Below are 68,819 nucleotides of genomic sequence, written 5' to 3'. Positions count from 1 at the left end.
TGGATAGAGCCTCGGCCTGTGGACTGAAAGGTCCCAGGTTCAATTCTGGTTAAGGGCACATGCCTGGGTTTCGGGCTCCATCCCCAATAGGGGTCGTGCAAGAGGCAGCTGATCAATGATTCTCTCTCCTCATTGATCTCTCTCTCTCTCTCCCCCCCCCTCCTCTCTGAAATCAATACAATATATATATTAAAAAGGTCAACGTGTGGCTAATTGTGTCCAAATAGCAATGAATGTGAAAAATACTAAGATGAGCTCCATTAACATGAAGGAGAGCCAGAAAGAAGAAGGAGATAGGGGTTACCTGAGGTCACAAGGATGGGGCCCTGATCTGATAGGATTGGTGTCCTCACAGGAAGAGGGGGAGACAGCCGTGACCTTTGTGTGTGGGGGGGGGGGGGAGGGGGGAAGGGCAGAGAGGGATGACCTGTGAGGGCAGGGGGACAAAGGGCTATCTGCAAGTTAAGGAAGAACCAGCCCCACAACACCTTGACCTCAGACACCCAGCCTCCAGGACCATGAGACAGTACACATCTGTCATTTTTGTTAAATATATTTTTATTGATTTTAGAGAGGAAGGGAGAGGGACAGAGAGAGAAACATCAATGATGAGAGAGAATCATTGATCGACTGCCTCCTGCATGCCCCACACTGGGAATGGAGCCTGCAACCCCGGCATGTGCCCTTGATGAGAATTGAACCTGGGACCCTTCAGTCCACAGGCCGATGCTCTATCCACTGAGCCAAACTGGCTAGGGCAGGGGTCCTCAAACTTTTTAAACAGGGGGCCAGTTTACTGTCCCTCAGACCATTGGAGGGCCAGACTATAGTTTTTTTTAAAAAAACTATGAACAAATTCCTATGCACACTGCTAAGTTGGCTGCTAAGCAGGACAGGCAGTGGCGGCAAAAACACCCAGCGGGCCGGATAAATGTCCTCAGTGGGCCGCATGTGGCCTGCAGGCCGTAGTTTGAGGACCCCTGGGCTAGGGCAACATAGGTTATTTTAAAATGCACTTTTCCATTATCTTCCAACATCCAAAGTGGTTGACGAGAAGCCTGATGTGATGATGACATCTGATACTTAAATATAGTTGTCGTTTTTCTCTCTCTGAGGAGCTGTTGGTTTTTTTCCCCTCCATTTTTTGAAAATGATATCACACTCATGATAATAACGTACTTTGGCGAATGCCTTGCTGCCTGGGTTCTTGTCCCAGCCTTACAAAGGGTTCAGCATTCTGGAGAAAGGGGCTGATGCATAGATTCAAGAAAGAGTCCAAAGACGAAAGATAATTATGAAAGGCATTGGGGGTCAGAGGATCTTCAGCTGAAGGAGCTGAAGACTCACCTAGTCTAAGGACCCGTGCTATTTATTTAACACAATTTGACCTAAGGCAAGATGGAGGTAATACACTTCAAAGGGTAAGGTTTCAAAGGGTTTACAGAAGCATTGTCAGTTTGGGGAACGGCCTACAGCTGTTCAGGTATTTGGCCAACAGGAGGCAATAACATGCCCTGAGCTGTCTGGCAGCAGACAATCCTATTCAGGTTTGGGGGAAGTGCCGTTTAGCCGTTTCCAACAGGTAAACTACATATGTGGCTCAGCCATTGTTGAGCCGCCCAAGCTTCACCAACCTTTTGATGAAACTCTTGTAATTATTACATTCTGGAATTGGTTCCCAGCACCTTGCCCCTCACATTCTCTCTCGCTCTCTCACTTCTCTCTTTCCTTTTCTAGCTCCAAAAGTTGCATGCTCAGCAAGTAATTCCCCAAACTTCAAAGTTCCTTTTTTTTTTTTTTTAAATATTGAGTACATTAACATTTCCTTCTCAGTATGACGGTTAGTGCATCTAACAAGTTTCCATATGAATCACTCTCTCAGTGCGCATCTAAATATTTCATAACAGCTGTGTTTTGTGTTATTTTTTACTGTCATTCACAAGTTAGGCAGAAATTCTTGAGGTTTCAAAATGTATGTTTTTCGCCTGGCCGGTGTGGTTCAGTGGTTAAGCATTGACCTATGAACCAGGGGGTCATGGTTCAATTCCCGGTCGAGGCACATGCCTGGGTTCTGGGCTCAATTCCCAGGGTGGGGCATGCAGGAGGCAGCCGATGGATGATTCTCTCTCATCATTGATGTTTCTATCTATCTGTCCCTCTCCCTTCCTCTCCAAAATCAAGAAAAATATATCAAAATGTATGTGTTTTTTTATTGATTTTTTACAGAGAGGAAGGGAGAGGGATAGAGAGCTAGAAATATCGATGAGAGAGAAACATTGACCAGCTGCCTCCTGCACACCCCCCACTGGGGATGTGCCCGCAACCAATGTACATGCCCTTGACCGGAATCGAACCTGGGACCTTTCAGTCCGCTGACCGACGCTCTATCCACTGAGCCAAACCGGTTCCGGCAAAATGTATGCTTTTACATCTTTTAATTTTTGCTTTCTGATACCATTTCTGTTTTTTTTTTCTTTCCTGATACCATTTCTGGAGTCAGGAAATAGGGTTTGTACTAGAGAAAAATCTATGGACTAATTTGAGATCTCCTTAGTGGATTAACAAGTGGTTGGTTTTTGTAAACACTTTGTTCTTGAAAGAATGTTGATTCTCTGACAGTGCTGTTTTGTGCATATAAATATAACAGTTCCAATGATGATAACAATCATACTAACCATCAATGTTTGAGCCTTTATTATACGTCAGGCTTTGTCTGAGCACTTTTAACATATTGACTCATTGCATATTCACAGGCATTCTAAAATCTAGGAACTGTTATTTATTATTTTTACTAGAGGCCCAGTGCACGGATTCGTGCACCGGTGGGGCCCCTTGGCCTGGCCTGCACCCTCTCGCAATCCGGGACCCCTTGGGGGATGTCAGACTGCTGGTTTTGGCCCGATCCCTGCAGGCCAGGCTGAGGGACCCCACCAGTGCATGAATCCGTGCACTGAGCCTCTAGTATGCATATAAGATCATTGGTTAATCTCTTCCCATCCTCCCCTCTCCCCCTTTCCCTCTGAGATTCATCAGTCTATTCCATGTTTCTATGCCTGTGTGTTGAGCATCTATCCCCTGGTGGTCAGTGTGCATCATAGCTACTGGTTGAATGGTCACTTAGGCATATATATATATATATATATATATATATATATATATATATATATATATATAATTTCATAGAGGAAGAAGCGGAAGCATAAGGAGATTTCTTAACTTGCCCAAAGTTACAGAGCTTGTGGGTGGCAGGGCCAGGATTCAAATAGAGAAGTCTGGTTTCTAGAATTGTACATTAACAACTAGAAGCCTGATGCATGAAATTCATGTGAGGGGCTCAGCCTTCGCAGCCCCGGCTTCGTCTGGAAGGTTGTCTGGAAGATCATTCGGCCGTCCTGTCTAATTAGCGTATTAGCTTTTGTTATTATAGACTAGAGGCCCAGAGCATGAAATTCGTGCACGGGGGGTGTGGTGTGTGTGTGTGTCCCTCAGCCCAGCCTGCACCCTCTCCAATCTGGGACATCCCTCTCACAATCCAGGACTGCTGGCTTCCAACCGATTGCCTGCCTGCCTTCCTGATTGCCCCTAACTGCTTCTGCATGCCAGCCTGATCACCCCCTAACCACTCCCCTGCCAGCCTGATTGATACCTAACTGCTCCCCTGCCGGCCCCATTGCCCCTCACTGCCCTCCCCTGTTGGTCTGGTTGCCCCCAACTGCCCTCTCCTTCAGGCCTGGTCCCCCACAACTGCCCTCCCTTGCAGGCCTGATCACCCCCAACTTCCCTCCCCTGCTGGCCATCTTTGACCACATGGGGACGGCCATCTTGTGTGTTGGAGTGATGGCCAATTTGCATATTACCTCTTTATTATATAGGATAATAATGCACTCGGTGACCCTAGCCGGTGTTGCTCAGTGGTTAGAGAGTCAGCCCATGCACCCAAGGGTCGCAGGTTCGATTCCTGGTCAAGGACCTGTACTTGGGTTGCTGGTTCGATCCCTGGCCATGGTCAGGGTGTGTGGGTGTGTGCAGGAGGCAACTAATTCATGGTGTGTCTCACATCAATGTCTCTCTCTGTGGTGTCACATAATTACAATTTCTTCTGTGGAGGAACAATTAAGTCTCTTAGCAAGTTTAACGCTTACAACACAGTATTGCTGTCTACAGATCTCCAGGATTTATTTAGCTACCAGTTGCAACTTTGTACCTTTAAAACAACATCTCCCTTTCCCTCACTCCCGGCCCTTGGTAACCACCATTCTACTCTGTTTCTGTGAGTTTGCTATTTTCTTTTTCTTTCTTTCTTTCTTTCTTTCTTTCTTTCTTTCTTTCTTTCTTTCTCTCTCTCTCTCTCTCTCTCTCTCTCTCTCTCTCTCTCTCTCCAGCCCCCAGAGTGGATGTGCATGTGCCTCTAGTAAAGAAATATATTTTAAATTAATTAATTAACTAATTAATTAATTTAAAAATTCAAAATCAGACCCTAGCCACTTCGGCTCAGTGGATAGAGCATCGGCCTGCAGACGGAAGGGTCCCGGGTTCGATTCCAGTCAAGGGCACCTACCTTGGTTGCAGGCTCCTCCCCAGCCCGGACCCTGGTCAGGGCTCCTGCAGGAGGCAACCAATCGATGCGTTTCTCTCACATCGATGTTTCTCTCTGTCTTTCCCTCTCTCTTCCACTCTCTCTAAAAATCAATGGAAAAATATCCTCAGGTGAGGATTAAAAAAAAAAAAAAATTCAAAATGAAAACAAAACCCCAGGTCCCTGCCCCTCTCAGGTCTTGCTGATGCCCAGGTAACGCTATTCCCGGCCCAGCCCAAACCCTGGGGTGTTTCTGGGGCGCTTCATGCCCGGTGGACCCTTCCGGCTGATGCTTCCCACCTGACATGTTTGCTAACGGGACCTCCCGAAGTTCCACTCGGGTTTCTGGTCTGCCATCTGCTGCGCTCACTTTCAGAATCAGCGCACCGTCCTGTAAAACCACCCCCAAACCATAAATTCCTCTTTCTCCGCTTCCTTCCCCTTTTCCACCCCGAAGCCGAACGTGCTGTCTGTCTTGGCAGCTCTCAGGGTCTAGAAACAGATGTTCAGTTTGGGTGTTTTTGTTTTTTTTTTCCAGTGGGGAGTTTGGTCTAAAAACCCCTCGTCAGACATGGGAACCAAACCTTCACCGGTGTTTTTTAAAAATATATATTTTATTGATTTTTTACAGAGATGAAGGGAGAGGGAGAGAGAGTTAGAAACATCGATGAGAGAGAAACATCGATCAGCTGCCTCCTGCACACCCCGCACTGGGGATGTGCCCGCAACCAAGGTACATGCCCTTGACCGAAATCGAACCTGGGACCCTTCAGTCCGCAGGCCGACGCTCTATCCACGGAGCCACACCGGTCAGGGCTTTACCATCATTTTTGCTCGCACTTCCCAGTTCATTTACTTAAACCTCTGCGGTCCCAGGCCACTCATCACTGCGCTGGAGGGCAGAGCTCCTGAGCTGGTCTACCCACGCCGTTTCTGTTTTCTTTAACAAGTACAACATGTATGTGTATTTTGTTCTATTCTTTAAAAAAAAATTAAATATATTTTTATTGATTTCAGAGAGGAAGGGAGAAGGAGAGAGAGATAGAAACATCAATGATGAGAGAGACTCATTGATCCGCTGCCTCCTGCACGCCCCACACTGGAGATCGAGCCCACAACCCGGGCATGTGTCCTTGACCAAAATCGAACCCGGGACCTTTCAGTCCGCAGGCCAACACTCTATCCACTGAGCCCAGCCGGCTAGGGCTTATTCTATTCTTTTTAAAAAATATCTTTCTGTTGATTTCGGAGAGGAAGGGAGAGGGAGAGAGAGACAGAAACACCAATGATGAGAGAGAATCATGGATCGGCTGCCTCCTGCACGCCCCACACTGGAGATCGAGCCCACAACCCAGGCATGCGCCCTTGGCGGGGAATCGAACCGTGACCTCCTACATCATAGGCTGACACTCAACCACTGAGCCACGCTGGCCGGGCTATTTTATTCTATTCTTGCTAAATATAATAAAGCGACAATATATTGTAGGTGAGAACATGGGGTCCCCCCAGGTTGAGATCCAGCTCCACATCTCACTTGACATGCAACACTAATCCAGGGAGTTTACCCTCTGAGCCTCGGTGTTCTCATCTGTGAAATGGGTCTCATACAGAAAACTCCTTCAGAGAGTCACGGTGAGAAGTAAGTACACCGTCCACATGGAGACTCAGGATGGTGTCTGGCGTATGGCAAGCGCTCGGGACGTGTTAGCTGTGGTTTTTATTGCTTCCTCCAATTCTGACTCTGTGAAGTGGTCGTGCAGGTGTATTTTAGACAAAAATCTGATTACACATTTTGGGACACCCTGTATTTATTTCATTTAATGAGAAATACCCATATAAAGGAAGCTTTGGTAAAACAAACAAACAAAAAACCCCTCCATCTCTCTCTCTTATTTTTGAAAAATACACTGAGTGGCCAGATTATTATGATCTGTGAATGCATAATAATCTGGCCACTGAGTGTATATATATATATATATATATATATATATATATATATATATATATGAGGCCTGGTGCATGAATTCGTGCATGGGTGGGGTCCAGCCAGCCTGGCCAGGGGGAGGGGACATGGGTGGTTGGTCGGCCTGCCTGCTGGTTAAACTCCTGGTAGAGGGGACAATTTGCATATTAGCCTTTTATTATATAGGATATACACTGAGTGGCCAGATTATTATGCGTTCAGTGTAGATCTAATAGCAGCATCGATATTAACAATAAAAAGGTAGAGCAGCATTATTCACAATAGCTAAGATTTGGAAACAGCCCAAGTGCCCCCCAGCAGATGGGTGGATGAAAAAGCTGTGGTGCATTTACACCGTGGAATACTATGCAGCTGTAAAAAAGAAGGATCTCTTACCCTGTGAGATAGCATGGAGGGACCTGGAGAGCATCATGCCAAGTGAAATAAGCCAATCAGAGGAAGACGAGCATCACATGACCTCACTCATATGTGGAATCTAATGAATAAAATGAACGGATGCACAAAATAGGTCCAAGGCATGGATGCATGGGACAGACGGACGGATCCCAGAGGGGAGGCGGTCGGGGGATGGGAAGAGATTAACCAAAGAACTTGTATACATACATGCATAGCCCATGGACACACACACAAGAGTCCTGGGGTGGGGCAGGGGCTGGGTGGAGGGGAGCAAAGGGAGGGGAAATGGGGGACATCTGTAATAGTGTCAACAATAAAAAACAAAGCCCTGGCCGGTGTGGCTCAGCATCGTTGCATGCCCTGGAAGGTCATGGGTTCAATCCCCAGTCAGGGCACACGCCCAGGTTTCGGGTTCGATCCCCAGTCTGGGCGGGTATGGGAGGCAACCGATTCATGTGTCTCACATCTCTCTCTCCCTTCCTCTCTAGAATAAATGAGAAATACAGATCAACTGGATTATAATGAGATTTGGAAATACTGTTCTTCAAAATACACCAGCCAGACAGTGTAACCTCAGCTAGATGAGTAGATGCTAGCAGTGACTGTTTCTAAAAAAGGACTCATACGCAAAACAGGGAAATGGAACTCTCTCTCTCTCTCTCTCTCTAAAAAAAAAAAAAAAGCCCATTTGAATGAGGAAATGGAAAAAATTACACCCAAATAGACAGTTTGCAGAAATAAAAGGGACCTCCAATCGACCCAAACCTCATGGAAATGTCCCCAGTGGCGTTAGTCATCAGAGACATGCAAGCTAAACCCGCGAGATGCCTCTGCCCCCCACAGCGTAGCGAAAATCAAGGGGTGGGGACCTGAGGAGGTTGGTGAGAAGGTGACAGGACACTGAAATGCGCTGGTGTGAACCGGTACCCTCACTTTGCTTGCTTGCTTGTTTGTTTTAAGATTTTTAAACATTGAATTTGAGAGAGAGGAAAGGAGGGGGAGAGAGAGAGAAACATCAATGTGAGCGCTGAACATTGATGGGCTGCCTCTTGCTCGCCCCTGACCGGGGTTCGAGCCAGCAACCCGGGCATGTGCCCTGACCGGGAACTGAACCGGTGACCTTTTGGCGCACAGAACGACGCCCGACCCACTGAGCCACACCAGCCAGGGGCATACCATCACTTTGAAAAATGTTTGGCGGTACCCACAAAAGTTGAATCATTGCACAGCATCAGCAAAACAATTACACACCCAGGTTTACACTGAATGGCCAGATTATGATGATCTCTGAACGCATAATAACCTGACCACTCAGTGTATATCCTATATAATAAAAGGCTAATAGGCAAATTGTTCCCTCGACCAGGAGTTCGACCAGCAGGCAGGCCAGCCAACCGCCCATGTCCCCACCCCCTGGCCAGGCTGGCCGGACCCCACCCATGCACGAATTCATGCACCAGGCCTCTAAAATATATATATATATATATATATATATATATATATATACACACATATACACAGAGTGGCCTGATTATTATGCGTTCAGAGATCATAATAATGGGGCCACTCAGTGTATACCAGCAGAAATGCACATATATGCTCATTGAGAAATATGTGCTAAGATATTCAGCTCGGCTGGTGTGTCTCAGTGGTTGAGCATCAACCCATGAACCAAGAGGTTCCTGGTTCTTTCTTGTGTGAATCCTCACCGAGGACATTTTCCCATTGATTTTTAGGGAGAGTGGAAGAGAGAGGGAAAGACAGAGAGAACCATCGATGTGAGAGAAACACATCGATTGGTTGCCTCCTGCCTGCACGAGCCCCAACCAGAGCGGGGGGGGGGGGGGGGGGGAGGACCTGCAACCGAGGTACGTGCCCTTGACCGGAATCGACCCCGGGACCCTTTCGTCTGCAAGCTGACGCTCTATCCACTGAGCCACACCGGCCAGGGAGGCGCGCCGGCTACCTGATTAATCAAAGTTCACAAAAGACTCAACCTGTGCGTATCGGCTTCGTGGCGGTAATGGGCCCATTGCCCCGTAACCAACTGAACCTGTGAGCTGTAATTTTTATTTTATTCCGCAAGAATAACATACTTCCTGTTTCATCGGTAAAGAAATAGTGTAGGCTGTAATAAGGCCTTCTGGTTAAGGAAAGGAGGGGCGTTTAAAAAATTAAGCTCTTTAAAAAATAGATTTTAAAATTGATTTCAGAGAGAGGAAGAGAGAGAGAGAAAGAGAAATAGACAGAAGCATCAACGATGAGAAAGAATCATCGATCGGCTGCCTCTGGCCCGTCAATCAAGCTTGCAACACGGGCCGGGCAAAAAATAAATTAAATAAATAAAATTAAGTGTTGCCCAGCCGGCGTGGCTCAGTGGTTGAGCATCGAACTATGAACCAGGAGGTCACAGTTCAATTCCAGGTCAGGGCACATGCCCGGGTTGCGGGTTGGGCTCCATCCCCAGTGTGGGGCGTGCAAGAGGCAACCGATCTGTGATTCTCTCTCATCATGGATGTTTCTATCTCTCTCTCCCTCTCCCTTCCTCTCTGAAATCAATAAAAAATATATTTTTAAAAAAATTAAGTGTTGCCCTAACCGGTTTGGCTCAGTGGATAGAGCGTCGGCCTGCGGACTGAAGGGTCCCAGGTTCGATTCCGGTCAAGGGCATGTACCTTGGTTGCAGGCACATCCCCAGTGGGGGGTGTGCAAGAGGCAGCGGATCGATGTTTCTCTCTCATCAATGTTTCGAACTCTCTCTCCCTCTCCCTTCCTCTCTGTAAAAAATCAATAAAACATATTAAAAAAAATTAAGTGTCGATATGAGTTCAGCACGGGACAAAACCACGCCGTGCCCCTGTGGGAGATGGGCTGGGACTGAGCTGCCCCCAGTGAGGCCCTCGCACGGCCCGGGGCTCCCGTTCAGGAAGCGGGGCGCCTTGCTGGGCCCGACCCGGGGAGGCTCAGGGACTCGCCCAGGATGCGGGTCGAAGCCGCTTCCTGGGGTGTGATTTCTGCTGAAGCCGCGGGCGCACCACATCCTGCGCGCTTGTCCGCGGGGCTGGCTCCTGCGCTGGTTGGGAGCAGCCCTGGCGTCTTGCACCCCCCACGCCCGGCCGGGGCCTGCGTGTCTCCGGGAGTCAGGGAGAGCAGGAAGGAGGGGGAGCAGGTGGAAAACCCCGCCCTGAGCACGGGGCCTTGCAGGTGGGAGCCCGGGAAGCTAGCCGCGCACCGCCCAGTGCAGGCGGGGCTGGAGCCTGGGCCTCAGACCCAGGCGGGTGCGCGGTGGTGAGGTCTTCCTTCCTGGTTCCATCGAGGCCGGGGATCCGGACGCAAGTGGGTGAGTCCACACCCCCCCCACCCCCCACCCCCATCCCAGCCCCAGGGTGGTTGCTTTCCGGGCGGGGCGCTGGGCGCACAGGTTCTCCCAGCGGGAGGGTGACGTGGGGAGGAGCGGCTCATCCAGATGACTGGGGTGGGGAGGAGGGGGCGGGCTTTGCGTGTGCGTCTCCAGGAATCGCCAAGACACAGAGACCCCTGGGCCTTGTGGCACCAGACCCTGTCCTGGGAGCCCACCGCAGACACTGCCATTTGGGAACGCTCAGAAACAGGGGTCTTTGCTCAGGGGTTGAGCGTTGACCCCATGAACCAGGAGGTCACAGTTGGATTCCCAGTCAGGGCATCTGCCCAGGTTGCGGGCTCCATCCCCAGTGCGGGGCGTGCAGGAGGCAGCCGATCCCTGACTCCCTCTCATCATGGATGTTTCTCTCTCTTCCCCTCTCTCTTCCTCTCTGAATCAATAAAAGTCTATTTTACAAAAAGGAAGCAGGACTCCTCGAGCTCTGCGGAGCTGCTCTGTGCGTGAGGGCCAGACCCAGGGCTGAGCAGGCAGGTGGGCCCCGGGTCCACGGGCAGTGCCCACCGGTCTGTCCATGGGGGGTCATGACCCCATCACAGTCCCCGGAGGAGGGCCGCTCAGTGTGGGGCCCACGCCGGGGTATTTCAATATGCCAAGCATTCTGATGCAAACACATCTCTCTTCTTAAAATAGAGATGCAATTGGCATAGAACATTGTGTAAGTTTAAAGTGCACAGTGTTAATTGGATGCACTTCGATTGCAATAGAATTGCCATTGCAGGGCACGAACCCGTCCCCCACCCCTGGCCCGGCCCATTCGCCCAGCACCAGGGGTGGGGGCCCCACCCCCAGGCCCAGCTCCCAGTGTCTCTCCTGACCCTTCCATCCCTTTAGGAGTTTACATTTGCTCACGAGTTACCCTACCCTCTCCTTTTTCCAGCGCCACTGGGGGAGGGCGGGGCAGGGGTCTGCGGCCCCCCTTCCCCTCATAGCAGGCTTCACACCGCTCTGCATATGCAAATTAACCTCCATCTCTGTTGGGTTAATTTGCATACTCGCTCTGATTGGCTGTGGGCGTAGCGGAGTGATAGTTAATTTGCATGTTTCTATTTTATTAGGTAAGATTCCAGAGAGGAAGGGAGATAGAATGCCTCCTGCATGCCCCCCCCACTGGGGGAGGGGGGATCAAGCCTGCAACCCGGGCATGTGCCCTTGGCCAGAATCGAACCTGGGGCCCTTCAGTCTGCAGGCCGATGCTCTATCCACTGAGCCAAACCAGCTAGGGCAGTAGGATATTTTTTTTTGTGTGTGTGTTTTTTAAAATTTTTTTTTGTTGTTGTTAATCCTCACCCGAGGATATTTTTTTCCATGGATGTTGTTAGACAGAGTGAAAGTGGGGGAGGAGAGAGAGAGAGAGAGAGAGAGAAACATCAATGTGAAAGGGACACATGGATGGGTTGCCTCCCACATGCACTCTGACCTGGGCTGGGGATGAAACCAGCTACCCAGGTCACGCCCTTGATAGGGAATCGAACTTCGGTTCCTGGGCGGAGGCTCGAACCACTGAGCAACAATGGCCAGGGTGCGGTATATTTTGAATGTGCTCAGTACCTTGCTGGGAATTTAACATATCTTTATTTCTTTTTAAAATATATTTTTATTGATTTCGGAGAGGAAGGGAGAGGGGGAGAGAGATAGAAACATACATGATGAGAGAGAATCATGGATCGGCTGCCTCCTGCATGCCCCACACTGGGGATCAAGCCCACAACCGGGGCATGTGCCCTTGACCTGGAATCGAACGGATACCTCCTGGTTCACAGGTTGATGCTCACCCACCGAGCCCCGCCGGCCGGGCTGGGAATGTAGCCTATCCTCACATACGTGGAGGGAGAGGGCAAGCTTCCCATTTTCAGTATGAGGACATGGCCGCGTGGAGTGGAGTAATGCCTTGCCCAAGCACAGAGGGTCCGTTAGTGACGCTGGAACCCACACTGGTCAGGTGGCTGCACAAACCCACGCTCGGCCTCATCCCGCAGATCAGAGGGAGGTCCCCGCTCAGGGTGAGCTCAGCCCCATCCATCTCAGCTGGGGGTTGGGCGGGACTAAGAGGGGGGATGGTTGGGGAAGCCACGGCCCTCCCCTGTCTCCAGCGGGAAGCAGCGGAAAGGCCTGGTGGGAGATCTTCCCCTTTGGGCAGAGACGTTGATGTAGCAACGACGGGACCGCCTGACCCACACATCCTGTGCCCCGTGCCAGCGGCAGGCTCTGCCCTCCCATCCTGACTCCGGGGCTGTGCAGGCTGCAGGCTGGCCATGAGCCCCCGGCCCTCCACCATCCTGGGCCTCGGTGAGTCCGGGATGGAGGGACCGCAGCCCAGGGACCGAGGGGGTGGGGGCTGGGGGCGGCGTCTCCATCCCTGCTCAGTCTGACTCCAGCCCAGGAGACTCATGGTCCCTCCTGGGGGTCTGGCCCTCAGCTCTGGCCCTGACCTAAGTGTGACCCTGGGGGGTCAGTTCTAGAGGCAGGGGCCTGGGCGTGGGGACAGGGTCTGACTGAGGACCTGATTGGAAGAGGGGGTGGGGGTTTGTCTGGAAACTAAGAGCAGGAAGCAGGATTGTGCTCAGAGGGGATGCTGAGGAGGGAGCCTGGGAATTCTCGGGGCCAGGCCCGCTGCCTCCAGGAAGGCCTCCTGATTGCAGCCTGGGGAGGACCCGGGTGCTGGTCGTTGTTCTCACCAGCCCTTCCCTTGCAGTGCTCTGTCTGGGCCAGACGATCCACACGCAGGAGGGTGAGTCTGCCTTTTTGGAGTTTTTCACACAAGGTTCCTGTTCAGGCAAAACACTGATTTTCCTTAGAGTCCTCTCCCGGTGTGTGTCCAGCTGGAATGAGCCTGAGCCTCTCTCCTTGTCTGGGTCTGTCTGTCCTCACGCCTCTGGCTCAGTTCCCTTCAGAACCCAGCCTTTCTGTCACTTCCACAAACTCCATGTTCCCTGGACCTCGGCCTCCTCCCAGGCTGAGGGCTCCTGTGCTCGGCTTGGCTCATTCCCCCTGACCCTCTGGTGTCAGCTCAGGGCCTCCCCCTCGGCCTCTGAGAGGTCAGCGCTGCCCCCCTCACCCTGAGCTCCCACACTCACCCTGAGCCTCTCACAGTCACCCTGAGCCTCCCACACTCACCCTGAGCCTCCCATACTCAGCCCTGAGCCTCCTCACTCACCCTGAGCCTCCCACACTCAGCCCTGAGCCTCCTACACTCACCCTGAGCCTCCCACACTCAGCCCTGAGCCTCCTCACTCACCCTGAGCCTCCCACACTCAGCCCTGAGCCTCCTCACTCACCCTGAGCCTCCCACACTCAGCCCTGAGCCTCCTACACTCACCCTGAGCCTCCCACACTCAGCCTGAGCCTCCCACACTCACCCTGAGCCTCCCACACTCACCCTGAGCCTCCCACACTCACCCTGAGCCTCCCACACTGAGCCCTGAGCCCCCACACTCACCCTGAGCCTCCCACACTGAGCCCTGAGCCTCCCACACTCACCCTGAGCCTCCCACACTCACCCTGAGCTTCCCACACTCACCCTGAGCCTCCCACACTCAGCCCTGAGCCTCCCACACTCACCCTGAGCCTCCTCACTCACCCTGAGCCTCCCACACTCAGCCCTGAGCCTCCTACACTCACCCTGAGCCTCCCACACTCACCCTGAGCCTCCCACATTCTCCCTGAGCCTCCCACACTCACCGTGAGCCTCCCAAACTCACCCTGAGCCTCCCACACTCACCCTGAGCCTCCCACACTCACCCTGAGCCTCCCACACTCACCCTGAGCCTCCCACACTTACCCTGAGCCTCCCACAGTCAGCCTGAGCCTCCCACACTCAGCCTGAGCCTCCCACACTCACCCTGAGCCTCCCACACTTACCCTGAGCCTCCCACACTCAGCCTGAGCCTCCCACACTCACCCTGAGCCTCCCACACTCACCCTGAGCCTCCCACACTCAGCCTGAGCCTCCCACACTCACCGTGAGCCTCCCACACTCACCCTGAGCCTCCCACACTCACCCTGAGCCTCCCACACTCACCCTGAGCCTCCCACACTCAGCCCTGAGCCTCCCACACTCACCCTGAGCCTCCCACACTCAGCCCTGAGCCTCCCACACTCAGCCCTGCACTCTCTCTGCCCTTCCACCCAAGAAGGCAGGGGTCCTCCTGTGTTTCTCCTGTTTGTGGGGCCAATGGCACAAGGAGGCCTCTGTAAAGGGAGCGATGGGAGCTCAGCTGTGGCTGAAGGAACGAGGGAAGGAGCGACGGAGGGAATGAGTGCTGGGCGGGGCCAGCTCTGTGTCTCAGGGATTGGGTAACTGGGATGCCTCTTCCTGTTTCTGGGCCAGAGCCCTCTCCTCCCCTCCCAGCCCAGTTTACACACTTGGGGTTTCAGGAGCCTCCATCACAAGGCAGTGGACATGGGCTGAGAGGGAGGTGGGAAATGCAGAGGGAACCTCAGTGAGTGCTGCTCAGAGGACGTGCCTTGGAATCTGGGGTCCTGTGAGCTGGTCTGGGCTAGAGCTGCACCCCCAAACCCACTAGACTTCCCATGGAGCCCTGCAGCCCCATTGGTCCCCACAATCTCCCCAGCTGCCTTCAGACCCCGCCCAGCAGGAGGAGTGAAGTGGGCTAATTTGGGTGACTTGGGGGAGGGCTTTGCATTTGAATCTCCTGGAATCACCAGAAACAGACCCCAGGGCATTGTGGGATCAGACTTAGTCCTTAGAGCCCATTGCAGACGCTCCCATTTGGCTGAGCCAAGCTGTGGACACTCAGAAACACCCTCTCAGACTACTGCCTCCCTCTCACCACAAGTGACCTGCTCATCCTCACCCTCTGCCTCCCTTCAACCCTCCATGTCTCTCTGGAGAGTGGCCGTGGGGAGGGAGATGTGCCTGGGGCCCCAGGCTGCTGTGACACCTGCCGTGTCCCCCTGAGAGAAGCCCATGATGTCACCAGAACTTGTGTCACGTGGGGAGGTCACTGAAGTGATGAGTCCCTGGAGGGGGGAGGGGTGGTCTCTTGGGGAAGGGATGGAGCAAATGGTCTAGAACTGGGCTGTGGTGAGGGCTGCACAGCTCTGCCAGTTTGCGAAGAACCACTGAGCTGCACGCTTGAAACATGGGGTTGTGAGGTTGGAGATTTTCTCATGATGGAGCCTGAGATCCTGCTCTGCTTCCTCCCAGGGGTCCTGCCCAAGCCCTCCCTCAGGGCCGAGCCAGGCCCGGTGATCCCCCGGGGACAGCTTGTGACCTTCGTGTGCCGGGGCCCAGCTGGGGCTAAGTTATTCCGCCTGCAGAAGGAAGGAAGCCAAGTAGGCCCTGATCAGAAAAGTGCGCCTCAAGATGGTTCTCAGGGCACAGAGGCCAGATTCCACATCCCCGCGGTGAGTGAGGACACCGCTGGGCGTTATATCTGCCTCTATCACCAAGGGTCTGACTGGTCTGTGCACAGTGAGCCCGTGCAGCTGCAGGTGACAGAGAAGGACGTCTCCACTCCGCCCTCAGGTGGGTCCCAGGGCCCCGCACCCGGTCCCAGCCGCGTCTCTGTCCTCGGGCTCCCTGCCCTCCTGCTCACCCCCAGCCAGGGGCTCCCCTCCCTCTGCACACAGGATCCTCGGCCTTCACCACTGGCTCAGGGCCCTGGAGTCTGGTCCCATCTGGACACCTCGGTGGCCTGGACCCTGAGCCCCGCCTCAGAGGGGACACAGAGCTGTCCCTGCTGGGCTGGGTGGGGCCTGAGCTTCCAGCCACCAGGTGGGTACAGACCCCTTCAAGGGGCCATGAGTCCTTCCCCTCAGGATGGGGGTGCCCTGCCCTTTCCCCTGGCCAGGCTCTGTGGGGCCCAGGCAATGTGACCCCTGGGGTCCGCCCTCCGTGGGCAAGTGGCATGGTCCTGGGTGGGGGGCATGACCAGGTGGGGCGGTGCTCTGAGGGATTTGGGGGATGGAGATGTCCTCCCCTGTGTGTTGTCTGCCCCTGAGACCTCCTGGACTCAGGGTCCGTCAGGGACACCGCCCCCCCCCATATCCTGAGCCGCAGGGGAGCTGCTCCCTGCTGATGCTGTGAAGCCATGAGGCGCTGGTGCTGGGAGCTGAGAGGAGTGAACCCCCTGCAGAGTGGAGCAGGCTCCCCTCCTCTCCTGTCCCCCATAGCTCAGCCGCCATCTGGGATTGAGGGAGGGACAGACGTCGCCTGTGGGTGGACACTCATGGTGGAAGGGGGCCAGGTTCAGTGGGTTGAACCCAGGCAGCCCCCACAGAACATCAGCCCTTCCCCTGCCCTGTTCACAGGAGCCCCCCGAGTTCTCAGCTCCACCCCCAGCTCCACCCCCATCACACACACAACGCCCCCCTCCTCAGCTGGTGAGTAGAGACCTCAGCTTGGAGGGGTTTGGAGGGGGGAGCTCTGTGCTGGGGCTCAGTCTCCATCCTCCCAACTCTAAAGGGGAGAATTAATTAGAATGAACAACAAGAATGCATAGCCTATATAATAAAAGGCTGATATGCAAATCGACTGAAAGCAGAAGGACTGGTTAATATGACGTGCACTGACCATCAGGGGGCAGACGCTCAACACAGGAGCTGCCCCTGGTGGTCAGTGCGCTCCCACAGGGGAGCACCGCTCATCCAGAAGCCGGGCTCATGGCTGCCGAGCGCAGTGGTGGTCGCAGGAGCCTCTCCCACCTCCGTGGCAGTCGGACATCCCCCGAGGGCTCCCAGACTGGGAAATCACGCAGGCCCGGTTGAGAGACCCCCCTCCTCGCCCCGAGTGCATGATTTTCGTGCACTAGGCCTCTAGTATGTCTATATGTGCAAATATAAATATATAATTTACAAGGTAAAGTTTCACATCTATAATTTATGTTAGTGTAGATAGTTCATTATACCTAAATATATGATTAATATAATAAGCACATTACAAATGAATATACCATACATTATGATAAATTATATCATGTATTACTACAATCAATATATGCAAATGTGAACATAAATATGCACCATATATTACACAATAACATGTATAACTGATATCTTATATGTCATATACCTTATACAGTATAAGTTATTTTAAATTTATATTATTAAATATTTATGTAGTTCAATTTACACATGTATAAGTGAAATCACATAATTCTAAATATATATTTACACCCAGTATACTTACATTATAATTTCATAATTTTGTTATAAATAGGTCATGTTACACATAGTACATGCATGATACACATATGGCGTATACATCTAAGTGTAAATTGTGCTAAATGTCTTAAAGGGAAGGTCAGGCAGCAGCGTGTGGAACAGGGGCGGGTCCTGGGTCCTGGGCTGTCACAGGTGTCCGGGAGGGAGGACCAGGCAGGGGAAGTCTCCTGCTTTCTGAAGGGATGTGAGGATGCGGGGGTGCTGCTCCAGAAGAGGAAACAGGGGGACTCTCCCCCTGTGCGTGGATGAGCCCTGGGACCTCAGTCTGATCGCCTGTGAAATGGGCGGCACTGTGCGCATGTGCAGAGCAGGTGACTGGTAAAGGCGGGTTGGACGCACAGCGCATGCGCTGAGCCCAGACCAGGGCTGGTGCTCCATCAACTCACCCGCTAACTGCAGGGCCTCAGGCAGCAGGAGGACCTCAGGGCGTGGCTTCCTCACTCCCAGAGGGGCCACCCACCCCCAGCAGAGGCTGGTGTGAGAAAGAAGGAGGAAATCAGGGATGGGGATTCCCGCCCTGGGGGTGGGCCCAGGAGGAGGTCAGCACCTCCTGTTCTTAGTGGATGTGGTCTATCTGCATCCAGTGAGGGCACCATTCCCCAGGTGTGGCCACTGAGCCCTGGAAATGTGGCTAGTGCAGCTGAGGGTCTGGTTTTTTTCTAAAAATATATCTTTATTGAGTTCAGAGAGGAAGAAAGAGGGAGAGAGAGAGAGAGAAACATACATGATGAGAGAGCATCATTGATCGGCTGCATCCTGCACTCCCCACATTGGGGATTGAGCCCACAACCTGGGCATGTGCCCTGACTGGGATTCGAACCTGTGACCTCCGGGTTCATAGGTCGACAACCACTGAGCAACACGGGCCGGGCTGAGAATCTGGATTTTAAATTTATTTCAATTAAATGCCAGTGAATACAGTGACCCGTGGGTACTAATTTGGACAGGACAGATGCAGGGCATTTCCATCCCCTCAGAAAGTCCCACAGGCAGAACAGTCCAGGAGGGAGCAGGTGAGGGCCCTGGAGTAGGAAGACCCCCCTGGGGGGACCTGCAGGCTCAGCGCCTCCTCTGTCCAGCTCGGGCCTTAGACGCATGTCCTCCTGGTTCTTCACTTCTAGGAGACACACGGAACGAGTCACAGGACAGTGGCAGCAGTGGTGAGTGATGGGGACAGAGGACCTGGACCTGGAGCGTGCCTCGTGGGGAAGGGAAAGAATGGGCTTGGGCGTTGGTCACACCTCAGCTCTGTCGACATCCTGGGGACAGAGGACCTCAGCACTCGGGACCCGGGTTTAGTAAAATGGGGATGATGGGTCCCTGCCGGGGTTCTTGTTCCAGCATTAAGAAGGGTTCAGCAATCTGGAGAAAGACTGTGTGTAGATTAAGTAGGAGTCCAGAGACGAACGGTCATTTTGAAAGGCATTGGGGATCAGAGGAGCCTGGCTGAAGAAACGACATTCTCCTTGTCTCAGGACCCCTAGCTTTTTATTAACACAAATTGTCCTAAGGCAAGGTGGAGATATTGTCAGATTGGGGAACAGCCTACAGCTGTTCAGGTGTTTGGCCAGTAGGAGGCAATCATATGTAGATTGAGAAGCCCTGAGCTGTCTGGCAGCAAACTATCATGCTAATCAGGTTTGGAGGAAATGCCTTTAGCCATTCCCAACAGATGATAACATATGTGACTCAGCCCTTGTTGAGTCCCCCAAGTTCCATCAACCTTTTGATGAAACTCTTGCAATTATGACATGCTGGAATTGGCTTCCGGCAGATCCCATGCCACAGGACTACCAGGCATGTGGGAGATTAGATACATCAGTGTGAACATGACAGGCCCCCAGTACATGCATGGTATGCAGTTGGTGCTCCATACATGCATCCTGCGGAGACTGTGGTTTGATCTTCCCTGCTCTCCCAGGCCTGTCGAGCGAACACCTTTACATCCTTGTTGGGACCTCCGTGGCCTTTCTCCTCTGTCTCCTCCTGCTGGCCCTCCTCTTAGTCCATCGTCAGCACCAGAGAAAACACAGTAGGTCTCAGGGTCAGGGTGGGGTGACCGGGGAAGGCTGTGTGGGGTGCTGGGAAGATGGCCTCCCTCCTAATTCAAACCCTGATTGTCCTCAGAGTCCCTCCAGAGCAAAGGCGAGGAGCAGAGGCTCCCGGAGAGGTGAGGACCCCCAAGAATGACCCACGGACCCACCTCCCAGGTCTCTGCCTCCAGGCCCCCACCTTCCCCCCACCCCCGCGTGCTCACTTGTTCTTTCTCCTCAGGTTCAGCCCGGCTGCTGACATCACAGAGAGCAGACCAGGTAGGGGACAAGGGAGGGAACTGCTTGGGGAAAGGGGACTGGCATTGAGCCCATTGAGGAAGCAATGGGGAGGGGGCAAGATGACTGGATGTTGTAGCTGGAGGTTGAGACCTAAACCCATGAGGTTTCAGGCAAATTTGCCTCCAAAGGTTCACCCCAAAGAACTGACCACTGTTCTCCCCCCCCCCCCGCCCCCAGATGAGGCCACAGTCTGTGCACTTCCTGAGAAAAAGAGGGAGCTGCAGAGCCCAGTAAGTCCTTGGATTAGTGCCTAATTTCTGTTTAACAACGTCGTACCCCAACTTTTTTTTTTTTAATCCTCACCTGAGGATATATTTTCATTGACATTTCAAAGAGAGTGGAGGGGAGGGAGAGAGAGGGAAACATTGATGTGACAGAGACACATCGACTGGTTATCTCCCACATGCACCTCGACCAGTGCAGGGGATGTAATCTGCGACCCTTCTGTCTGCAGCCAATGCTCTAACCGCTGAGACACACCAGCCAGGGCCAAGGTGCCCCGACTTGAACAGCTTCACACAAGTATCTCAGTTTCTTGGGTCGGAATGGAAGCAGATTGAATCTGCTGGGTGGTTCTGGCTTGTGGACTGTCAGGAGGCTGCTGTCATGATGGTGGGCTGCATTCATCTGAAGGCTGGACTGGGGCTGCAGGTCCACATGCAAGATGGCACCCTCCTAGGCTGAGGGCGGGAGGCCTCCGTTCCTCCACACGTAGGCCTCACTGTGGCAGCCGCCTCCCCCAGAGGTGGGGCCCCAGGGAGAAAGGGCAGAAGCCCCATGTGTCTTGAGGCCTCTCCATGCAGGTGGCATGTCCTCCTGTCTGTCACATTCTACGGGTCACACAGCCCAACTCTGACTCTATGGGGACGGGAACTCCACAATGGAGATTCGGGAGGTGGGACCACATGGGAGCTGCCTGCCATAGTCTGTCCTTCCCACAGCCCCCCTCCTCAGCCCCCTTCCCCCCCTACACTAACCCACCCTGGCTCTCTCCCTCAGAGCCCTGCTACGGGAGACGCCCAGGAGGTGACATACGCCGAGCTGGACCAGCGGGCCCTCACCCTCAGAGCAGCCCAAGCTGTGTCCCCACCGCCCACGGTGCCCTCAGCTGCTGCCAGCACATACGCAGAACTCCCCAGACGCTGACTCAGGACACCTGGCCTCTGCACCTACAGACACACGTCACTCTTTCTTTTTCTTCTTCTAATTTAAATTCTTTATTGTTTAAAGTATTACATAAGTCTCCTTTTCCCCCCATTGACCTCTCCCGGGCCGCCCCCACCCCCAACACAAGTCCCTCTTGCAAAGGCCTGAGGCACCACTAGGAGGGCTTCCCTGTGGAATCACCCCATTGACAGCCATCTGTTCATTTCTCCTGGAGGCGAGAGCTGGAGTCTGGGGACCCCGACTCAACACCTAGGAGGTCCATTAACCAGGTGTTCCCTCCTAGGTCCACCAGCTCCTTGGAGCACCCATATAACACTTGTTTCCAGAAACCCAGCTACTGTTGTCCAGCAGTTTCTAGCAACCCAATTACAGTTGTCCAGCAGTTTCTAACAACCCAATTACAGTTGTCCAGCAGTTTCTAACAACCCAATTACAGTTGTCCAGCAGTTTCCAGAGATGCAGCTACGGGTGCCCAGCAGTTTCCAGAGACTCAGCTACCATTGGTGGGCTGTTTCCAGAGATCCAGCTACAGTCCGACAGTCACCCAGCCGGTTCCAGACATGTCCTGTGAATCCCCACCTTCCCTCCAGAGACTGTTGGAGCCACCTTCTTAGCTGACTCTAAAGACTTTCCACTCGTTGACCTTGAACCTGGGCCATATTGTTGCAGCGAATCTCTGAAGCCTCATTGTCTCTAAATCCTGCTTCACCTTGTTCATCAATAAATGTTCTCACACACCCAGCTATGGCAGCCCTGCTCGAGGAGCTGGGGTACACGGTACCTGGTCCCCAGTCTCTGCTTCCACAGATGCTCAAAACATAGTAAGAGAATAAAGACAGAAAAAAATGGCATCGATGATTTCTGATCTGAGTGTGGTTCTTAGTCACGAGTGAGCAGGCATCTAAGGGGACGTTTGGCAGAGCATACACCCCCACCCACAGCACATACACATGCCCGTGAATGCACAAATGCACACGCACACACACACATGCACACACTGGTACAAACGCATATACATGCATACACTCATATCATGGACATGTGTGGACTGGGCACAGGCTTGGAGAGGCCATGATGGCCCGGGAGGGCCCCTCGGGCTGTTAGTCCTCTCTGAGGGACATGGCGTGTTCCCACTTCCCGTGCCCACCCCAGCTCCCTCCCCACTGGACACCATGCATTCTCCACTCAAATTGCACCTACCCAGCTCTCCAGCCTTGTCCTTGGTCTGACCTTCCTCCCCTCCCCTAGCTAATGCCCTTCAAGACTGGGATTGGATGCTGTTTTGCCCATTAAGTTTTGCCGGAAGCCAATCATTGTTTTAATAAGAGAGAGCTGTGGACAGGGAATCCGGAGGGCTGGTCGACCTTAATTGCTCTGAAGGGTCAGAGCTAATGACTAGATATTGGTAGTTGAAGCAGCCCCCACCTGTTAGTCCTAAATTCACTGATTGGCTTTTATTGAATTTCCTGCCCAGGGGATAAGGGTGTGTCCTATCATTTTAATCTTAATAAAAGGGATGGAAAAGCCAGAGCGAGGAGTCGTCCTCCCACTAGATTGGACTACCGCCTGGCCCCCATTTCCCAAATTAAATCTTTTCTAGTCTCTTTTCATTTGTGTGCGGCCTTCTCCAGAGCCCGAACCCTGAACCGGAACCCTGAACCACGCGGGACGTGAAAGGGGCTCCCACAAGTTTGCATGGACTCCTCCCCTAAAGTGAGAGTATTGGCTTCCTGTTGCTGCTGTAACAAATCACCACACACTCCGTGGCTTCAAACAACACTGTGTATTATCTCCCAGGTCAGGACGGCTGACTGACGCCTGAAGTCAGTTTCGTTGGCGAAGATCAAGGTGCTGGCAGGGCGGCACTCCCTCGGGGGGTGGGGGAGGGGAATAAAGGAGAATCCATCTCGTTATCTTCTGCAGCTCCGGCAGCTCCAAGGGTTCGGCAGCTCCGAGGGGTCATCTGCACTCCTTGGCTTGCGGCCCCTTCCTCCATCACCAAGGAGCGCTACAGCTTCTTCCAAATCTCTCTGACCGGGACGTCTCCTTCCCTCCGTCTCTGACCCTCCTGCCGCCCTCTGAGAAGGACCCTTGTGGTGACATGGGTCCACCTGGACCCGTGGCTCATCTTCTCATCTGCAGATACCAGATGGTTCCAGGGAATAGGACGTGGACACCGTTGGGGGCTGTCATTCTGTCCTCAGCACCGTGTCTGTCCCTGGGCTTCCTCGGGGCCCCTCGGCGGGCTCTCCCCTCTGCTGCTGGACACCGATGTCCTGGGTGACCTGGGAGCCACCCCGTGAAGCTGGCCCTCGGTGCCCGGGATGACTGCATGGAGCAGAGCCTGCAGTGCCTCCTTGTTGGGCCACGTGTCAGGCGTCTGTCAACCTGACGCTTTAACATCCGTCCTACAGGTGTCCGTCAGGCACACCGTGTCCTAGGTAACCCTGTACGATGCTGCGTCACCTGGCACTGGCCTCCTGCCTCCCTCACTGCTGCCCCAACCCCTGAGCAGGAATCCTCTTCCTGCCTGGTTGGTGTGGCTCAGTGGATAGAGCCTTGGCCTGGAGATGAAAGGGTCTAGGGTTCGATTCCGGTCAAGGGCACTCACCTCGGTTGCAGGCTCCTCCCTGGCCCTGGCCCTGGTCAGGGCTCTAGCGGGAGGCAACCAGTTGATGTGTTTCTCCCACATTGATGTTTCTCTCTGTCTTTCCTTCTCTCTCCCTCTCACTCTAAAAAAAAATCAATGGAAAAATATCCTTGGGTGAGGAATAAAAATATATACACTGAGTGGCCAGATTGTTTTGATCTCTGAACGCATAATAATCTGGCCACGCAGTGTATATCCTATATAATCCCATATAATAAAAGGCTAATATGCAAATTGTCCCCTCGACCAGGGTTTCGACCAGCAAGCAGGCCGGCTGGCCAACCACCCGTGTTCACTCCCCCTGGCCAGGCTGGCTGTACCCCACCCATGCATGAATTCATGCACTGTATACACACACACACACACACACACACACACACACACACACACTGAGTGGCCAGATGATTATGCGTTCCGAGATCATAATAACCTGGCCACTCAGTGTATATATAGGAATCTTCTTCCTGGGGTCAGCATTCACATACAAACTCGCCAATCCTGAGCCCTCACCCCAACACCGCTTTTCTGGGGCTTTCACACGCTGGGCCCTGACCCCCCTGCCCTAATCACCCCCGGACCAGGGGCCAGGCAGCTAGCACCAACCCCTGCACCCCAGGGCCCACTGCAAGAATTAAAGCAGCCATTGCTAAGCCTGCTCACCCTGTCTCCCCAATTCCTCCTGGTGCAAACCACATCAGTGGGCCTTGCTCCCCCTCTCACTTCCTGTTCCTCACAGGCTTAGGCCCCGCCTCCTGGGAGCGCAGTGACCTCACCTGTTGCCGTGGGCGGGGAATCGCCTTCCATCCGGGTGAGTCCTCACACCTGGGGCCTGTTGGCTGTCACAGTCACGCTCCCTGATCACACACATTCTGACCGCTGGTCTCTGCCCGGGGCAGGGGCGTGGCCCGTGGTGGCTGCTGCCCCAGAGGCACCCCCCCACTGCTGTGTACCCCCTTTTCCTGAATCTGCTCTTCCTCTTCTGTCCCTCCCCACATGGGGTCCAGTCCCCCCCCCCCCGCCCCCGCGTGTTCTGGAACGCCACAGGTGGCAGGCACCCCCACACTCCCTGACCCCGTCTGGGGTCACTGACCTCGTGGGCAGATCTCAGGAATCAGTTATGTGAACACATCCACCCTCTTTCCTGGGTCCCCTCGTTCTTTCTTTTTTTAAAAAAATTCTTATTGTTTAAAGTTTTACATATGTCTCCTTTCCCCCATAGACCTCTCCCCCTCATTATTTCCATCCTCACCCCAGGGTAACTTCTCCATTGATTTTTAGAGAGAGTGGAAGGAAGAGAGAGAGAGAGAGAGAGAGAGAGAGAGAGAGAGAGAGAGAGATGGACATGAGACACATGGATTGGTTGCCTCACACAGACACACCCCGACCGGGGTGGGGATCGAACCTGCAACCCAGGCACGTGCCCTTGAGTCGAACCCGAGAGCCCTTGGTGCTCGGGCCGCGCTCTAACCACTGAGCCACACGGGCCAGGCCCCGCTGTTCTTCCCATGTCTGTTCACCACCGCCCACTCGGGTGCTTAGCGAGGCTGCTGGTGGCCGCAGGGCTCGCAAAGGTCGCTGCCCAGCGCTGTCTCCACAAAGAAGCCTTTGGGGTCTGAGGCACCCGGACCCCAGAGCGGACCCCTCGCCAGGAGAGCTGGGAGACAGAGCCCCCCCCCCCCCCCCCCCCCGCCCCAGGCGGGAAGTGCCCACATTCCCGCCTCTAATGGGGTCAGACCCGCGGCCCCATCAGGTTACAATGAGATGTTACCCTGAGAACCGCTAGGGGGCGCCAGCGTCTCGTGCGGATTAATTGTGCGGGCTTTTGCTGTTGCTGTTCTAATAGAAAAGGTAAGAGGCGTGCACGGCTGTTGCCGGCGTTAAACATGCTATTCTACATTAAAATAATATTTTTAAAAGTTCAACCACGACTCAGCCAGCTGTCACAATGCCGTTTTCGTTCTATGGAGCGTTACCCATTGACTCCGGGGCCAAACCCTCCCAGGTCTGTTCAGTCCTTCCTCCGTTTTTCCTGGAAAAACCAGGGAGCAAGCCTTCCCTGAGCGGCCAAGGGGTCGGGAGCTCAGCGGCGGGGGGTGCAGACCCGCGTGGGGGGCCGAGTCCCTGCTCCGAGTCACAGGCCAGGCGCCTCAGCAAGGCGGGTCCCCAGCCTTCCCACTCCATTTTATTTTATTTTTAAAAGATATATTTTTAACGATTTCAGAGAGGAAGGGAGAGGGAGAGAGAAACATCAATGATGAGAGAGAATCATGGGCCAGCTGCCTCCTGCTCGCCCAAAACCAGGGGTTGAGCCCACAACCCCGGCATATGCCTTGTCTGGGATTCGAACCCGGGACCCTTCGGTCAGCAGGCCGATGCTCTATCCACTGAGTCAAACCAGCTGGGATATAACCCTATCGTTTTCATCTTTGTTTTCTTGGGGTTACATCTTGTACTGAATTTCTGAATCTCTCTCTCTCTCTCTCTCTCTCTCTCTCTCTCTCTCTCTCCCTCCTCCCTCCCTCTCCTGTGACTTTTCACCTGTCAGTGCATTGGTCTGGGCCCAGGTTCTGAGCCCTGGGGCACAGAGAGCTAAGGAGGGGACTGAGCACAGGAACAGCTCACCGCTGTGGCAGCTGGAAGCCCCCCATCGCCTTCTGCACGGAGACCCAGGGGCGCCGGTGGTGCAGTTCAGCCCAAGTCCAAGGCCCGGAACCGGAGGGCCGCGGGTGAGAGAACCAGGAGCTCCGATGTCCATCCGAGGGCAGGAGAGAGGGGCAGGCGCCCAGCTCCGGGAGAATGAGCCTTTCCTTCCCCTTTGGGTCTGAGGGTGGGGGGTGCCGCCCACACCGGGAGGGCGGGTCACACAGCCCGCTGATTGACAGCTCCTCCCCTCCCGTGACCCCGCCCTCCCCCTGAGCTGGGACAGCTGACCAGCCCAGGGCTGCCCCTGTGAGTCCAGGCAGTGCAGCCCCGTCGGGTGAGACACCCTTGGGGGGAAACGACAAGTGAAACAAGCCCGGCCGGTTCCTAGGAACCTGGAGGTCAGGGCACATGCCAAGGTTGCAGGCTCCATCCCCAGTGAAGGGCGTGCAGGAGGCAGCCAATCAATGATTCTCTCTCATCACTGATGTTTCTATCTCTCCCTCCATCTCCCTTCCTCTCTGAGATCCATAAAAATATAAAAATAAATAAAACAAAACCTTTCCATCTCAGGGGTTATTGGAAGGAAGAGGAGGGGCTCAGAGAGAGGACAGAAGAACAGACATCAAGGCCCTCCTCCTCCTCCCCCTCCTCCTCCTCCTCCTTCTCTGGCTCTTTCTCCTTCTCCTCCTTCTTCTTCTCTTCCTCCTCTTCCTCCTCCTTCTCCTTCCTCTCCTTCTTCTACTCCTCTTCTTCCCTCCTCTTCCTCCTTCGTCATTTTTTATTTTTTTGGTGAATCCTCACCCGAGGGTATTTTTCCCGTTGATTTTCAGAGGACTGGAAGGGAGGGAGGGAGAGAGAGAGAGAGAAAGAGAGAAAAACATGGATGTAAGAGGGACACATGGACTGGGTACCTCCTGAACTCGCCCTGACCGGGGATGGAACCTGCCACCCAGGGACCTGCCCTTGACTGAGAGTCGAACCCAAAACCCTTTGGTACCTGGGCTGATGCTCTAACCACTGAGACACTCCAGCCAGGGCGAGTCTTTTCTTCTTGAACCTCCGACTGCCCACCTGGGGGACGCAGGGCCCAGGACAGGCCCATGGGGTGCAGGGACACCCCTGCCCAGAAGGACATCCCTCCTGCTATTTGGTCTAAAGAGGCCACCTGGAGGCCGGGTCCCCGGTAGCACTCCTGCGGGCAGGCGAAGAGGGGGCGACCTTGCACTAGGACTCCCCCAATCCCCCGAGGTGTGTCCGGGGGCTGAACACCAGGGCGCCGTAGGGGGCCGTGTGCTGGGAGGAGAGATCCCACCTGGACCGAAGGGGCAGGAACGGATGCTCAGACACGCCCCCTGGGGCCCTGGGACAAAGTGGGTGCTGAGATGCCAGAGGGTCCCTGTGTCCTGAGGAGCAGGGACAGGCTGGGCCGCATGGCACCCACCGAAGGCGCCCTTGCACGCTCGGCACCCACAGCCCCTCACGGCTGCAGCCCGTCTGTGAGCCCAGCCTCTCTCGGTGTCTGCTCTGTCCTGCTCCCCCTCACCCGCGTTCCCACCTGGGGGGCCCGTGTAAACACGTGTGACCGCTTGGTGGGCAGGGAGTGACAGTACTGGGCAGACCACTGTGTCTGCCTTTGCACGGGGGCGGCGCTCAGCGGAGGGGTGCTTTGTGGGAATCGAGGGGGCGTGTTCTCACCCAGGAGAGAACTGCTTCCCGAGGAGAGTGGCTGCAAACACAGCCCCCCCCCCCCCCCCCGTCCCTGCAGCTCCTGGGGGAGCCCCCGCTGTGGCCACACCGCCCGCTCCAGTCCACAGGGCACCTCCTGCAATCCTTCCCCACACGGAGCCACTCTGACCTTCCGTGTGTCAGAGGCGCGGGCTCCGCTGGGCTGGGCGCCTGCAGATCCGGGCGGTGGGGGTTGAGGCCGAGGATCACGCTGCTCGTGGGCCTGGGTGCCGAGGGCCGGCCCACACCCAGAGCCCCATTCTCTGCCCCTTGAACAGCAGTGGCCACTGGGCGGTCTCCCCTGGGACTGAGCTTGAGGTCTGGGAGAGCCACGAGGGGTCCCTTGCTGAGGGCCCAGCTCTGCCTGGGGCTGGGGCCTCACCGCCATCCCTGGGCTGGGACCTGAGAGGCTCCGCCTTCCCCTCCAGGTCCTGACTCTCCTCTGCCTCCTCCTCCTGGGGCCCTCCCCTGGGCGGTCACAAGGATGCGCCTCAGTGTTGGGAGGAGGAGGAGGCTATGCGACCTCCTTCCCTAGTCACAGGGACTGTGTTCTGTGCCCTAAGTGGACCTGGATTCATCAGGCTCCAGATGGGAATCCGGCCACCAGCCCAGAACCTTCTGGTTCTTTGCAAAGTCAACCTTCCCAGATGCCCCTCCCACCACCATGACTGAATTTGCTCCTGTGGACAAAGGGCTTTCAGTTTAGAAACAGCCAGAGGCAGCTGGGAGGCAGGGGAGTGTGCATATGGCAGCTCATGGTCACCGGGCACAGAGGGGCACAGAGGGGCACAGAGGGGCACAGAGACAAGGGCATTGAGCCTGAGTGGGGTGCTGCCTGCCGTGTAGAGAAAGAGGGGGCAGGCTGAGTCCTTCCAGTGCCCCCCTCAGCTCTGTGCTCTCCCAGTAACAGCATGGAGGTGTCAGGAGAGTTTTATGGTTTCCCCTTTGCACTGAGAAACTGAAGCATTTGCATAAGGAAATGTGTGGTTTGGGGACAGTCAGCCTGTGAGGACAGGAGGACAAGTCATTCACGTTCCCTGCCTGTGATGTCTAAGTGTCTATCATTGTGTCTCTATATCTATCTGTGTAACTATCTATTTATCTATGTATCTATCTATATATGTAACTGTGGATCTAACCATGTATCCATTTATCTATGTAACTAAGTATTTATTCAACACCATGTGTCTAAGCGTCTATATATCTATTAGAGGCCCCAGTGCATGAATTTGTGCATGGGAGGGGTCCTTTGGCCTGGCCAGCAATTGGGGCCTATTGGGCTGGGAGGGCCAGTCGGCTGGAGGTAGGGACCCTGGGATTTTGGCCAGTGGCTGGGAGGGGCAGCAGGAGGTTGGCTGTGGAAGTGCACTGAGCAGCCAGGGGCAGGTCCTGCGTCATGAATCTGTCCCTTCATGGTCAGTGTGCATCATAGCAAACGGTCAACCCGTCATTCGGTCATTTAGGCTTTTATATATATAGATGTACGTTAGTTTCTGTCTATGTATCTATGTCTCTCAGTGTCTATGTGACTATCTCATCATCCATCTATGCACCTATGGATCCACCCATGTCAATATCCCTTTGTATATCTGTGTTACTGTATGTCTATGTGTCTGAGTATCTATGTGTCATCCACCCATCCTTCTGTCGTGTGTGTCTGTGTCTGATGAATTACTTCTGTGTGGGTACGGGCTCGGCCTGGTGAGGAAACCTCTCCCTAGCAATGCCTCCCGGAAACCACGGCCACTCAGGTTCCCCAATAGGGGAGGGTGGGTCTGGCAGCAGCCACACTCCCTTCCTGAGAGACCACGGAAAAGAGCCGTGACCCGGCCCCTGCACATTTCCTCACCGGCCGGGCCCTGCCTGCCTCACCGGGACAAGGGCAGAGAAGCTGTTGTGAGGCTGCTCATGTACCCCCATCCCACCACCCTCCTGGGCCTGGGTGAGTCAGAACGCAGCGGGGAGGGCCTCAGGGCAGAGGGGCGGGACTCCGGGGGCACCCAGGCCCCACCTGCACCCAGTCCCCGGGAGCCCCTCAGCCTGCAGGGCCTCTTCCTCTGTGTCACCTGGGCCCCAGCTCCAGGGGAGGGACCGGGCTGTTCTAGACACTGGGAGGGGGACAGGTCAGACACACACACGGACAGAGGGGGCGTGGTGGGAGGCCTCCTGGGAACCTGTGTGGACCCTGCTGTAGGGGAGGGAGCTACCCCGTGGGAGCCAGGCTGAGGAGGGGGTCTGAGGGGGTGGGAGAGGCGGTCCTTCCTGTAGCTCAGGGACCTGGACCCCGTCTAAGGGCACCGGGCGGGCGGTGGGCGCCTGTCTCACTGGGCCTTACCTTGCAGTGCTCTGTCTGGGCCAGACGATCCACACGCAGGAGGGTGAGTCCCCTTTTTAAATGGAGTTTTTCACTCAAGTTTCACGTTCAGCAAAACATTGATTTTCCTTAGAGTCCTCTCCTGGTGTGTCTTCAGCTGGAATGAGCCTGAGCCTCTCTCCTTGTCTGGGTCTGTCTGTCCTCACGCCTCTGGCTAAGTTACCTTCAGAACCCAGCCTTTCTGTCACTTCCACAAACTCCATGTTCCCCTGGATCTCGGCCTCCTCCCAGGCTGAGGGCTCCTGTGCTCGGCTTGGCTCATCCCCCCTGACCCTCTGGTCTCAGCTCAGGGCCTCCCCCACTGCCTCTGAGAGGTCAGCGCTGCCCCCCTTACCCTGAGCCTCCCACACTCAGCCCTGAGCCTCCCACACTCACCCTGAGCCTCCCACACTCACCCTGAGCCTCCCACACTCAGCCCTGAACCTCCCACACTCAGCCTGAGTCTCCCACACTCACCCTGAGCCTCCCACACTCACCATGAGCCTCCCACACTCACCCTGAGCCTCCCACACTCACCCTGAGTTTCCCACACTCACCCTGAGCCTCCCACACTCACCCTGAGCCTCCCACACTCACCCTGAGCCTCCCACACTCACCCTGAGCCTCCCACACTCACCCTGAGCCCCCACATTCACCCTGAGCCTCCCACACTCACCCTGAGCCTCCCACACTCAGCCCTGAGCCTCCCACACTCACCCTGAGCCTCCCACACTCAGCCCTGAGCCTCACACACTCAGCCCTGAGCCTCCCACACTCAGCCCTGAGCCTCCACACTCAGCCCTGAGCCTCCACACTCACCCTGAGCCTCCCACACTCACCCTGAGCCTCACACACTCAGCCCTGAGCCTCCCACACTCAGCCCTGGGCAAGTGTCACAGCGCATGTCTGGGTTGCACACTCTCTACTCAGACCTGTGCTCCCTCTGCCCTTCCGCCCAAGAAGGCAGGGGTCCTCCTGTGTTTCTCCTGTTTTGGGGGCCAATGGCACAAGGAGGCATCTGTACAGGGATACATAGGAGCTAAGCTGTGGCTGAAGGAATGAGGGAAGGAGCGACGGAGGGAATGAGTGCTGGGGCGGGGCCAGCTCTGTGTCTCTCAGGGATTGGGTAACTGGGATGCCTCCTTCCTGTTTCAGGACCAGAGCCCTCTCTTCCCCTCCCAGCCCAGTTTACACACTTGGGGTTTCAGGAGCCTCATCACAAGGACGTGGACATGGGCTGAGAGGAAGGTGGGAAATGCAGAGGGAACCTCAGTGAGTGCTGCTCAGAGGACGTGCCCAGGAGTCAGGAGTCCTCACCCACTGGGGTCCTGTGAGCAGGTCTGGGCTGGTGTCCCCTCCCACCTCCACTAGACTTCCCATGGGGCCCTGCAGCACCATTGGTCCCCACAATCTCCCCCAGCTGCCTTCAGCTCCGGCCAGGTCATTCCCACCATCTCAGACTCCAGTATCCCTGTCCCCAAGAGTGACCTGCTCATCCTCACCCTCTGCCCCCCTCCCAGCCCTGTCTGTCCCTCTAGAGAGTGGCCGTGGGGAGGGAGACATACCCAGGGGCCCAGGGTGCTCTGATACCTCCCGTGTCCCCCTGAGAAAAAGCCATGATGTCACCAGAACCTGTGTCACGTGGGGAGGTCACTGGAGTGATGAGAATTAAGTCCTCTGGAGGGGGGAGGGGTGGTCTCCTGGGGAAGGGATGGAGCAAATGGTCTGGAACTGGGCTGTGGTGAGGGCTGCACAGCTCTGCCAGTTTGCTAAGAACCACTGAGCTGCATGATTAAGACACGGGGGGTGTGAGGTTGCAGATTTCCTCCTGATGGAGCCTGAGATCCTGCTCTGCTTCCTCCCAGGGGCCCTGCCCAAGCCCTCCCTCAGGGCCGAGCCAGGCCCGGTGATCCCCCGGGGACAGCCTGTGACCTTCCTGTGCCGGGGGCCAGCTGGGGCTGAGTTTTTCTACCTGTGGAAGGATGGAAGTGCTATACCCCTTGGTATAAAACCTGGGTATCCAGATGGTACTCAAGGACTAGAGGCCAGCTTCCTCATCCCCGCCGTGCTTGAAGGCACGGCCGGCTCTTACCGCTGCTCCTATTACCATGTGTCCCGCATGTCTGAGCGCAGTGAGCCTGTGCAGCTGCAGATGACAGAGGAGGACGTGACCGCTCCGCCCTCAGGTGGGTCCCAGGGCCCCGCACCCTGTCCCAGCCGCGTCTCTGTCCTCGGGCTCCCTGCCCTCCTGCTCACCCCCAGCCCTGGGGGCTCCCCTCCCTCTGCACACAGGACGCTCGGCCTTCACCCCTGGCTCAGGGCCCTGAGTCTGGTCTCATCTGGACACCACGGTGGCCTGGACCCTGAGCTCCGCCTCAGTGGGGACACAGAGCTGTCCCTGCTGGGCTGGGTGGGGCCTGACCTTCCAGCCACCAGGTGGGGACAGACCCCCTCAAGGAGCCTGGAGTCCTTTTCCTCAGGATGGGGGTGCCCTGCCCTTTCCCCTGGCCAGGCTCTGTGGGCCCAGGCAATGTGTTCCCAGGGGTCCACCCTCCATGGGCAAGTCCCGTGGTCCATGGGGTCCCTGACCAGCGGGGACTATGTTTTGGGGCATTTTTGGATGAGGCTGCCCCTGGCCTGGTGCGGTCAGACCCTGAGATGAACTGAGGGTCCAGGAAGGACATGGAGAGGAAGGGAGGGACGGAGGGAGGGAGGAGGGTGTGAGGTTGGAGATTTCCTCATGATGGAGGCTGAGATCCTGCTCTGCTTCCTCCCAGGGGCCCTGCCCAAGCCCTCCCTCAGGGCCGAGCCAGGCCCGGTGATCCCCCGGGGACGGCCCGTGACCTTCGTGTGCAGTTCCCTGGTATGGACTCTCCAATTCCGCCTGGAGAAGGATGGAAGTCCTGTACCCCTTGGTATAAAACCTGGGTCTCAAGATGGTACTCAAGGATTAGAGGCCAGATTCCTCATCCCCGCGGTGAGTGAAGACACTGCTGGGCGTTATCACTGCCTCTATGCACATGTGTATGGCTGGTCTGAGCGCAGTGAGCCCGTGCAGCTGCAGGTGACAGAAGAGGATGTCTCCGCTCCGCCCTCAGGTGGGTCCCAGGGCCCCGCACCCTGTCCCAGCCGCGTCTCTGTCCTCGGGCTCCCTGCCCTCCCGCTCACCCCCAGCATTGGGGCTCCCCTCCCTCTGCACACAGGACCCTGGGCTTTCACCCCTGGCTCAGGGCCCTGGAGTCTGGTCCCATCGGGACACCACGGTGGCCTGGACCCTGAGCCCCGCCTCAGAGGGGACACAGAGCTGTCCCTGCTGGGCTGGGTGGGGCCTGAGCTTCCAGCCACCAGATGGGCACAGACCCCTTCAAGGGATCCCGAGTCCTTCCCCTCAGGACGGGGGTGCCCTGCCCTTTCCCCTGGCCAGGCTCTGACAGGCCCAGGCAATGTGTCCCCTGGGGTTCACCCTCCATGGGCAAGTCCCGTGGTCCATGGTGTCCCTGACGGTGCTTTGGGGTATTTTTTTGGATGAGGCTGCCCCTGGCCAGGTGTGGTCAGACCCTGAGAGGAACTGGAGTCACGGTCCAGCAAGGACATGGAGAGGGAGGAATGGAGGGAGAGAGGGAGGGAAAATTCTTCCTTTAAAACTGAGTGTCTTCTCTCTCCTCTGTCCTCATCCTGCTGTGACTCAAACATCCTATCGGGGGGAGCCATGCCCAGGGGTGGCCCCCACCCACCAGGCCTGGGGGTGTCCACCCAGTTGATCCTGACCCTGTGACCTCCCTGCCCTGGGGACTGTGGGTGGCACAGTGCCCGGGTGAGGTGAGCTCAGAGTCCAGGCCCTGTGACCCTGTGGCCAGGGGGCTCCGACCCCGTGTGTCCAGGGGCCAGGACCAGCTGCCTGTGCTAGTGTGCGGAGTGTGGTGGGACGTTCTGAGGGGGGCCAGCCGCTAGACACGTGGAAGCAGAGAGGGTGCCATCTGGTGTCCTCGTCTCCCTGAGCCCTTCTGGGGCGTGTTGGGGTGTCCTCTCTACTGGGAGGAGCAGAGAAAGAGGCCAGGTGTGGGCACTGTGGGCGGGGAAGGGAAGGGTGAGTGGGGCAGAGGGAGAGGAACTTGGGCTCAGTGCTTGCCCTGCTCCTTTCTCAGGAGCCCCTGGAGACCTCAGCTCCCCAACCTTGAGGCTGGGCTGGAGAGGGGGGACCTCAGCCTGGGGTGTCCCCTCCTCGGGCTCTGCTGGACATGGGCTCCTGTCTCCTATGGCCTGGCCTGGCCGGGTGGTGTCCACCTGTCACTAATCCCTGCCCTCTTCTTCCAGGCCCTGCTTCTCGGGATTACACGATGGAGAACAGCATCCGCCTGGGCCTGGCGGGTGTGGTCTTGCTGATCCTGGTGGCGATTCTGGTGGAAGCTGGGCTCAGCCAGCACACAGTCCCACAGGGACCACAGCAATAAACACAAGGGAGCCTCCTAGAGAGAGGGAACCCCAGGGCCCCAGCAGGGAGCTCCCTGAGTGCCCGGTGGCTCACACTGGACCCCAGGATACCCAGAGCTGCCCCTGCTGTTGTTAAAAAAGAAGTGAACCGCACGTGGGTTAGGATGATTGGCCTTAACCCCTCATCTTCCCAGGACCAGTGAGGAGTCGGATTGATTGACAGGCAGTCGGACAGGGCAGGGTCCAGGGGGAAACAAAGGCAGGTGGAATGTAGGCAGGGCAGACAGGGCCATGTGAGCCAGCCTAACCACGGAAGCCAACCGCGCAGAAATAACTGGATGATTTAGACTCAGAGGGGAGGCAGAGGAACTAGGGAAGGGATGCAACAATAAGGTGAGCTGAGGTAGAGGAACCCAGAAGGTTCAGGTCTGCTTCTGGGCAAGAACAATTGAGGAAATCAATCAGGTGGCCACAGGGGGAGATAGAGAGTAGGTTTGTAGCAAATATATACCCCTAGACCACAGGCTTCAGTGGCAACCATGACTGAATCTCTCCCCATGTGGGAGTCTCAATCTGCTTGCAATAAAGTTTCCACGCTTTGGCTTCAATCTTCTTGGTCTGCAATTTCATTCTTTGCGTGCATGACATACAATAAGGAGGGGGGATGAAACCTCAGCTCGCTGTTCTGGGTATCACCATGATCCCCATTCCAGCCCATCCAGGGCCTCTAAGTCATGTGAGGAAAGCAAACTGCCCTCCATCAGGTGGGTGGGCCTCCAAGAGAACAGGACTGACCCCTGGACACTGCCGGCCAACTCCCTGGGGCTTGAACTGCAACACCAGCTCTCCTGGTCTCCTGCCATCAGCCCTCCCTGCTGATTTTGGTCTTGCTAGACTCCTGAATTGCATGAGCCAATCCTGCCACATGCATCTCTCTGTATATACACGTCCTGTTGGTCCTGTGCCTGGGACAGACCTGCACGGATACAGTGGGCTCACCATTTCTTTTGGGGCTGGGGGTGATGATAATAATTTAGAATGAAGTAGAGGCAATGGTTGCACAAGATGGTGAATGTACAAAATGCCACTGAATACTGCTGAAAGCAAATTCCAGTAGTTAGCAAAAATAAATGTGAGAAGTTCCTCGGAAGGCTGATGGATAGCTTCACTAGGGCTGAAGATTTGCATTATTATTGCCTGCTGCCAGACAGCTGAGTGCAGTTCCCCCAACCTGACCATCCTTTACTGTTTACCAAACCTTACCTTTGATATGTATATCTTCTTTGCTATAGGGAAAACTGTGGGAATCAAAACCCAGGGGGTCTGGAGATTCAGGGAGCTTAGTCAGTAGAATCAAGTTTCTGTCTGGCCTTCCAAAATGCCTTCCAAATTTATATTTCTTCTCTAGTCTCTTTAATCCATTTATGCACAGCCCTTCTCCAGATTCCTGAACGCTTGTAGGTTCGGAAAAGACCCCAGCAGAATAGTACCCCTTCCCCCTTCTGCTGACCTTATGTGTATTGTTGACACTATTACAGAAGTTCCCAATCCTCCCCTCCCACACCTTGGCCCTTCCTGATGGCCCAGCTCTGCCTGGGGCCTGCCGGGGGCTGCAGCCTCACAGCCATCCCTGGCCTGGGACCTGAGAGGCTCAGCCTTTCCCTGCAGGACCTGACTCTCCTCTGCCTCCTCCTCCTGGGGGCCCTCCCCTGGGTGGTCACAAGGATGTGCCTCAGTGTTGGGAGGAGGGAGGCTATGCGACCTCCTTCCCTAGTCACAGGGACTGTGTTCTGTGCCCTAAATGGACCCATGGACACCCATCAGCATCCAGACCAGAATCTATCCACCTGCCCAGACACCTGTGGTTCTGTGCAAACTCAACCTTCCCGGGAGTCCCGCCCACCGACGTGTGGACCACATGACTGTTTCTTCAGTGCATTTGCTCCTGTGGACGTGAGGGTTTTCAGTGTGAAATAACCAGAGGCAGCTGGCAGGCAGTGGAAGCCCAGGGTCACCAGGCACAGAGAGGCACAAAGACATGGCCATTGAGCCTGAGCCGCGTGCCGCCTACACTGCAGAGCATGGCGGGGGCGGGGGGGGGGGTGCGGGGAAGGGTAGAGGGTGGAGGGAGGCGAGCTGAGTCAGGAGAGTTTCATAGTTTCCTGTTTGCAGGTTAGAAATTGAGGCATATGCATAAGGAAATGTGTGGTTTGGGGACAGTCAGCCTGTGAGGACCAGAGGACAAGTCATTAACGTTCCCTGCCTGTGATGTCTATCTAAGTGTCTATCATTGTATCTATATATCTATCTGTGTAACTAGCTATTTATCTATGTATCTATCTATATATGTAACTGTGCATCTAATTATCTATCCATCTATCTATGTAACTAAGTATTTATTCAACACTGTGTGTCTAATTGTCTATATATCTATTAGAGGCCCCAGTGCATGAATTTGTGCATGGGAGGGGTCCCTTGGCCTTACCAGGAAATGGGGCCTATGAGGGGGCGAGGGAGGAGGGCCAGCCGGCCAGGGGTAGGGACCCTGGGAGTTTGGCCAGTGGCTGGGAGGGGCAGCAGGAGGTTAGCTGTGGGAGCGCATTGACCAGCCTGGGGCAGGTCCTGCATCATGAATCTGTCCCCTGGTGGTCAGTGCACATCCTAGCAACTGTCAACTTGTCGTTCAGTCATTTAGGCTTTTATATATATAGATGTATGTTAGTATCTGTCTATGTATCCATCTCTCTGTGTCTATGTGACTATCTCGACATCCATCTATGCACCTATGTATCTACCCATGTCAATATCCCTTTGTGTATCCGTGTTACTGTATGTCTATGTGTCTGAGTATCTATGTGTCATCCATCCATCCTTCTGTCATGTGTGTCTGTCTCTGATGAATTACTTCTGTGTGGCTTTCATCTGGGCACGGGCTCGGCCTGGTGAGGAAACCTCTCCCTAGCAATGCCTCCCGGAAACCACGGCCGCTCAGGTTCCCCAATAGGGGAGGGTGGGTCTGGGAGCAGCCACACTCCCTTCCTGAGAGACCACGGAAAAGAGCCCTGACCCGGCCCCTGTACATTTCCTCACCGGCCGGGCCCTGCCTGCCTCACCGGGACAAGGACAGAGAAGCCGTTGTGAGGCTGCTCATGTACCCCCATCCCACCTCCCTCCTGGGCCTGGGTGAGTCAGAATGCAGAGGGGAGGGCCTCAGGGCAGAGGGGCGGGACTCTAGGGGGCACCCAGGCCCCACCTGTGCCCAGCCCCCGGGAGCCCCTCAGCCTGCAGGGCCTCTTCCTCTGTGTCACCTGGGCCCCAGCTCCAGGGGAGGGACCCGGGCTGTTCTAGACCCTGGGAGGGGGACAGGTCAGACACACACGGGCAGAGGGGGCGTGGTGGGAGGCCTCCTGGGAACCTGTGTGGACCCCGCTATAGGGGAGGGAGCTACCCCGTGGGAGCCAGGCTGAGGAGGGGGTCTGAGGGGGTGGGAGAGGCGGTCCTTCCTGTAGCTCAGGGACCTGGACCCCGTTAAAGGGCACCGGGCGGGTGGTGGGCGCCTGTCTCACTGGGGCTTCCCTTGCAGTGCTCTGTCTGAGCCAGATGATCCACGTGCAGGAGGGTAAGTCCGCCTTTTTTAATTTAGTTTTTCACTCAAGTTTCATGTTCAGGCCAAACATTGGTTTTCCTTAGAGTCCTCTCCCGGTTTGTCTTCAGCTGGAATGAGCCTGAGCCTCTCTCCTTGTCTGGGTCTGTCTGTCCTCACGCCCTCTGGCTCAGTTCCCTTCAGAACCCAGCCTTTCTGTCACTTCCACAAACTCCATGTTCCCCTGGACCTCGGCCTCCTCCCAGGCTGAGGGCTCCTGTGCTTGGCTTTACTCATCCCCCCCCTGACCCTCTGGTCTCAGCTCGGGGGCTCCTTGCTCTGCCTCTGAGAGGTCAGCGCTGCCCCCCTCACCCTGAGCCTCCTCACTCACCCTGAGCCTCCCACACTCAGCCCTGAGCCCCCCACACTCACCCTGAGCCTCCCACACTCACCCTGAGCCTCCCACACTCACCCTGAGCCTCCCACACTCACCCTGAGTCTCCCACACTCACCCTGAGCCTCCCACACTCACCCTGAGCCTCCTTACTCACCCTGAGCCTCCCACACTCACCCTGAGTCTCCCACACTGAGCCCTGAGCCCCCACACTCACCCTGAGCCTCCCACACCCACCCTGAGCCTCCCACACTCACCCTGAGTCTCCCACACTGAGCCCTGAGCCCCCACACTCACCCTGAGCCTCCCACACTCACTCTGAGCCTCCCACAGTCAGCCCTGGGCGAGTTTCACAGTGCGTGGCTATGGGTTGCACACTCCCCCCGCCCTCAGCCCCTGTGCTCCCTCTGCCCTTCCCCCCAAGATGCAGGGGTCCTCCTGTGTTTCTCCTGTTTGTGGGGCCAATGGCACAAGGAGGTGTCTGTAAAGGGAGCGATGGGAGCTAAGCTGTGGCTGAAGGAACAAGAGAAGGAGCGACCGAGGGAATGAGTGCTGGGCGGGGCCGGCTCTGTCTCTCAGGGATTGGGTAACTGGGATGCCTCTTCCTGTTTCAGGACCAGAGCCCTCTCCTCCCCTCCCAGCCCAGTTTACACACTTGGGGTTTGAGTTTCTTCATCACCAAGGCAGTGGACATGGGCTGAGAGGGAGGTGGGAAATGCAGAGGGAACTTCAGTGAGTGCTGCTCAGAGGACGTGCCCTGACCTGCTCACTGGGGTCCTGTGAGCAGGTCCGGGCTGGTGTCCCTTCCCACCCTCACTAGACTTCCCAGGGGGCCTGCAGCCCCATTGGCCCCACCATCGCCCCCAGCTGCCTGCAGACCCGGCCAGGCCCCCATCTCAGCCTCCAGCGTTCCTGTCCCCACGATTAACCTGCTCATCCTCAGCCTCTGTCTCCCTCCCAGCCCTGTCTGTCCCCCTAGAGAGTGGCTGCGGGAGGGAGACTTACCCAGGTCCCCAGGCTGCTCTGACACCTTCTGTGTCCCCCTGAGAAAAGGCCATGATGTCACCAGAACCTGTGTCACGTGGGGAGGTCACTGGAGTGATGCGAATTCATTCCCCTGGAGGGCAAAGGGGGGTTATTGGGGAAGGGATGGGGCAAATGGTCTAGAACTGGGCTGTGGTGAGGGCTGCACAGCTCTGCCAGTTTGCTAAGAACCACTGAGCTGCGCGCTTAAGACACGGGGTTGTGAGGTTGGAGATTTCCTCATGATGGAGCCTGAGATCCTGCTCTGCTTCCTCCCAGGGGCCCGGCCCAAGCCCTCCCTCAGGGCCGAGCCAGGCCCGGTGATCCCCCGCGGACGGCCTGTGACCTTCGTGTGCCGGGGGCCAGCTGGGGCTGAGTTTTTCTACCTGGAGAAGGATGCAATACCTGTATTCCCTGATCAGATAAGTGCGCCTCAAGATGGTTCGCAGGGGAAGGAGGCCAGATTCCACATCCCCGCTGTGAGTGAAGACACTGCTGGGCGTTATCAATGCGTCTATCAAAAAGGGTCCGGCTGGTCTCAGCTCAGTGAGCCCCTGCAGCTGCAGATGATAGAGGAGGACTTCTCCACTCCGCCCTCAGGTGGGTCCCCGGGCCCCGCACCCTGTCCCAGCCGCGTCTCTGTCCTCGGGCTTCCTGCCCTCCTGCTCACCCCCAGCCCTGGGGCTCCCCTCCCTCTGCACACAGGACCCTCGGCCTTCACCCCTGGCTCAGGGCCCTGGAGTCTGGTCCCATCTGGACACCACGGTGGCCTGGACCCTGAGCGTCGCCTCAGAGGGGACACAGAGCTGTCCCTGCTGGGCTGGGTGGGGCCTGAGCTTCCAGCCACCAGGTGGGGACAGACCCATTCAAGGGGCCCCGAGTCTTTCCCCTCAGGACGGGGGTGCCCTGCCCTTTCCCCTGGCCAGGCTCTGTGGGCCCAGGCAATGTGTCCCCAGGGGTCCACCCTCCGTGGGCAAGTCCCGTGGTCCTTGGGGTCCCTGACCAGCGGGGGACGGTGCTTTGGGGGCATTTTTGGATGAGGCTGCCCCTGGCCTGGTGTGGTCAGACCCTGAGATGAACTGAGGGTCCAGTAAGGACATGGAGAGGGAGGGAGGGAGGGAGGGAGGGAGGGAGAGAGGGAGGAATGGAGAGAGGGAAGGAGGGAGGGAGAAAAGAAGGGAGGGAAAGAAGGGAAGGAAGGAGGGAGGAAAATTCTTCCTTTAACATCAAGTGTCTTCTCTCTCCTCTCTCTTTATCCTGGGGTGACTCAGACATCCATGGGTGGTTGCACAAGCCCTGAGGTACCCCCAACATTGAGGCCTGGGGGTAATGGCACAAGGTGGGGTCTGTAAAGGGAGAGATGGGAGCTAAGCTGTGGGTGAAGGAACGAGGGAAGGAGCGACCGAGGGAATGAGTGCTGGGCGGGGCCAGCTCTGTCTCTCAGGGATTGGGTAACTGGGATGCCTCCTTCCTGTTTCTGGGCCAGAGCCCTCTCCTCCCCTCCCAGCCCAGTTTACACACTTGGGGTTTCAGTAGCCTCATCGCCAAGGCAGTGGACATGGGCTGAGAGGGAGGTGGGAAATGCAGAGGGAACCTCAGTGAGTGCTGCTCAGAGGACGTGCCCAGGAGTCAGGGGACCTCACCCACTGGGGTCCTGTGAGCAGGTCTGGGATGGAGCTCTACCCCCATGTCCACTAGACTTCCCAGGGGGCCCTGCAGCCCATTGGTCCCCACAATCTCCCCAGCTGCCTGCAGACCTGGCCAGGTCATTCCCACCATCTCGCTTCCAGTGTCCCTGTCCCCACGAGTGACCTGCTCATCCTCACCCACTGCCCCCCTCCCAGCCCTGTCTGTCCCCCTAGAGAGTGGCCGTGGGGAGGGAGACATACCCAGGGCCCCAGGCTGCTCTGACACCTCCCCTGTCCCCCTAAGAAAAGGCCATGATGTCACCAGAACCTGTGTCACGTGGGGAGGTCACTGGAGTGATGTGAATTCATTCCCCTGGAGGGCAAAGGGGGGTTATTGGGGAAGGGATGGTGCAAATGGTCTACACTGGGCTGTGGTGAGGGCTGCACAGCTCTGCAAGTTTGCTAAGAACCACTGAGCTGCGCGCTTAAGACACGGGGGTGTGAGGTTGCAGATTTCCTCATGATGGAGCCTGAGATCCTGCTCTGCTTCCTCCCAGGGGCCCGGCCCAAGCCCTCCCTCAGGGCCCAGCCAGGCCCGGTGATCCCCCGGGGACGGCCCGTGACCTTCGTGTGCCGGGGCCCAGCTGGGGCTGAGTTTTTCTACCTGGAGAAGGATGGAATACCTGTACCGCCTGATCGGATAAGTGGGCCTCAAGATGGTTCGCAGGGGAGAGAGGGCAGATTCCACATCTCCGCTGTGAGTGAGGACTCTGCTGGGCGTTATCAGTGCCTCTATGAACATGTGTATGGCTATTCTGAGCTCAGTGAGCCCCTGCAGCTGCAGGTGACGGAGGAGGACGTCTCCACTGGGCCCTCAGGTGGGTCCCAGGGCCCCGCACCCTGATGATAATTCAGTTCCCTGGAGGGGGTACAGGGGGTGGTCTCTTGGGGTAGGGGTGGTGTAAATGGTCTAGAACAGGCTGTGGTGAGGGCTGCACAGCTCTGCAAGTTTGCTAAGAACCACTGAGCTGCACTCTTAAGACACGGGGGTGTGAGGTTGGAGATTTCCTCATGATGGAGCCTGAGATCCTGCTCTGCTTCCTCCCAGGGGCCCTGCCCAAGCCCTCCCTCAGGGCCCAGCCAGGCCCTGCGATCCCCCGGGGACGGCCTGTGACCTTCGTGTGTCGGGGCCCAGCTGGGGCTGGGTTTTTCCACCTGGAGAAGGATGGAAGACCCGTACGTCTTGATCAGAAAAGTGCTTCTCAAGATGGTACTCAAGGAACAGAGGCCAGATTCCACATCCCTTTCGTGCTTGAAGACACTGCCGGGTATTACCAGTGCTTCTATCACCAAGGGTCTGACTGGTCTGAGCGCAGTGAGCCCGTGCAGCTGCAGATGACAGAGGAGGATGTCTCCACTCGGTCCTCAGGTGGGTCCCCGGGCCCCGAACCCTGTCCCAGCCGCGTCTCTGTCCTCGGGCTCCCTGACCTCCCACTCACACCCAGCCCTGGGGCTCCCCTCCCTCTGCCCACAGGACCCTCGGCCTCCACCCCTGGCTCAGGGCCCTGGAGTCTGGTCCCATCTGGACACCATGGTGGCCTGGACCCTGAGCCCCGCCTCAGAGGGGACACAGAGCTGTCCCTGCTGGGCTGGGTGGGGCCTGACTTCCAGCCACCAGGTGGGGACAGACCCCTTCAAGGGGCCCCGAGTTCTTCCCCTCAGAATGGGGGTGCCCTGCCCTTTCCCCTGGCCAGGCTCTGTGGGGCCCAGGCAATGTGTCCCCTGTGGTCCACCCTCCACGGGCAAGTCCCGTGGTCCATGGGGTCCTAACCAGCGGGGGACGGTGCTTTGGGGCATTTTTGGATGAGGCTGCCCTTAGCCTGGTGTGGGCAGACCCGAGATGACCTGAGGGTCCAGCATGGACATGGAGAGGGAGGGAGGGAGGGAGGGATGGAGGGTGGAAAATTCTTCCTTTAACATCGAGTGTCTTTTCTCTCCTCTCTCTTTATCCTGGGGTGACTCAGACATCCCCTGGGTGATTGCACAAGTCCTGAGGTACCCCCAACATTGAGGCCTGGGGGTAATGGCACAAGGTGGCGTCTGTAGAGGGAGCGATGGGAGCTAAGCTGTGGGTGAAGGAATGAGGGAAGGAGCGACCGAGGGAATGAGTGCTGGGCGGGGCCGGCTATGTCTCTCAGGGATTGGGTAACTGGGATGCCTCTTCCTGTTTCTGGGCCAGAGCCCTCTCCTCCCCTCCCAGCCCAGTTTACACACTTGGGGTGTCAGGAGCCTCCATCACAAGGAAGTGGACGTGGGCTGAGAGGGAGGTGGGAAATGCAGAGGGGACCTCAGTGAGTGCTGCTCAGAGGACGTGCCCAGGAGTTAGGAGTCCTCACCCACTTGGGTTCTATGTGCAGATCTGGGCTGGAACTTCACCCCCAAACCCACTAGACTTTCCATGGAGCCCTGAATCCCCCATTGGTCCCCACAATCACCCCAGCTGCCTTCAGACCCAGCCAGCTCATTCCCTCCATCTCCAACTCCAGCGTCTCTATCCCCATGAGTGACCTGCTCATCCTCACCATCTGCCTCCCTCCGAGGCCTGTCTGTCCCCCTAGAGAGTGGCCGTGGGGAGGAGGACCTGTCCATGGCCCCAGGCTGCTCTGACAGCTCCCGTGTCCCCCTAAGAAAAGGCCATGATGTCAACAGATCTCGTGTCCTAGTGTCACCTGGGGAAGTCACTGGAGGAATGAGAATCCTATCACCTGGAGGGGCAGATGGGCTCGTCTCTTCGGGGAGGGATGGTGCAAATGGTCTAGAATTGGGCTGTGGTGAGCGTTGGACAGCTCTTCAAGGTTGCTAAGAACCATTGACATACACACTCAAAACATGGGAGGTGTGAAGTGTGGCGATTTCCTCATGATGGAGCCTGACATCCTGGTCTGTTTCCTCCCAGGAGCGCTGCCCAAACCCTCACTCAGGGTGGAGCTAGGCCCTCTGCTCCCCTGGGGACGGCCTGTGACCCTCGAGTGCCGGGGCCCAGCTGGGGCTGAGTTTTTCTACCTGGAGAAAGATGGAATACCTGTACCCCTTGATCAGATAAGTGCGCCTCAAAATGGTTCGCAGGGGACAGAGGCCAGATTCCAAATCCCCGCAGTGAGTGACGACACTGCTGGGCATTATCAATGCTTCTATGCACATGTGTATGGCTGGTCTGAGCGCAGTGAGCCCGTGCAGCTGCAGGTGACCGAGGAGGACCTCTCCGCTCCGCCCTCAGGTGGGTCCCAGCCGCGTCTCTGTCCTCAGGCTCCCTGACCTCCCACTCACACCCAGCCCTGGGGCTCCCCTCCCTCTGCACACAGGACCCTCGGCCTTCACCCCTGGCTCAGGGCCCTGGAGTCTGGTCCCATCTGGACAACAAGGTGGCCTGGACCCTGAGCCCCGCCTCAGAGGGGACACAGAGCTGTCCCTGCTGGGCTCGGTGGGGCCTGAGCTTCCAGCCACCAGGTGGGGACAGACCCCTTCAAGGGGCCCCGAGTCCTTCCCCTCCAGATGGGGGTGCCCTGCCCATTCCCCTGGCAAGGCTCTGTGGGACTCAGGCAATGTGTCCCCAGGGGTCCGTCCTCCAAGGGCAAGTGCCCTGGTCCATGGGGTCCTGACCATCGGGGGACGGTGCTTTGGGGCATTTTTTTTTTGGATGAGGCTGTCCCTAGTCAGGTGTGGTCAGACCCTGAGAGGAACTGAGGGTCCAGCATGGACATGTGGAGAAATGAAGGGAGGGAGGGAGGGAGGGAAGCAGGGAGGGAATGAGAGAGGGAGGGAGGGACATTTTTCTTTTAAAATTGAGTGTCTTCTCTCTCCTCTCTCCTTATCCTGCTGTGACTCAGACATCCCATGGGGGGAAGCACATGCCCAGGGGTGGCCCCCACCCACCAGGCCTGGGGGTATCCACCCAGATGATCCTGACCCTGTGACCCCCCTGCCCTGAGAGACTGTCGGCACAGTGGCCGGGTGAGGTCAGCTCAGAGTGCAGGGCCTGTGACCCTGTGGCCGGGTCAGGAGTCTCCCACCCCGTGTGTCCAGGGGCCAGGACCAGCTGCCTGTGCTAGTGTGTGGAGGGTGGGGGGACGTTCTGAGGGGTGGCCAGCCGCTCAGACACGTGGAAGCAGAGAGGGTGCCATCCGGTGACGTCGTCTCCCTGAGCCCTTCTGGGGCGTGTCGGGGTGTCCTCTCTACTGGGAGGGGCAGAGAAAGAGGCCAGGTGTGGGCGCTGTGGGCGGGGACGGGCCAGGTGAGTGGGGCAGAGGGAGAGGATCTTGCCCCGCCCCCTTCACAGGAGCCCCCGGAGACTTCAGCTCCCCTCCTGGATGTCCCCCACAGCTCAGCATGGGGTGTCCCCTCCTCGGGCTCACCTGCGCAGTTTTGTCCTGTCTCCTAGGGCCTGATCTGGCGGGTCGTGTCCACCTGTCAGTGACCCCTGCCCTCTGCTTCCAGGCCCCGCCTCCCGGGACTACACGGTGGAGAACAGCATCCGCCTGGGCCTGGCGGGCGTGGCCTTGCTGATCCTGGTGGCGATTCTGGTGGAAGCTGGGCTCAGCCAGCACACGGTCCCACAGGGACCACAGAAATAAACACAAGGGAGCCTCCCAGAGAGAGGGCACCCCAGGGCCCCAGCAGGGAGCTCTCTGAGGGCCCCGAGGCTCACGCTGGTGCCCAGGAAGCCCAGAGCCACCCCCGCTGTTGTTCAAGGACAAGAAAACCCAGGTCCACGTGGGTTAGGATGCTTGGCCTCAACCTCTCATTCTCCCAGGACCATTGAGAGGAGTCAGCATGATTGACAAGACGGCAGACAGGGCAGTGCCCCAGGGGAAACAAGGGAAAATGGTGGCACAGCCACGTGAGCCAACCTAACCAGGGAATCCTACCACCCAGAAATAGCAGAATGATTTTAGACTCAGAGGGGAGGCACGGGAACTAGGGAGGGGCTGCAACAATAAGATGAGCTAAGGCAGAGAAACCTGGAAGGTTCTGGTCTGCATCTGGGCAAGAGCAATTGAGGGAATCAATCAGGTGGCCACAGGGGGAGATAGAGAGCAGGTTTGTAGCAAATATATACCCCTAGACCACAGGCTTCAGTGGATACCATTACTGAGCCCTCTCCCCATGTGGGAGTCTCAATCTGCTTGCAATAAATTTTCCACACTTTTGCTTCAATCTTGTGGTCCGCGATTTCATTTTTCGGGTTCCTGAGACACAATCGGGGTGTTGGGGCGAACCTTGGCTCATTGTTCTCAGTATCAGCATGATCCCCAGCCAAGCCCACCCTGGGACTCTAAGACATGGGAGAGAAGCAAACTGCCCTCCACCATGTGGGAGGGCCTCCTCACATTGGCTGAAGAGAACAGAACTGACTCTGCATGTTGTGGGCCGACTCCCTGGGGCTTGAGCTGCAATAGCAGCTCTCCTGGTCTCCAGCCTCTAGCCCTCCCTGGAGATTTTGCACTTGCCAGACTTTTTTTATTGTGTCCAGCAAGGACATGGAGAGTGAACCGGGAGGGAGAAAAGGAGGGAATGAAGGAGTGAGTTTGGGGGGAGAGAAAATTCTTCCTTTAAGTCCACGTGTCTTCTCTCTCCTCTCTCCTCATCCTGCTGTGACTCTGACATCCCATGGGTGGGGGCTCATGCCCAGGGGTGGCCCCCACCCACCAGGCCTGGGGGTGTCCACCCAGGTGATCCTGACCCTGTGACCTCCCTGCCCTGGGGGACTGTGGTTGACACAGTGGCCATTCGAGGTGAGCTCAGCGTGCAGGGCCTGTGACCCTGTGGCCGGGTCAGGGGGCTCCCACCCCATGTGTCCAGGGGCCAGGCCCAGCTGCCTGTGCTCATGTGTGGAGGGTGGGGGGATGTTCTGAGGGGGGGGGGCCAGCCGCTCAGATAAGTGGAAGCAGAGAGGGTGCCATCCGGCGCCCTCATCTCCCTGAGCCTTTCTGAGGCATGTCGGGGTGGCCTCTCTACTGGGAGGGGCAGAGAAAGAGGCCAGGTGTGGGTGCTGTGGGCAGGGAAGGGCCAGGTGAGTGGGGCAGATGGAGAGGAATTTGGGCTCAGCGCTTCCCCACCCCCTTCACAGGAGCCCCTGGAGACCTCCGCTCCCTCATGGATCCTGACCTCGGGAGTGGGGACCCAAGCTTGGTGTGGTCCTCCTGAGTCTTTTCTGGACAGTGGGCTCCTATTCCCTAGGGCCTGGCCTGGAGGGTAGTGTCCACCTGTCAGTGACCCCTTCCCTCTGCTTCCAGGCCCCGCCTCCTGGGACTACAAGGTAGAGAACAGCATCCACATGGGCCTGGCGGGTGTGGTCTTGTTGATCCTGGTGGCGATTCTGATAGAAGCTGGGCTCAGCGAGCCCAGGGTCCCACAGAGACCACAGGAGTAAACACAAGGGAGCCACCCCTCCCTGAGAGAGGGGACCCCTGGTCTCAGCAAGGAGCTCCCCGAGGGCCCTGAGGCTCACACTGGAGCCCATGAGACCCAGAGCTGACCCTGCTTTTGTTCAAGACAAGAGAACCCACGCCCACGTGGGATAGGATGCTTAGCCTCAACCTTCATCTTCCAAGGACCTGTGAGAGGAGTCAGCTTGATTGACAGGCAGGCAGACAGGGCAGTGCCCCATGGGAAACAAAGGCAGGTTGAACGTAGGCAGGTCAGACACAGCCACGGGAGCCAGCCTAACCAGGGAAGCCAACCTTGCAGAAATAACAGCATGATTTAGACTCAGAGGGGAGGCCTGTGAAACTAGGAAAGAGCTGCAACAATAAGGTGAGCTGAGGCAGAGGAACCCAGAAGGTTCAGGTCTGCTTCTGGGCAAGAACAATTGAGGGAATCAATCAGGTGGCCACAGGGGGAGATGGGGAGCAATTCTATACCCTTAGATCACAGGCTTCAGTGATAAACACTACTGACCCTCTCCCCATGTGGGAGTCTCAATCTGCTTGCAGTAAATTTTCCATGCTTTTGCTTCAATCTTAAGGTCCGCGATTTCATTCTTCAGGTGTGTGAGATACAATCTGTGGGGGAACAAACATCAGGTTGCTGTTCAGTGTATCACCATGATCCCCAGCCCAGCCCAGCCCAGCCCACCAGGGCCTCTAAGACATTGGGGGAAGCAAATTGCCCTCCACCAGCTGGGTGGGACTCCTCACATCGGCTGAAGAGAACAGGACTGACCTTGGTTGCTGCAGGCCAACTCCCTGGGGCTTGAGCTGCAATAGCATCTCTACAGGATTCCAGTCACCAACCCTCCCTACATATATTGCACTTGACAGACTCCTGAATTGTGTGAGCCAATCCTGCCCCATACATCTCTCTTCATACACTGAATGGGAGATTATTATGATCACTGAATGCATAATAATCTTGCCACTCAGTGTATATCCTATATAATAAAGGGCTAATATGCAAATTGTCCACTCAACCAGGAGTTCACCAGCAGGCAGGCCGGCCAACCACCCAAGTCCCCTCCACCTGGCCCAGCTGGCCAGACCCCACCCATGAACAAATTCATGCACCAGTCCCCTAATACATATATACTGAGTGGCCAGATTATTATGCATTCAGAGATCATAATAATCTGGCCACTCAGTGTATATACGTGCTGTTGGTCCTGTGTCTGGGACAGACCTTCATGGTACTGGGGTCTTTCCCTGCATCTAAAAGGGTTCAGAAATCTGGAGAAGGGCTGCGAGTAAATTAATAAAGAGATTAGTCATGAAATATAAATTTGGAAGGCATTATGGGGAGCCAGAGAAGACCTAGCTTCAGTAACCAAGTTCTCTGACTCTCTGGACCCCTAGCTTTTTATTAACACAAATTGCTCTAAAACAAAGTAGATATACATATCAAAGGTAAGGTTTGGTGTACAGTAGGCATTGTCAGATTCGGGAAACTGCCTTCTGCTCTTTAGCTGTTTGGCCAGCAGCAGGTAATAACCTGTAGATTTTCAGGTTTGGGGAAATGCTTTCAGCTATTTCAGCGCCACACCTCCCGCCAGACTGATGTCTGCGAACTTCCCCCTGTGCCAGCATGCTTTCCCCCAACTGCCTCCCCTGACGGCCTGCTCACCCCCAACTGCCCCTCTGCTGGCCTGCTTGCCCCCATGTGCCCTCCCCACTGGTCTGTTTGCCCCCAACTGCCCCCCTCCTGGCCTGCTCACCCCAAACTGCCCCCCACTGTCCTGATCACCCCCAACTGACCACCACTGATGGCTTTCTTGCCCCCAACTGGCCCCTCTCCTGGATTGCTCACCCCCAAATGGTGCCCCCATCTCTCTGATCAACCCCAATGGCCGCCCCCCACACACACACTGGCCTGATCACCCACAACTGCTGTCCCATCCTGGCCTAATTACCCACAAATATCCTCCCCTCTTGGCCTCTAACTGCCTCTACCTCAGCCCCACCACCATGGCTTTGACTATCTCTACATGGAAGGTGGCCCCAGAAATGTATCTACACACTGTGAGTCATGATCAAGGCAGTATTCATTAAAATGCATTTAAAAAATATTTTTTCATTGATTTCAGAGAGGAAGGGAGAGGGAGAGAGAGAGAGAGAAACATCAATGATGAGAGGGAATCATTGATTAGCAGCCTTTTGAATGCCCTCAACCCAGGCATGTGCCCTTCACTGGAATTGAACCTGGGGCCCTTCCATCCAGGGCCCTTCTGTCTGCAGGCTGACGCTCTATCCAGTGAGCCAAACTGGCGAGGGCTAAAACACATTTCATTTTCAAAAGGGAGCTATCAGCTGATACAGTGTGCACGCATTTTGGAGAGACACCCTGTATTTCAGAAATATTATCAGTCACCGGCCAGCATGGCTCAGTGGTTGAGCGTCGACCTATGAACCAGCGGGTCATGGTTCAATTTCCAGTCAGGGCATATGCATGGGTTTCGGGCTCGGCCCCATGTGGGGCCTGCAGGAGGCAGCCAATACGTGATTCTCTCTCATCATGGATGTTTCTATCTCTCTCCCTCTCTCCCTCTCTGAAATCAGTAAAAATATATTTTTAAAAAACAACATTATCAGTAGCATTTATTGGTCTGCGAAGCAGACAAGGGCGCCAGTGTGGCTGCAACGAGCATTTGTCTTCACCGCAGGGCCTCACACCGCAGCCCTTTCACATCCACACCTTGCCTGAACGTGAACAGGGTCTGGTTTTCTCCCATGAACCAGGAATCAGGCCACCAGCAACCCCTCTGACCCCAACAAGGACACAAACACAGGTCTCCCCCCTAAAGCACTCACACTGTAACAGCAGATGGCTCAATCCTGAAAACGAAAGGACGTATTTTAGTAAACATGGCCTTTATACTTATCCAAAGTGTGTGTATACATTTGAGGGGGGACACCTATAGATAAGATGCTATTGTCCAGGGCACACAGGCAGGGGATCGGAGGTGAATCTACACTAATAAAAGAGTAACATGCTAATTGACCTTACCTTCACGATGTCCACCAGCCAATCAGGAGTGAGTATGCAAATGAAGCCAACAAAGATGGCAGGTTAATTTGCATACACAGGCACCAAGCAGCCAGGGACTGGGCGGGATGCTTATGTCCTTGCCATGGTGACGATGCAGGCGTTCCCCACCACATCAAACACTCTGGGCCTCTGGACAGTGTGGGAAGGTGGAAAGGCAGCTCCGGCCAGAGCAAAGGCGGTGCTGGCAGCCAGAGGAAGGAAAGCCAATTCTTGCACAAATCTTCGTGCATCGGGCCTCTAGTATTTAATAAAGGGCATCTTTTTCTTAAAAAATACACCTCTAACCTCTCAAAAAAATCCGCTAAAAGTTACATGCAGGACTCCAGAACGAAGAAGAGAATGCTGTCCGAGGCAAGAGGAGCAGCAATGAGTCAGTCAGCTTGTTCCCCAGGAAGGTGGGTAGATGCTGTTGCAAAAAAACACACAAAAAGGCTAGTCCAATGCCCACCCACAGAAAAGATAAATGGACCCAGGAGAAGAATCAGATTTCCTTTCTTATTCCCCTCTGTGCTCACTGTCACAGGGGCAGAGCCCTGAGCTGCACAGGGAGAGGGTGAGCGTGTCCCTGCTGATCTGAGCTCTGCAGCCACAGGGACCCACGTCTTCCTGAAGCATCTCCAGGGCCCGGGTGGCACTGTCCATGGTGAGGACCCCAGGGAGGTGCTGATGGACGGGCTGAGGAGGAAGGAGACCCTGTTGGGGAGCCTCTGACAGGGAAGGAAGTGCCCTGGGTCACCTCGCCTGCAAGGGGCGGCTCAGGAGGTTGCAGGTCTGTTTCCTGATTCGCCATGGAAACCACAGCCAGGCTGCTGGGAAGACCTTGTTCCCCTTCCTTGGGGCTGCTGACGTGGCCACCATGACAACCACGAGACCGGCAGGGCCAGCCTCCCCGGGGCCACACCCTGTGCATCTGTACTGACAGCGCCATGGGCTCCATCTGCACACTCGGGACCAGATCGGGAAGACGCCATGACCCCCACCCTCAGGGCCCTGCTCTGCCTTGGTGAGATGGGAGGGGGAGGGGACCCTGGTCTGTCAGGACCCCAGGACTCAGAAGGCTCATGGGGAGGAGGGAGCTGCTCAGGGTTCAAGGCAAATCTCTCACAGGGACTCTCTTCCAGGGCTGAGTGTGGGCCTCAGGACCCCAGTGCAGGCAGGTGAGTCTCCCAGGTGTCCCAGGTCCCGCTCCTCCCTGGGGACAAGGACCACCCTCCAGGCAGCTGGGGAAGGATCTTTCTGACAGATGGGAGTCATCAGGGAACAAGAGTTAGGGACCAGGGGTGGGAATGTCGTGTGACCCAGCCCCTGATTCCTTCCAGGGCCCCTCCCCAAACCCACTCTCTGGGCTGAGCCAGGCTCTTTGATCCCCCGGGGAAGCCCCGTGACCATCTGGTGTCAGGGGACCCCAGGGGCTGAGGAGTACCGTCTGGATAAAGAGGGAAGCCCACAATGGAAAATACAGGAGCCACAGGAGCCTGGGGAAAAGGCCAAGTTCTCCATCACACACATGACAGAGAGTGATGCACGGAGATATCACTGTTACTATTACAGCCCTGCTGGCTGGTCAGAGGCAAGTGACCCCCTGGAGCTGGTGGTGACAGGTGAGAGGACACTCAGGGGTCCCAGCCTCAGGCTCTGCCCTCAGGAAGGGGGTCTGCTCTCAGGGTGTCTCCCTCTCACAGCCCAGCCCTGGGGGACATGAGGGAGGTGTGAGCCCATTAAACACGCTGCCTCCTCCTCTGCTAGGATCCTACAGCAGACCCAGCCTCTCAGCCCTGCCCAGCCCTGTCGTGACCTCAGGAAGGAACGTCACCCTCCAGTGTGGCTCAGGACAGGGATTTAGCAGGTTCATTCTGACTAAGGATGGAGATCACAGGCTCTCCTGGGCCCTGGACTCACAGCCACAGCCCAGTGGGCAGTCCCAGGCCCTGTTCCCTGTGGGCCCCGTGACCCCCGGCCACAGGTGGACGTTCAGATGCTATGGCTGTTATAGGAACAAGCCCTACGTGTGCTCACACCGAAGTGACACCCTGGAGCTCCTGGTTTCAGGTGAGGAGCCCCAGTCCTGCCCCCTCCTTGTTTCTAAGTTTGGTTAAGGATCCTTCCCAGGTGGTCCCCAATGTAGGACCGGAGTGAGGGCTTCAGGAGAGGGTCATCCACAGGGGAATCCACCCCTCAAAGGGATGGATGGAGCACAGCGGGCCTTCTGCCCCCGCCCCTTCCTCATGCCCATCACCACTTTCTCCAGGGGACCCAGGGGCTGGGAGGGAGCACCCTGGGAGGGCCACAGGGAAGATTAGGAGACAAGTGTGAACAAAGACAGCATCTCTGGCTGGGGGTGGAGGCGCTGTACCCCTCACCCTTCTCTTGTCTTTTCCCCAGGCCCCTCTGTGGACCCCAGCACCCTACGCCCAGAGCTCACCTCCACGGCTGGTGAGTCCCTGGGGCCTCTTTGCTCTGGGGGAGCTCAGACCAACCCAGGCAGCTCTGAGAGCCTCTCAGAGGATGTAGCAGCCCCCCCCCCCCATACTCAGGGATGGGCTTGTTGTCTGGGGACTGAGGCTGGTGGGGCAGTCAAAGTGGGGGGAAATGTGGGGCCCAGCTTAGGGGAGCAGCGGCTGGGTTTCAATGGGGAGAAGGCAGGGGCCAGCTCCCACCTCCCCAACCTTGGCTTATGATGCACAAACAGGTGGGATCCACTGTCAGAGGTGGGGGTCTCAGTGCTCCCTGGGATGGTGACTTTTTAAAAAAATTATTATGATTTTTAAATGTGCAATTCAGTGGTTTTTATTGCATTCAGAGTTGTACAATCTAATAATCACCACTATCTAATTTTAGGACCTTTCCTTTTTCTTTCTTTTTATTTATTTATTTTAAAAATATATTTAATTGATTTTTTACAGAGAGGAAGGGAGAGGGAGAGACAGTTAGAAACATCAATCAGCTGCCTCCTGCACACCCCCTACTGGGGATGTGCCTGCAACCAAGGTACATGCCCTTGACCGGAATTGAACCTGGGACCCTTGAGTCCCCAGGCTGACACTCTATCCACTGAGCCAAACCAGTCAGGGCTTTTTCTTTCTTTTTAAAAAGACAGGCTCACCCCTAGCTGGTTTGACTCAGTGGATAAGAGTCTCGGCCTGCGTACTGAAGGGTCCTGAGTTCAATTCTACCTCAGTTGCAGGCTCCTACCTGGCCTGGGCCCTGGTCGGGGCACACGCAGTAGGCAATCAATCAACACATCGATGTTTCTGTCTTTCCCTGTCCCTTCCACTCTCTCTACAAATCAATGGGGAAATATCCTCGGGTGAGGATTTAAAAAAGAAATAAAAATAGACCTGCTGTGCTCAGCTTGCCCAGCAGCTCCTGACGAATATGCAGGCACATGCTGCACACACTCCACAGAAAGTATCTCGGGTGGCTGGGCCGAGACACCGACAAGAAGGTGGGCATGGCCCTGGCCGGTTTAGCTCAGTAGAAAATAGCATCGGCCTGTGAACTAAATGGTCAGGATGGTGAGTGAAGTCACTGCCGGGCATTATCAATGCCTCTGTGCACATGTGTATGGCTGGTCTGAGCGCAGTGAGCCCCTGCGGCTGCAGGTGACAGAGGACAATATCTCCACTGAGCCATCAGGTGGGTCCCAGGGCCCCGCACCCTGTCCCAGCCGCATCTCTGTCCTCGGGCTCCCTGCCCTCCTGCTCACCCCCAGCCCTGGGGTTCCCCTCCCTCTGCACACAGGACCCTCGGCCTTCACCCCTGGCTCAGGGCCTGGAGTCTGGTCCCATCTGGACACCACGGTGGCCTGGACCCTGAGCCCCGCCTCAGAGGGGACACAGAGCTGTCCCTGCTGGGCTGGGTGGGGCCTGAGCTTCCAGGTGTGGACAGACCCCTTCAAGGGGTCCGAGTCCTTCCCCTCAGGATGGGGGTGCCCTGCCCTTTCCCCTGGCCAGGCTCTGTGGGGCCGAGGCAATGTGGGTCCACCCTCCATGGGCAAGTCCCGTGGTCGATGGGGTCCCTGACGGTGCTTTGGGGTATTTTTTTGGTTGAGGCTGCCCCTGGCCAGATGTGGTCAGACCCTGAGATGAACTGGAGTCAGGGTCCAGCAAGGACATGGAGACAGAGGGAGGGAGGGAGGGAGGGAGGGAGGGAGGGAGGGAGGGAGGGAGGGAAGGAAAATTCTTCCTTTAGTCTGAGTGTCTTCTCTCTCCTCTCTCCTCACCCTGCTGGGACTCAGACATCCAATGGGGGGAGCACATGCCCAGGGGTGGCCCCTACCCACCAGGCCTGGGGGTATCCACCCAGATGATCCTGACCCTGTGACCCCCCTGCCCTGGGGACTGTGGGTGGCACAGTGCCCGGGTGAGGTCAGCTCAGAGTGCAGGGCTTGTGACCCTGTGGCCGGGTCAGGGGTCTCCCACCCCGTGTGTCCAGGGGCCAGGACCAGCTGCCTGTGCTCATGTGTGGAGGGTGTGGGGACGTTCTGAGGGGTGGCCAGCCGCTCAGACACGTGGAAGTAGAGAGGGTGCCATCCGGTGTCCTCGTCTCCCTGAGCCCTTCTGGGGCGTGTCGGGGTGTCCTCTACTGGGATGCGCAGAGAAAGAGGCCAGGTGTGGGCGCTGTGGGCAGGGAAGGGCCAGGTGAGTGGGGCAGAGGGAGAGGAACTTGGGCTCACTGCTTGCCACGCCCCCTTCACAGGAGCCCCTGGAGACCTCAGCTCCCCCACTTGGAGCCTGGACTGGGGAGGGGGGACCTCAGCCTGGGGCGTACCCTCCTTGGGGCTCTGCTGGGCATGGGCTCCTGTCTCCTAGGGCCTGGCCTGGCCCGGTGGTGTCCACCTGTCAGTGACCCCTGCCCTCTGCTTCCAGGCCCCGCCTCCCGGGATTACACTGTGGAGAACAGCATCCGCCTGGGCCTGGCGGGCGTGGCCTTGCTGATCCTGGTGGCGATTCTGGTGGAAGCTGGGTTCAGCCAGCGCAGGGCCCCACAGGGACCACAGGAGTAAACACCAGGGAGCCCCCCAGAGAGAGGAGGCCCCAGCGGGGAGCTCCCGGAGTGCCCAGAGGCTCACGCTGGAGCCCAGGACACCAGTGCCCCCCCTCTATCCTGCCCTGTCCCCCCTCTCCCTCCCCCCCTCCCAGGAGACTGTCCTTCAGGGCTGTACTCCCTCTTCCCCCTGACAGTGCGAGGTTCTCAGTGGTGACCGGGCCTCTCCTCTGTGATCTGTCTCAGGTCTCCGGTCTGACCCTCACCTGGCTCAGGGCGCCGCCCCCCTCCTTCCCTACTCTCCCTTCTCTGCAGGTCATACACAGGCCCCAGGTCCCTGCAGCTCCAGCCCTCCCCACCCCCACCGCCCCCCCTACCCCCACTGCCCCCCTTTACAGAAGCTGCAGGTGCTCAGCTCAGGCCATTTTCCCAGCGTTCACGCCCCTCCCTCTGGTGGTCTATGTGTTTAGGTTCTCTCTCAGGTCTGACCCCCCCCCACACACACACACACACCACCACACACACAGTAGCTGGGATCTCCTGCACCCCCCCACCCCCATTTCGCCAGCTGCTTTCTGGGAACCGGGAAGGAACGCGTGTGCTGCTCCAGGCCCTTGGTCTCAGCCACCCCTGTCCCCTGTGGGCCGGCACCTACTCTGGGCCCGGCGCACCCCACTTCCCTGCCTCCTGGGTCTGCCTCCTCTGCACCCCCAAGTCCAGGGAAGGACACGCAACCCCAAACCTCGGCGGGTGCCACCACACACCCATCAGGGCGGCCGCTGTTAAAAGTGTGTTTTACCGGAGACGGTGCTAAAGGGATCGGAGAATCACTCCGTAAGGCATGTCCATGTCTAATCCCTAGGCTGCGCACTTGACTTAATACATTGTATGGCAGTTGTCATGGGAAAAACAAATTTTAAAATAAATCTTTAAAAAAAAGGAAGTCCAGCCGGTGTGGCTCAGTGGTTGAGTGTTGACCCATATGAACCAGGAGGTCAGGGTTCGATTCCTGGTCAGGGCACAGGCCGGTCAATGTTTATCTGGCATCAGTGATATTTCTCTCTCTCCTCTCCCTTCTTCTCTCTGAAATCTATTTAATTATTATTTTTTAAGTGTTAGGAGGATGTGGAGGGTTGGGGAGTCCTGGGGCCCCTGGGTAGGGATGCCCTGGTGCAGCCGCTGTGGGCATGCGCATGGCTGATCTTCAAAGTTAAACACGCGAGGAACCCTTGGTCCAGCAACCTGACTGGGGTGCGCATGCGGGGGAAGCGTGGGCGGGGCTTCCTTCCCTGGACCCTCCGTCCACCTGCAGGGCTCCCCGTGCCCGGTCAGCGCAAGCCCCTCGGCCTGGAGGAGGGAGGCCGCCCCCCAGTGTCCGCGGAGCCCGGAGGAGCGCTCACCGTGGGGCTGGCTTCGCAGGCCGAGGGAGGGGCGCCGCACAGAGCGCGCAGGCCCCAGGCGCCGGACAGACAGGGACCGGGTTCTGCCCTGGAGGCTCCGGAAGGCACGCAGCCCGATGTCAGCGCAGCGAGGCCTGGATCTGACTCCCTCTTCTTATTTTAAAAATACATATATTTTTATTGATTTTGGAGAGGAAGGGAAAGGGAGAGAGATAGAAAAATCAATGTTGAGAGAGAATCATGGATCGGCTGCCTCCTGCATGCCCCCCACTGGGGATCGAGCCTGCAACTCGGGCATGCGCCCTGACTAGGAATCGAACCCGGGACGCTTCAGTCCGCAGGCCAACGCTCTATGCACTGAGCCACACCAGCCAGGGCCGGTGGGGACTTCGGGCCCAGCACCGTGTTGCTGTGAGCCACACGCTGGAGCCAGCCTGGCACCGGCCACACGGAGGTCTCAGGACGCCCCCAAGCTTCTGCAAACCAGGGCGGCGAGTTCCTTATCGCCTCTGACCTCCACCCCCTCCCCTGACATTTCCTCCAAACCCCTACCGACCCCCAGAGCCGGAGGCCAGCGGGCGGGGCGGGGGTCCCAGGGTCTGCAGGACGCAGCCACGTGGCTGGGCAGGATGCAGACAGAGGACCAGTCCTCCCTCACCTCACCTCCAGCTGGACAGGGGTGGGCGGGGCGACTCCCTGTCCCCACCCCATGGCCCCTCCCCTATGTCCTCCCCTGGCCCTTCCCCTGGCCCCGCCCCTAGCTCCTCCCCTGTCCTCTCCCCTGGCTCCTCCCCTGGCCCCGCCCCTGTCACCAGCACAGAAGGGAGACCCAGGGGCAGGCTCCCTTTGCTCCATCTCAGGTGCTGCCTCCTCTCTGCTCCAGACTCCAAGTTCGTCCCCGGGAGGAGGGCGCTTCCAGCACCCGGCTGCCTGCGCGGTCCCGGCGTCCTGCCCGGAGCCCAGAGCCTGGAGCTCTGGGCGGGGGGGGGGGGGGGGGGGGGGGGGGGGGGGTGCCGGGGCGCCCCTCTGTGAGTTCTGGTGCGCAGCTCCCCAAGCTTGGCCACAGAAGGTCCTTTCAGCTTCCCGCTGCGCCCGCTGAGATGTCCCCACTGGCTGGCTGTGCCTCATCCTGCTTCTTGATGAAAAGGGAGCCCGGGCGGCCCTGGCCGGTGTGGCCCAATGGTCAGAGCGCCGGCCCGCGCACCGAAGGGTTGTTACCGGGAAACCCCCGGGTGGGCTCGGGCGGCCTGCCGCCGTGTCCAATCGCGAAGGCAGGTTGAGTCACATAGACGTTTACTGAGGAGGCCAGCCCGCCAAGAAGACAGGGCGCTTACAGCATCGAGTCCTGCCTTCCAGCAAAGTGCAGGGGGAGGGTTACAGAGGGGAAAGGGCTGGGGTGGGGCTGGGAACGGCATCCAGCTGCGTGCAGGCCTGGGGTCCGCAGACGTCAGCTACAGTCCTTGGTCCTCAGGCGAGGAGATGATGCTGATGAGATGTTGACTCCTGGTGGGCTGGCCTGACCCTGCTTATGGGTTCTGCTTGATGGAGTCACGGCTGAGTCACCTCCCCCATCGCTTCGCACAGGCCTTGGAAAGGAAACTCAAGAAAAACTTAACCCCCTATCCACATAAGTATATGTGTTCTAAGATTTAAAATACTGTGATTATTTTTCAGATTAAACCAGGCGCTCTGTCTATCAGGTTTTAAGTCCCCCTATCAGGGTCCCTTTTAGTGGGAATAATTCTTAGGAAGCAAGGCCTGGGGGTAGGCGAACCCAGGGCTACCGGGGTTTTGTCCATGGGGACCATTTAGTATCGGGAGGATACACAAGGAGTTCCCACCCGGTGCAACATCACAGGGTCATTTATGCTTTACCTGTACTTCTCATATGAAAAGCCAACCCCTAACTGATTCCTATAGGTCCTTCTTTATTTATTTATTTATTTATTTATTTATTTATTTAGCCCCGTGGCTGTGGTGATTGAATATAAGCTGGTCTGCATTCTTACTTGTTCATATTCACGTCAGTGTGTGCTTTTCCCATCGTCTAGGATGTAGCTGGGTCTTGGACTCTGTAGACTATTTTTAGGTTTCAGAAGTGGCAGCGGCGTAGGATGGCACGCTCCGATTGGATGATCCCTTCTGTCCCCTTCACCCTGTACCCCCACGTATCGGAGGTGACTGTTTCTGTCCGTTTCTGGTTTTCACCGTGAAAGAGGAACGTGTGGAAATAAGTGAACACACACATAATGTTATTTTATCTTTCCTTTAAAAAAAATATTTTTTGGCTATCATCAACAAATCAACAAATGACAAGTGTTGGCGAGGATGCGGAGAAAAAGGAACCCTCGTGCACTGCTGGTGGGAATGCAGACTGGTGCAGCCACTGTGGAGAACAGTATGGAGTTTCCTCAAAAAACTGAAAATGGAACTCCCATTTGACCCAGTAATCCCACTCCTGGGAATATATCCGAAGAAACTAGAAACACCAATTAGAAAGGATATATGCACCCCTGTGTTCATAGCAGCACAATTCACCATAGCTAAGATTTGGAAACAGCCTAGGTGCCCGTCAGCAGATGACTGGATCAGAAAACTGTGGTACATCTACACAATGGAATACTATGCTGCCATAAAAAAGAAGGAATTCTCATCATTTGCAGCAACCTGGGAGGAATTGGAGAACATTATGTTAAGTGAAATAAGTCAGTCAATGAAAGAAAAATACCACATGATCTCACTCATTTATGGATAATAAAGAACATTATAAACTTGAACAAAAAGATAGATACAGAGACAGTAAAGCATCAAACAGACTGTCAAATTACAGGGGGAAGGTTAGGGAGAGGTGGGGGAGATAAGAGATCAAGCAAAGGACTTGTATGCATGCATATAAGCATAACCAATGGATGCAAAACTCTGGGGGGTGGGGGCATATATGGGAGTGGGGTGTGGGGGGGGCAATGGTAAGATATGTACACATATAATACCTTAATAAAAAATTGAAAAAAAAAGCAATCATAAAAAATTATATATATATATATATGTTTATATTGACTTCAGAGAGAGAAAGGGAGACAGAGAGATAGACACATCAATGATGCCCGAGCTGGTCTGGCTCAGTGGGTAGAGCATCGGCCTGTGGACTGAAGGCCCTCGGGTTGGATTCCTGATCAAAGGCATGAACCTGGGTTGTTAGTTTGATCCCAGCCCCGGTCCGTCAGGGCTCGTGCAGGAGGCAACCAAGTGTGGAGACAACCAATCAATGGGTCTTTCTCACATTGACGTTTTTCTCTCACGCATGCTCTCCCCCCCCCCCCCCGCCCCCGACTCCCTCCCTTCCACTCTAGAAATCAATGGGAAAAATATCCTCAGGTGAGGATTAAAATTTTTTTAAATTCCCCTTTATTGTTGAAAGTATTTACAGATGTCCCTCTTTTCTCCCCACTGACGCCCTCCACCCCACAACCTCTCCTCCCCCCCAGGCCTCCACTGCACTGTTGTCTGTGTCCATGGGTCATGCATACGTGCATGTAAGTTCTTGGGTTAATCTCTTTCCCTAGCCCACCCCTTCCCCCCCGAGATCTGTCCATCGGTCCTGTGCTTCCATGTCTCTGGATCTATTTATCTGTCTGTTCATTTTGTTCATGAGATCCCACGTGTAAGTGAGATCACGTGACACTTGTCTTCCTCTGACTGGCTTACTTTCTTTTTCTTTTTCTTTTTTTAAATATATTTTATTGATTTTTTACAGAGAGGAAGGAAGAGGGATAGAGAGTTAGAAACATCGATGAGAGAGAAACATTGATCAGCTGCCTCCTGCACACCTCCTCCTGGGGATGTGCCCGCAACCAAGGTACATGCCCTTGACCAGATTCGAACCTGGGACCCTTCAGTCCACAGGCCGACGCTCTATCCACTGAGCCAAACTGGCTAGGGCAGGGCATCCATTCTTGTTGGAAGGCTCTCCCCTCGCAGACCTTCCGGGGCTCACCTGGGAGTCAGGCCGACAGCGTGCGGTTGGGGATCACTGGGGACTCCCTGGCTCCTTGGTACCCACCCTTTCAGACCTAGCATCTGCCTGGGGCTGGGCGAGGCAGGGATGGGGCGCACTGGCCTCATGCTCCCCTGTGGGACACGCACTCGTGTCACACGAAAATCGCAATCAGTCTGTTTTTCACACACACACACACACACACACACACACACACAGACTCACACACACTCACGTGACTCAGGGCTGACCAGGGAGGGGGTGTCAGTGAGCAGAGCTAGCCCAGCGCCCCCCCCAAACACAAGGTGGGGGGCCCCACAGCTTCCAACCTGCCCCAAAGCCCCGACCCTCCCTCCCTGTGAGAACCGGGGACCCCTCTCTGTGGCCACGTGAGTGGGAACCTCTGGCGACACCCCCCTGCTGGTGCCGGGCACTGGTACTGCTCAGCATTACTGTCCTGTTTGTTCTTTCTTGTGGTTTCCCGTCTGCTTGGGGAACTTTCATTTCTCTTTTCCTGCAAAGGACTATCTCTACGTGGAGGGTGGCCCCAGACATGTATCCACACACTGAGTCACGATCAAGCCAGTGTTTATTAAAATACGTTTTTTTTTTAAAAAAAAAAAACTTTTTCATTGATTTCAGAGAGGAAGGGAGAGGGAGAGAGATAAAGAGAAACATCAAGGATGAGAGAAAATCATTGATCAACTGCCTTCTGCACACCCCCTACCCAGGCATGAGCCCTTGACCAGAATTGAACCCGGGGCCCTTCCGTCTGCAGGCCGACGCTCTATCCATTGAGCCAAACTGGCTAGGGCTAAAAAACATTCATTTTCAAAAGGGACCTATCAGCTGGTACAGTGTGCATGCATTTTGGGGAAACACCCTGTATTTCAGAAATATTATCAGTGACCCGGCCAGCTTGGCTCCATGGTTGAGCACTGACCTATGAACCAGGAGGTCATGGTTCAATTCCCAGTCAGGGCACATGCCTGGGTTGCGGGCTCGGCCCCAGTATGTGGCCTGCAGGAGACAGCCAATCCATGATTCTCTCTCATCATGGATGTTTCTATCTCTCTCCCCCTCCCCCTGTCTTAAATCAATAAAATATGTTTAAAAAAAAGAAACATTATCAGTGGCATTGATTGGTCTGCGAAGCAGACAAGGGCGCTGGTATGGCTGTGATGAGTATTTGTCTTCACAGCAGGGCCTGATGCGATGGCCCTGTCACATCCACACCTGGCCTGAACGTGAACAGGGACTGGTTTCCTCCACGAACCAGGAACCAGGCCACCAGCAACCCCTCTGACCCCAACAAGGACACAAACACAGGTCTCCCCCCAAAAGCACTCACTATCTACACTAATAGAAGAGTAATATGCTAATTGACCATACCTTCACAACACCCACCAGCCAATCAGGAGTGAGTATGCAAATTAACCCAACAAAGATGGTGGGTTAACCTTTTGCACTCGGATGTCAAGTGTGACTCCACACGGTTAGCATCGGTAGCACTACCGAGAAAAAAGCAAGCGAATGCAAAGGGTTAATTTGCATATGCAGGCACCAAATGGTGAGGTGGGGGTCATGGCGGGATGCTTGTGTCCTTGCCATGGTGACGATGCAGGCGTTCCCCACCACCCCAGCCACTCTGGGCCTCTGGGCAGTGTGGGAAGGTGGAAAGGCAGCTCCGGCCAGAGCAAAGGCGGTGCCGGCAGCCAGAGGAAGGAAGGTCCATTCTTGCACAAATCTTCATGCATCAGGCCTCTAGTATTTACATAAAGGTCATCTTTTTCTTAAAAAAAAATACACCTCTAGCCTCTCAAAAAAAGTCCCCTAAAACTTACATGCAAGACCCCAGAACGAGGAAGAGAATGCTGTCTGAGGAATGAGGAGCAGCAATGAGTCAGGCTTCTTCCCTATGAAGACGGGTCGTTGCTGTTGCAAAAAAAAAAAAAAAAAAAGAAAGGCTAGTCCAATGCCCACCCACAGAAAGATAAATGGACCCAGGAGAAGAATCAGATTTCCTTTCTTACTTCCCTCTGTGCTCACTGTCACAGGGACAGAGCCCTGAGCTGCACAGGGAGAGGGTGAGCGTGTCCCTGCTGATCTGAGCTCTGCAGCCACAGGACCCACGTCTTCCTGAAGCGTCTCCAGGGCCCGGGTGGCACTGTCCATGGTGAGGACCCCAGGGAGGGGCTGATGGACGGGCTGAGAGGAAGGAGACCCCGTGGGGGAGGCTCTGACAGGGAAGGAAGTGCCCTGGGCCACCTCGCCTGCAAGGGGCGGCTCAGGAGGCTGAGAGTCTGTTTCCTGCTTCGCCATGGAAACCACAGCCAGGCTGCTGGGAAGACCTTGTTCCCCTTCCTTGGGGCTGCTGACGTGGCCACCATAACAACCACGAGACCGGCAGGGCCCGCCTCCCCGGGGCCACACCCTGTGCGTCTGTACTGACAGCACCATGGGCTCCATCTGCACACTTGGGACCAGATCGGGAAGACGCCATGACCCCAACCCTCAGGGTCCTGCTCTGCCTCGGTGAGATGGGAGGGGGAGGGGGAGGGGAGTCCTGGTCTGTCAGGACCCCAGGACTCAGAAGGCTCATGGGGAGGAGGGAGCTGCTCAGGGTTCAAGGCAAACCTCTCACAGGGACTCTCTTCCAGGGCTGAGTGTGGGCCTCAGGACCCCAGAGCAGACAGGTGAGTCTCCCAGGTGTCCCAGGTCCCGCTCCTCACTGGGGACAAGGGGTCAACCCCCAGGAAGTTGGTGGTGATGAACAGCAGTTCCGGGCTGATGGATGGACATCTGAAATGCTCGGGCCTGAGAGCTGGCAACTGGGGTGGGAATGTCTTGTGACCCAGCCCCTGATTCCTTCCAGGGCCCCTCCCCAAGCCCACCCTCTGGGCTGAGCCAGGCCCTGTGACCCCCTGGGGGAGCTCCGTGACCATCTGGTGTCAGGGGACCCCAGGGGGAGAGGAGTACCGTCTGGATAAAGAGGGAAGCCCAGAACCATGGAAAATACAGAAGCCACTGGAGCCCGGGGACAAGGCCAAGTACTCTATCACATACATGACAGAGCGTGATGCAGGGATATATCGCTGTTACTATCTCAGCCCTGATGGCTGGTCAGAGCGCAGTGACCCCCTGGAGCTGGTGGTGACAACAGGTGAGAGGACACTCAGAGGTCCCAGCCTCAGGCTCTGCCCTCAGGAAGGGGGTCTGCTCTCAGGGTGTCCCCCTCTCACAGCCCAGCCCTGGGGGACATGAGGGAGGTGCGAGCCCATTTAACACACTGCCTCCTCCTCTCCTAGGAGCCTACAGCAGACCCAGCCTCTCCGCCCTGCCCAGCCCTGTCGTGACCTCAGGAGGGAACGTGACCCTCCAGTGTGGCTCATGGGAGGGATTTGGCAGGTTCATTCTGACTAAGGATGGAGATCACAGGCTCTCCTGGACCCTCGACTCACAGCGACAACCCAGTGGGCAGTTCCAGGCCCTGTTCCCTGTGGGCCCCGTGACCCCCATTCACAGGTGGACGTTCAGATGCTATGGCTGTTATAGGAACAGCCCCCAGGTGTGGTCATACTCCAGTGACGCCCTGGAGCTCCAGGTCTCAGGTGAGGAGCCTAGTCCTGTCCCCTCCTTGTCCCTATGTTTGGTTAAGGATCCTTCCCAGGTGGTCCCCAATGTAGGACCGGAGTGAGGGCTTCAGGAGAGGGTCATCCACAGGGGAATCCACCCCTCAAAGGGATGGATGGAGCACAGCGGGCCTTCTGCCCCTGCCCCTTCCTCATGTCCATCACCAGATTCTCCAGGGGACCCAGGGGCTGGGAGGGAGCACCATGGGGGGGCCACAGGGAAGATCAGAAGACAAGTGTGAACAAAGACAGCATCTCTGGCCGGTTGTGGGGGTGCTCTACCCTTCACCCTTCTCTTGTCTTTTTCCCAGGCCCCTCTGTGGACCCCAGCACCCTACGCCCAGAGCTCACCTCCACGGCTGGTGAGTCCCTGGGGCCTCTTTGCTCTGGGGGAGCTCAGACCAACCCAGGCAGCTCTGAGAGCCTCTCAGAGGATGTAGCAGCCCCCCCCCATACTCAGGGATGGGCTTGTCTCTGGGACTGAGGCTGGTGGGGCAGTCACAGCGGAGGGCAATGTGGGGCCCAGCTTAGGGGAGCAGCGGCTGGGTTTCAATGGGGAGAAGGCAGGGGCCAGCTCTCACCTCCCCATCTTTGGCTTATGATGCACAAACAGGTGGGATCCACTTTTGGAGGCGGGGGTCTCAGTGCTCCCTGGGATGGTGATTTTATTATTATTATGATTTTTAAATGTGCAATTCAGTGGTTTTTATTGCATTCATAGTTGTACAATCTATAATCACCACTATTTAATTTTAGAACCTTTTCTTTTTCTTTATTTTTAAAAAGACATGCTCACCCCTAGCTGGTTTGACTCAGTGGATAAGAGTCTCGGCCTGCGTACCTAGGGTCTTGAGTTCAATGCTACCTCAGTTTCAGGCTCCTACCTGGCCCGGGCCCTGGTGGGGGCACACGCAGTAGGCAATCAATCAACACAGAGAAGATTAGGAGACAAGTGTGAACAAAGACAGCATCTCTGGCCGGGGATGGGGGCGCTGTACCCCTCACAACACATCGATGTTTTTGTCTTTCCCTGTCCCTTCCACTCTCTCTACAAATCAATGGGGAAATATCCTCGGGTGAGGATTTAAAAAAGAAATAAAAATAGACCTGCTGTGCTCAGATTGCCCAGCAGCTCCTGACGAATATGCAGGCACATGTTGCACACACTCCACAGAAAGTATCTCGGGTGGGTGGGCTGAGACACCGACAAGAAGGTGGGCATGGCCCTGGCCGGTTTAGCTCAGTAGAATGAGCGTCGGCCTGTGGACTAAATGATCGGGATGGTAATTTTCGACGGGTCCCTTTCCCTCTGAGCCTCAGTGTCTCCCCAGGAGACAGAGGAGAACCCTGGCTCAGACCTCAAAGGACCTCTCAGCTCTGACCCTGCAGGGGTGGCCCTTGTCTGCAGAAGGGCAGGATGGGCAATGTTGGGTGTTTGGGGTGTTAGGGACCAACAGGCAATGACTGGGGTGCCATCCCGAGCGCTCTCCTACCAGCCTGTGGTGCGCAGCCTGTGATATCGAAGGAAAGACATCAAAATCATTAACACGTCAGCCAGGGCTTGGAGACCAGGATCTATGAAACGTAGATCCCAGCTCTGCTCCTCCCCGGCTGGGGGAGCTCGGACAAGACCCAGCTTCACTGTCTGTGAGCTGTGTCTCCCAGCATCTCCCATGCAGGTTTGCTAAGAGATTTAGGTGAGACCCCAGGAGTGGAAGCTCTCAACCCACCCAGTGCCCAGGACATGGCAGATCCATCCTCATGTCCCCTCCCAGATCCACACTTGGAAAAGTTCAGGCAGGTCCTGCGTGGGAGTGCGGGGTCTGCAGGACACAGGACATATCCTAGCTGGACGTGGGGACTGGGAAGATCACAGAGTCCATCCCACACAGTCCCATGTAGGTCCCCCACAGCCTCGGATGGGCTAGTAAGTGGGAATGACTAGGAAGATGCATTCAACTCTAGCTAAATGAGAGACCTGGGGCATATGGGGACCAGAGGGCAGGCCATTCCAATCAGAGAAGCAGTCCCCAGAGCCCAAACTGGGGTCTGTCTGGGGGGAGAGGGGGCAACATGAGCAGAACAAAAGGCAACCCACAGTCCCGGGTTCAAATCCCAGCCCTGCCACTTCCAGGCTGGGTGTACTGGTGCATCCGATTTCTCTCTCTGAGCCTCGGTTTCCTCATTTGTGAAATGTATGGAGGGGGGGGTTAGCATTCACATGTTGCTTGATTATTATAAGGGTTAGTGTCGATTAATTCAAAGACCCCCTAAATGTGCCTCACGCACAGTAGGTGCTCAATTACATGGCATCATTGGCTCATTCATGCCTTCATTGTGTCCAAGGTCTTCCAATGTACCAGAAGGTTCTGATCGGGGTCTCTGTGACCTTCATCCTGCTTCTCTCCTCCCTCCTCCTCCTCCTCTTCCTCCTCAAGCATCGGAACAAATGCAGCAAGTCAGGTGAGTAGAAGATGGGGAGACCGTGCCTAGCTGAGAGGACTCCCATGTAAGTACAGTTGTGACAGGAGGGATCCCGCGTGGAGGTAGCAGGGGTGCACCCAGAACCCGAGGGACCGTGCTGGCGATGGGGAGCCATGCGAAGGTGTCATTGTCAGCCTGCAGTGGAGAGCAGTGGGGCGTGGGCGTGGTGGTGAGGAACGGGGGTGGAGTGGAAGTGGTTGGGAGTTTCATTGCTGTGAGAAAACACGTAAATATATGGGGTGAAATGCCTGTGAAGAATGTAAAAATGTGCGAAGACAGTTGGCTAGAAAAAAACACGAGGTGTTCCATTGGAACGGAAGATGTCAATATCGTTACCGAATGCGAGTTTGGTTGCCTGCCGTGACGGAGGCTGAGGTAGGTGAGACCGGTGCCGGTGAAAAGGATAAATGTTTTATTCACGTGCAGACAATCTGAGAAGGTGGCGGACTCATGACCTAAAAACAACCATCTTAACGTCTCTGGTCAAGTCGGTGACTTTTTAAAGAAGAGGGAAGGGAAGTGGGGACATGTAGGCCATGTTCTTGCTGGTTCTGACGAAGATCTTGGCAGCAGCATGCTGACTCCTTCAGTATCAGTCGGTCTGCTCCTTTCTGAACAGGAACTGGGACTGATGCAATGTCCTAAAATAGAAGCTAACATAGAGGTTGTTAGGGGGAAAAAGTGTTGTTCCTGTTTCTGTTCCAACGGGCTTGTTTGTTTATTGGTTAGTACAGTTAATTCTGGCTAGTACAATATTGCATAAAGATTATATGCTTTTCATTCTGTTACAGTATGACCTAATTACAAATTATACATACACACACACACACACACACACACACACACACACACACACACTGAGTGGCCAGATTATTATGATCTCTGAACGCATAATAATCTGGCCACTCAGTGTATATCCTATATAATAAAAGGCTAATATGCACATTGTCCCCTCAACCAGGAGTTTGACCAGCAGGCAGGCCAGCCAACTGTCCATGTCCTCTCCCCCTGGCCAGGCTGGCCGGACCCCACCCATGCATGAATTCATGCACCAGGCCTCATATATATATATATATGTATATATATATATATATATATATATATATATATATATATATATACTGTATATATATATATACAGTATATACACTGATTGGCCAGATTATTATGCTTTCAGAGATCATAATAATCTGGCCACTCAGTATATATATATATATATATATATATATATATATATATATATATATATAAAATCAGTTGACATAGAAATAGTTAGAGGTATAAGTGTTTGCAC

At 55.9% G+C, this 68,819-nt stretch overlaps 5 protein-coding genes across 8 annotated transcripts in view; all 5 read left to right on the top strand.

Moving 5' to 3' along the window:
• Positions 1–10,032: 10,032 nt before the first annotated feature.
• On the top strand, positions 10,033–22,182 carry LOC307115939 (leukocyte-associated immunoglobulin-like receptor 1). 3 transcript variants are annotated; one of them, XM_079799507.1, is made up of 12 exons: positions 10,033–10,296; positions 12,138–12,377; positions 12,468–12,663; positions 13,070–13,105; positions 15,545–15,865; positions 16,651–16,722; positions 18,684–18,722; positions 19,484–19,594; positions 19,690–19,732; positions 19,837–19,874; positions 20,073–20,125; positions 20,895–22,182. In XM_079799507.1, the coding sequence occupies exons 3-12, from the start codon at positions 12,630–12,632 to the stop codon at positions 21,039–21,041; spliced, it is 894 nt and encodes a 297-aa protein (XP_079655633.1). In that variant the 5' UTR covers positions 10,033–10,296; positions 12,138–12,377; positions 12,468–12,629; the 3' UTR covers positions 21,042–22,182. The 3 variants fall into 3 exon arrangements, with proteins under 3 accessions (XP_079655633.1, XP_079655632.1, XP_079655634.1); XM_079799506.1 differs by lacking the exon at positions 12,138–12,377; XM_079799508.1 differs by lacking the exons at positions 12,138–12,377; positions 16,651–16,722.
• A 10,082-nt stretch (positions 22,183–32,264) lies between these two features.
• On the top strand, positions 32,265–34,884 carry LOC307116153 (platelet glycoprotein VI-like; the record flags this gene model as incomplete). The annotated part of the gene is made up of 3 exons (XM_079799826.1): positions 32,265–32,619; positions 33,211–33,531; positions 34,748–34,884. 3 exons carry the CDS (start codon positions 32,265–32,267, stop codon positions 34,882–34,884), a joined length of 813 nt encoding a protein of 270 aa, XP_079655952.1.
• A 5,225-nt stretch (positions 34,885–40,109) lies between these two features.
• LOC307116152 (platelet glycoprotein VI-like) lies at positions 40,110–46,123 on the top strand (the record flags this gene model as incomplete). Its single annotated transcript, XM_079799825.1, has 6 exons — positions 40,110–40,464; positions 42,005–42,177; positions 42,280–42,370; positions 42,688–42,921; positions 43,027–43,170; positions 45,987–46,123. The coding sequence occupies 6 exons, from the start codon at positions 40,110–40,112 to the stop codon at positions 46,121–46,123; spliced, it is 1,134 nt and encodes a 377-aa protein (XP_079655951.1).
• Positions 46,124–51,902: 5,779 nt separating this feature from the next.
• On the top strand, positions 51,903–56,813 carry LOC307115936 (leukocyte immunoglobulin-like receptor subfamily A member 5). Of its 2 annotated transcripts, XM_079799502.1 has the most exons (6): positions 51,904–52,032; positions 52,151–52,186; positions 52,349–52,630; positions 52,776–53,078; positions 53,412–53,462; positions 55,898–56,813. In XM_079799502.1, exons 1-6 carry the CDS (start codon positions 51,999–52,001, stop codon positions 56,032–56,034), a joined length of 843 nt encoding a protein of 280 aa, XP_079655628.1. In that variant the 5' UTR covers positions 51,904–51,998; the 3' UTR covers positions 56,035–56,813. The 2 variants fall into 2 exon arrangements, with proteins under 2 accessions (XP_079655627.1, XP_079655628.1); XM_079799501.1 differs by lacking the exon at positions 55,898–56,813 and having other exon boundaries at positions 51,903–52,032; positions 53,412–53,751.
• A 6,646-nt stretch (positions 56,814–63,459) lies between these two features.
• The window catches only part of LOC307115934 (leukocyte immunoglobulin-like receptor subfamily A member 5), a 7,006-nt gene continuing 1,646 nt past the window's right edge, over positions 63,460–68,819 (top strand). The window contains exons 1-7 of the mRNA XM_079799499.1: positions 63,460–63,585; positions 63,743–63,944; positions 64,070–64,105; positions 64,285–64,572; positions 64,718–65,020; positions 65,353–65,403; positions 67,388–67,504. Coding sequence (XP_079655625.1) covers positions 63,911–63,944; positions 64,070–64,105; positions 64,285–64,572; positions 64,718–65,020; positions 65,353–65,403; positions 67,388–67,504 — 829 coding nt within the window. The 5' untranslated portion in view covers positions 63,460–63,585; positions 63,743–63,910. The remainder of the gene's footprint in view (positions 63,586–63,742; positions 63,945–64,069; positions 64,106–64,284; positions 64,573–64,717; positions 65,021–65,352; positions 65,404–67,387; positions 67,505–68,819) is intronic.

Source organism: Cnephaeus nilssonii (genome assembly GCF_951640355.1).
Source record: "Cnephaeus nilssonii genome assembly, chromosome: 20".
NCBI classification, from domain to species: Eukaryota; Metazoa; Chordata; class Mammalia; order Chiroptera; family Vespertilionidae; genus Cnephaeus; species Cnephaeus nilssonii.
This window is presented reverse-complemented; position numbering and strand designations above follow the sequence as displayed.

Excerpts from the sequence above, each read along its gene's own strand:
- LOC307115939 (XM_079799506.1), top strand. The coding sequence starts at position 12,630 with ATGAGCCCCCGGCCCTCCACCATCCTGGGCCTCG. Across the intron at positions 19,733-19,836 it reads GAGCAGAGGCTCCCGGAGAG|GTTCAGCCCGGCTGCTGACA; the intron begins GTGAGGACCCCC and ends CTTTCTCCTCAG. Across the intron at positions 19,875-20,072 it reads CATCACAGAGAGCAGACCAG|ATGAGGCCACAGTCTGTGCA; the intron begins GTAGGGGACAAG and ends CCCCGCCCCCAG.
- LOC307115936 (XM_079799501.1), top strand. The coding sequence starts at position 51,999 with ATGACCCCCACCCTCAGGGCCCTGCTCTGCCTTG. Across the intron at positions 52,187-52,348 it reads CAGGACCCCAGTGCAGGCAG|GGCCCCTCCCCAAACCCACT; the intron begins GTGAGTCTCCCA and ends GATTCCTTCCAG. Across the intron at positions 53,079-53,411 it reads CCTGGAGCTCCTGGTTTCAG|GCCCCTCTGTGGACCCCAGC; the intron begins GTGAGGAGCCCC and ends TCTTTTCCCCAG.